We start from the raw sequence: 66,061 nt of genomic DNA, 5'->3' as shown, positions 1-66,061 counted from the left end.
CTCCACCGTGAGGGTCCTAAGGATCAAGCTCCGATCATAAGGCTTGACACCCTTACCCACTGAGCAGCCACCTGGATAATCCTTCTTGTTTTTTGTTTTGGAAAAGGTCTGTGTAGCCCTGGTCGTCCTGGAACTCACTATACAGACCAGGCCTGTCTCTGCCTCCAGAGTACTGGGCTTAAAGGTGTTGCCACCACACTTGGCCTTTTTTCCCTAAAGACAAGGCTCTCATTTGTCTAGTCTGGAACTTACCATTATAGCTCAAGCTGGCCTTGAACTAACAATGGCGATCTTGCCTCAACCTGCTGAATACTCAAATTACAGGCAAGAACCATCATCTAAATAGAATGCTAGATTCTACAGCTTTGCCAGTCAGTCCTATTTAAAGGCTTTGTTGTTACGAGATGGGGTTTTATCTAGCATGGGTGATGAACTACTAATCTTACTGCCATCCCCCAAGTACTGGGGCTGGAAAGCTGTCCTACCCCTGGATCAGGCAGTGCGGGGGCTGAAACCTGGGGCTTTCATGTTGGACTCCACCAAAGGAGCCACATCTCCGGCTTCCTCTGCTCATTCTGATGTTAACCTTTGACAATCTGGTGTTTGCCTGTGTGCCTAGCACATCTTAACTGTCCCTTGTGACACGATCTGCATTACAAAGCATTCATAATGAAAGAGGAAGAGAAGTTGCTGCTACAGAATCATTTGCAGCTAGAATTCTGAAATACACACTTAGCTTTTCCCTCCCTGTGTGTATGTCCTAGAACTCAACAATTCTGCCTCTGCTTCCCAAGTGCTGGGATTACAATGTCACCACATCCAGCTTTCCTCCAAACTTGAATATAAGCCAATCAAGACACTTTATAAGAAATAAAGTATCAAGTGATTTCAGTTATGTGAGCACACTGAGCATTACTTAGGCCAGTGGTTCTCAACCTTCCTAATGCTGCAACCCTTTAATTTGGTTCCCTATGGTAGTGACCCCCAACCATAAAATTATTTCCATTGCTACTTCATAACTGTCATTTTTCTGTTATGAGTCATAATGTAAATATCTGTTTTCCAATGGTCTTAGGCAACCCCTATGAAAGGGTCATCCAGATATTGAGAACCACTTAGACCAACCTGTGTGGTATAGCCTGATACATACCTAGGCTGTACAGTACTTGCAGCACATCACTGACAAATGCAGTCGTTATGTGGGACTTGGCTACAAATAACTACTCAGGCCAGCATTGTGCAACAATTATTACGTAGAACCATTCTAGTGTTCTGGTATTGGACTCAGTAAATCTGACAGGAGCTTAAGATGCCAAGACGTAACTTGCAGTCCCTTCAGATCTGCACATCTACACCACTGGAATATTCTCCAAGTTACTACCTCCTTACCAGTTGTTTTAAGTCCATCTCCTTTAGTAAGTAGCGGTCCTGTCAATTTCCTGCTAAGTGATGAAAGCAAATGAAATAAAATCTTCCTGCTGAGATGAAAAGCACAGTTGGCCTCTCTCCACAGGGGCAGGCCTGTTTGCTTTGCTAGGCAGAAAAGCAAGGCCCAAATAATAAGTTCGACTATGTGTTGGTTTTTTTTTTTTCTTCTTGTGTTTTCAATACTTGGAATCAAACTCAGGGCCTTATGTGTGCTAGCTAAGTACTCCGCCAGTGAGCTACACACCCCAGCCCTATGGGTTTTCTTTGTATTAAAAGCCTGAGTTTGCATTACGTTCTTTTTGGTGTATGGTAGTTTATAATAGTATCAAAGCCATTACTTCCCATAATCACTTTATTGTTGTTTTGAGACAGAGTATGTAGTAGATCAGGCTGGCCTCCACTCACAGAGATCCTCCTGCCTCTGCCTCTGTTCCAATTAAACATGTGCACTACCATGCCCAGCAGGTTGTTTTAAGATTTGTTTTTAATTTATGTGTATGTGTTTGCACACATTGTTTGAGAGTACTGAGAGACACCAGATCCCCTGGAGCTGGAATTACATGATATGGATGTTAGAAGCCAAATCAGGTCCTCTAGAATAGCAGCAAGTGTTCTTCCCTACTGAGCCCTCTCTTCAGGGACCCCAAAATCAATTTTACTTACTTTTTTTTGAGATAGGGTTATGTTGTATAGCACTGGCTTTTTTTTCGAGACACGGGTTCTCTTTGTAGTTTTGGTACCTGTCCTGGATCTTGCTATGTAGACCAGGCTGGCCTCGAACTCAGATATCTGTCTGGCTCTGACTCCCGAGTGCCGAGATTAAAGGTGTGTGCCACCGCCGCCCAGTAACACTGGTTATCTAAAACTTGCTATGTATATAGACCAGGCTGGCCTCAAACTCGAGAGAGCCACCTGCCTCTGCCTCCCAAATGCTAGGATTAAAGGTGCACACCCACTTGCCTGGCCCCAAATGGATTTTTAAATTGTGGTTTGACTTTAACCAAGCCTGCCTTATTTTTTGTTTGCCTAGTCTAAGGTCAGGCTGGCCAACTTTGGGGCCTGGCACTGGCACAGTAGTCCATTGTTTCAATTACTCATTACTACATCGGCTCATATCTGAGGATTGGAAGAGATGGCCAGTGGTTTCAAACTTATATTGAAACAGAAAGTAGAGACTATGTGGGCTAGGAATGTGACTCAGTTGGTAAAGTGCTTGCCTACTATATACAAAGACTGCGGTTTGATCCTAAGCACTACATAAACCAGGTCAGGATCACAAGTTCAAGATCATTCTTGGCTCTCTACAAAGTTTGAGGCTAGCTTAGGCTACATAAAAAACAGTCCTGGGGTCGGGTGTTGCAGAAATGGATGAACATAGCCAGGCACACAATTTTAATCCCAGCACTCAGGAGGCAGATCTCTCTGAGTTCGAGGCCAGCCTGGTCTACAGAGCAAGATCCAGGACAGGCACCAAAACTACAAAGAGAACCCGTGTCTCGAAAAAACAAAAACAAAAGAAAACAAAACAAAGTGGACAGCCTGGTCTGCAGACCAAGTTCTAGGATAGGCTCCAAAGCTACACAGAGAAACCCTGTCTCGAAAAACCCAAAATAAATGAATAAATGAATAAATAAATAAAGTTAAAAGTGCTTGCTTGCTCTTCCAGAAGACCTGAGTTCAATTCCCAGAACCTGTGACTGACTCCAGGGCATCTGACCCCCTTTTGTTTTCCATGGGCACCTGCACACACACAATATATGTATATTTAATATCGAAAAAAATCAGGAAAAAAAAAGGCATGATGGCATACACCAATAATCCCAGCACTCAGGAGGCTCCGTCAAAGGACAGCCGTGAGTTTGAGGCCAGCCTGGGCTATATAAATATCTATCTAAATAAATAAATACATTTTTATTTTATTTTATGCCAGACATGTTAGTACACACCTTTCTTAATCCCAATACTCAGGAGGCAGAGGCAACCAGAGCTTTGAGTTCAAGGCTATCCTGGTCCACATAGTGCGTTCCAAGCCAGCCAGAACTACACAGTAAGACCATGTCTCAAAAAATAAATTAATAAACCACTTTTTTAACAAGCTCTGTGCCGACATCTGGAGACAACTTGTATGCTCTGCTTTTTTTAACCAGTGCGGTCAGACAGGACCTTTCAAAAGCAGCTCTAGAAAAATGGGCTAGACCTGAACTCCTTATCTCACATGGACCCACCGGGTCCCTAAATGTTCATGTGCAATTGCAAATTTCAAAATTAGAGGCAAGGTACTACCATGTGAGGAAGAAAAAGGGTTAAAGGTGCTGGTTCATCATCGTAGATCAATAAAATGACAAGTCAGTTTGTGGGGACTCCTCACTTAACCACATGATCGATAACAGGAAAAGCAGATTTAACCACTCCTGACGCTAGGCCGTAAGGATTCTGCTACAGAATTTCCATACCTGGTCAGGAGTGGTAATCCATGCCTGGAACCCTAGCACTTGGGAGACTAAGGTAGGAGGAATGCCATGGGTTGGAGGCCATCTGGGAAAGACCTGTGGCTGGAGATGGCTCAGTGGTTAAGAACACTAGCTGTTAGCTTGGCAGCAGCGCATACCTTTCTCCCAGCACTCGGGGCAGAGACATTTGGATCTCTGAGTTCCAGGACAGTGGAGGCTACAGAGAAACCGTTTTTAAAAAAAAAGGAAAAAAAGAATGCTGCCCTTGCATAGGATCGGGGTTCCATCCACACGGCAGCTCACAACCCTTCCAAGGAATCCAATGCCCTCTCTGGCCTTTGTGAGCACCAGGCACACACCCAGGCACACACGTGGTACACAGATACACATAGAGACAAGATGTCCATACAACATAAAAATTAAAAATGTTGTATGTTTCTATGCCTGGCTGGGAAAGTGGGCTCTAGAGAGGCAGCCACCAAACTAGTAACTACGTGTTCCAGTTACACACTACAGTTACAGGGTCTCACTATATAACCCAGGCTGGCCTCAAACTTGCAACCCTCCTACCTTATCAGCTCAAGTGCTGGGATTATAGGTGCGTATCCACTATTCACAGAGGCTAATTTCTTTTCCAATACTAAAATAGCCTCTGCTTCACTGATGAGACAGACCTATGCTGAACAGTTTGATACCGTGGATTGGTCTCTTAAGAGTAAGCCATGGGCCGGGCAGTGGTGATGCACGCCTTTAATCCCAGCACTCGGGAGGCAGAACGAGGCAGGTCTCTGTGAGTTTGAGGCCAGCCTGGTCTATAGAGCAAGATCCAGGACAGGCACCAAGCAACACAGAAAAACCCTATCTTGAAAAACCAAAAAAAAAAAAAAAAAAAAAAAAGAGTAACCCATGGAAAAATCTTTTGGGTGAAGTTTAGGGACTGACTGCTGAACCGAGACAAAGCAAACTTTCCGAAAGCATGGCCACCCAAGGTCCCACTGCAGAAATGAGCTGGTCAAAACTAAGGCCGGGTCTCCTGTCTGCTGCCACCTCTCCTACTGTCTTAGGTCAATGGGTTAATACTGGGGTGCGGGTGTATTTCCAAGACAGGGTTTCTTTGTGTAGTCCTGGCTGTCCTGGAATTCACTCTGCAGAGATCCACCTGCCTCTGCCAACCGACTGCTGGGATTCAAGGCGCGCATCACCACCCGACTGATTTCACAAATTTTCAAATCACGACTCCAGTCCAGTGCTGTCTCTCTCTCTCCAGCAGGTAAGGCTACTAAAGAAATGAACAGAATTGTCAAGCTTTAAAAATGTAGCAAGTGGACAGGTAAGAGCTAGATGATACCACCTCTTCAAGGAATGGAAAGCCAAAAGGAAAAAAAAAAAAAAGCAGACTCCTTCCTTTGAGAAATCTCAACTGATAAAGCAGGAAGCAGCGTCTGCAGCACCTGCATGAGAGTTCAATGCAATGTTCCTTTGTCTTTGTCAACCTCCACCCACTTCCCATGGGAACTCTACCTGGACCACACAACGGCCAATCTTCCCCCACAGGGCCTGTTTCCTGGAATCTCGTCTGAATTCAAAAGGGGGAGCGGGGAGAAAAACTGCACTTAAGCTGAATCATCCATTTTATTTGATTTTATTTTGTCATGTGCTCACAGCATTTCTCTCTCTCCTCTCCCTGGCAGGTCACAGAGATAAATTAAAAATAAAATCTACAAGGAAAATAATTTATAAAAAGCACTCCCAGGTTCACGCTTTCTATCCCTATTGCTCAGTTAGGAAACCCCTCCCTGCCCAGGGAGGAGAATCAGTGCTTCCCCCTGACTCACCCCTGCTAGTTGGGGGGCAGACAGTACTCCAGAGCTGACCAGGATTGGGGGGGGGGGGGTGCGGCAGTGGCAAGTGACCAAAAAAAAAAAAAAAAAAAAGACACTGTGGTCCTGGAACCATCTGGCTACCTTGGCGCTGCTGCCCTCCCTGCCTCCCCCAGGGCTGTCCTTCAGGAGCCCAGGCTAACCAGGCTGTGAAGCAGCTGCCTGAAGCTGAAAGCCTAGTGGAGGGGCATCTCTGGCCCTTTCATGCATTTCTCATTTTCCTAGAAAGAAACCCAAAAAAGAAAACAAGACAAGACCTCGGGACAGAGGAGAAAAATCCCAAGTGTTTACACAGTTACACGGAGTCTTTATGGCAAAGAGAACATTTAGCAGCTTTGAATATTGGGGCATCTTCTTCTTACTCAACACAAGCATCCTAGGCCCTATAAGTGAAACAGGGCACACGCCCTAAAAAAATCAAAGCGCAAGAAAGTCTAAGAGGACTGGGTTTTGTTGCTGGGGTTTATAGGTTTTCGTTTTCCCCAGTGACAAGGCCAGGTGTTGGTAGGCAGAGGGCCCGAGGGAAGCTCACTTCCCAGTGTTGTGCTGAACAGTGCCTGGAGGTCACTGAGCTGGCTTCTCCCTCCACACCATCACCTTGCTTCTGTTTAGCCCCTGCAGAGGAAGCTATAGGCCAGGTTCCGGGTACTGCCAGAGTAGCACCCCACTCCAGAGAGCTCTAGGCAGCTAGTGAGGGTGGGTACCACAAAAGGGGGGAGAGTGGGAAGAGTACAGCATTTCCATGCAGGCTCTTAGGAGGTGGCTAGGGAGGGAGGTGGCTGTGGCAGGGCAGTGAGTGACATGCTTGATGGTGGGGCTGCTGCAACACAGGCCTCTTTATCACTGTCTATACCCTCTGCCCTCCTCTGGCCCGAAAACAAGTCAGTGTTGGGTCCCCCACGGCTCCCGGTTAAGGAACTCAAACAATATAGGTGCCATCCAAGAGCTTCTTCCCCATCAGGGATGACAGAGTTGGAGAAACAGTTAAGAAGCCCTCCCACGGCCCCAGCATACAGTCTGTGTCTCCACACCAGCCACTTCTTCACTTAGGCCCACTGGAGTCGCGCTCACTGCCTGGAATGCTGGCCAAGGACCTAACAGCCCCTCTGATTTTTCTGACTGCTTTGATTTTAGGCGATTTCCTTCCTTTTCTCCTTCCAGGAATGAGACTTTCCACCACTTTCTCTGTTCTCCCAAGTCCTCCTTCCCCCTTTCACTCCACACAGCCCCTCCACCTCCAGCACGCCAACACCTCCCTTCCCTCAGGAGAAAGAAGGGAGTAGGCTGGGGACCCCAATCACTCAAACAATCTGGTCATTTCCACCCACTCCCAGTGGGGAAGCTAAGCCAGACAGCGCCTGCGCCCGCCTCTTGTGTGCACTGACCCGCAGTCATCCCATCTGAGAAGATATATTGGATAAGAAGGCATTTAAGTCCCCAGTGTTAGGTCCAGGCCCAGCCCTTCTCCAGTTTCTGTCTTAGTGAGCGTCCACCCCCTGCCTCCCCTGGCTCACTTCCTCCGGTCCTTTGGCTTTCTCTCCTGTCGCCGGGCCTGCTGGTCAGCCATCGTGCGAGGGATGAGGAGGACACTGCCATCCCCAGCATACTGAAGCGCATACTGACTGGGTGAGTAGGGCCTCCCGTTCTCATCCCGCAGCCGCCCAAACACCTCCTGGTATAAGCTCTGGACCTTCTGCTTCATCTGTCGCAGTGACCGCAGGAACTCTACCTTTTCTCGGAGCAACCGGGCCTTGTCTCGCTGCAAGTCCTCCACATCACGTTCTAGGTTCAGGATGGTGTCTAGCTTGCGCTTGCGGCAGTTCTGTGCAGCCATCTTGTTCTTGCCCCGGCGCCGGATGTCCCGGATGAGGCTCAGCTGGGCCTCGCTCAGCTGGTATTTGGACAGCAGCTCATTGAATTCCTCTACGGGTAGGTTGATGATTTTGTCATTGGTGAATGGGATCTTCATGGCTCGGGCTCTGTGCTCATCTCGGCTCATCTGCTTGTCCAGGAAGTCAGCCTGCTTTTCTTTGCTACCTTTCTTGAGGGTGCTGGGTGGTGGTAGATCAGCAGAGTCAAGGGCACTGGGTGCCATATTGTAGGTGTGATTGTGGCCCACATGCTCTAAGTAGGGAAGGCAAGAGAGCTGAGAAGGATCCTGGTAGCTCATGCGGCAGAACTTGGAGTATTCCGGCTGGTAACCCACTGCACCCTCAGCCTCTTCTAGATCTAGCGTCTCAGAGTCAGAGCTGTAACCGACAGCACCTTCCTCGGAAAAGGAAGAAGAGGCAGAGGAGGAAGCAGAAGAGGAGGAGGACGTGGAAGAGGAGGAAGAAGAGCTGCCTTCAGAGCTGCTCAGGGAGGAAGGGCTATGGCTGGAGTCCAAGGAGAGGCCTGAGTCAGAGTCAAACTCCTCCTCAAGCTGGGAGGCCTGCACCGGGTTGAAGCCCTCCTCAATGGCCAGGTCCATCAGGCTGATTTCATCCAGCATCGCTTCATCTAAGAGGCCCCCCAGAGGATCAGGCAGCTCAGGGCCTGATGTGTCATTGGCTGTGCCATTGAGCTGGGATGGAAAGAAAAGCCCTGCTAGGTTGGTAGAGCCAAAGGTGGAGTTGAGGCTGGTAGAGTTGCTGGGGACGAGTGGAAGCAGGGTGGAGCTGCTGGCCACAGGTAGGCTCTCCACCTCGGGGCTGAAGAGGGAGAAGTCCTGGCTGCAGCCACCCAGGGATGCCTGATGCAGGCTGACATTCTGATTGATAGGAGTGTTGGGCGCAAGGCTGTAGTTGGTGCTAAGAGGGTCTCCAGGAGGGGCATTGTACAGAATTTCACTTGCTGATGTATTCACTTCCATAGCCTGGAAGGGAGGGAGAATTGTACCAGCATTCAAAAGGAGCAAACTCACACCCTGCAGGCTCCTGACTGAAGCACAGCTCCCTGGGCAAAAGAGCAAGAAACTGGACAGCGAAGCTCCTAGCTTGGACCAGTAGGCTTAGCACAAGGGGTTCCTTCACCCTAATGCAGGACTGACCGGCTCCTGATGATGTGTGGCTAGATTCCCGTCTTGGAGTGAAATGGAGTACACACACTGAACATAGCCAAACATAGGTAAGAAAACCTGCTGCCAAACTTGCTGTGACCACAAGCGATCACCAGACATTTCTGACCTTCCACTGCCCACACTGAACAATGAGGATTAAAGGGAACTCTGGTAGATCTCGTGCCTCGCAGGTACCCTGGGCCCCATCCCCAGCACTGTAAAAAGAAAACAGCAAAGGGCTACGTAGAGACTGCAGGCCACGGGAGACAGCAATGGCAATAAGGCAGTGTGAGAGTGGCAGCCATCTGTCTGTCCGTCTGCCTAACGAAGAGAAGGTGCAACTCCAGACAGGCCATGCTTTGGAAGGCTCCGTACCGAGTTATAGCTCAATCCCGCCCAGCCCCAAGGGACACCTGGAGTCTTCCCCAATGTCTCTACTTTCCTAATGACTAGCCAGGGGCACATGACAACATGCTGGGACACCTACACAGAACCCCGCAGCCTGTGCTTTCTGACAGTCTCTGACAATCCTACCTGCATTTCCATGATGGACATGAGATCTTGCCACTGCTGTTCCAAATCAAATGGCGACTCTGTCCCCGTCAGAAGAGGAGAAAGAAGGCTGTTCTGAAGGGTGGGGGACTCGCTCTCACTGGGCACTGCTTCTGCGATGCTGGGAACGTCTGCTGGGAACTGAGGCAGAGCACAGGCTTAACCGTGGGGAGACCCCTTTTGCCCTCTCACTAGCGACTACCATCTGGCCCCGTCTTTCTCTGAACTCACCCCCAGCAGCCAGGCTAAGGCCAAATCAAGAGCTGGCCCTCAGCTCGGGGGTGTTGTGCGGGCTGTGCTATCTGCTCAGTGGGCTCTCTGGTCCTGCTCACCTCAGCATCCTCTCCAAAGGGGCAGGTGACCTCCAGCAGCCTAAGACACTTTTCCAAGGACAGGGCTGTCTGATCCTCCCCACCAGGCACCTGTGGCAACAGCAACTATAAGTCTGACTGGCCTGGGCCCTGGCTATCTAGGACTGCTACCTCTTCCCAAGAACTGCTGTAGGTCTGTAGTGTCCCAGCCATTCTGAATGGTGGACTTCGTCCCATACTTCAGGGACAACAGGAGGGATGACAGAAGTGTCCTAAGATGCTAGACACTTTACCTGTCTGCAGTGTATATTGCCAGGACCTGGTGCTTCTGAGTCCACTGCTCCTCCCCTCCCCACTCCCGTCACCCAGCCATTGTGCCTTTATAGACCCCACGCCAAAACACAATCAGGTCCACCGCAAAGACACAACTCTCCTCCAGAGCAAGTTTTCTGGAAGAGCTCCAGCCTGGTGTGTCTGGGGGGCGGGGGGAGCGGAGACCAGTGTCGGAGGCATCAATACCTGTGCAGGGAAGCTCTCCCCAGTCTCTCCATCTACTAGCAGGTCTCGGGCCAGAGCTTCCGCGCCCTCGCCTGCCCAGGTGTCCTCTCGTTCTCCTCCATCTTGTAGTTCCTTATCCACATCCTGCTCCTTCTGGCGATGACTGTAGTCAAAAACCTCACGCCCAGCCCCCAGATCAATATCCTGTCGCCAAAGGATGTCAATCAGATCTATATCCTGAAAGACAGACCAAGATGACTTTAGCTTTCAAGAAGCCCCCTGCTCCAGGGGGAGCTCCCTGTCCTACCCCCTCAGAGGTCCCACCTAGTCACATTCCAGTTAGTCCTGGGTGGGGCTCTACCCAGGCCCGGGCCTGGCAGCCTTTCTCCCTTGCTTCCTCTGACCAGTAAGGCATCGTTCGTCCATTCCCAGGCAATCTTCCACCGAAAGAGCCATTAGTAAAAACTACTAACATATCTAGCGCCACACGGGTCTTCAGGTTTAGGATGTGGGCCAGAGTCACACCCAGGCTAAAGGGCAGGGCTGCATCTCCTCTAATAAGGCAGAGGAGGAAGCAAGAGAGCCCTCTCATTTTAGGAGTAGGAGACCCTGCAAACAGACTGCCTGACTCCCGCAAGCAAGGGCAAAGTGCCCTGTGGAATTGCTTAGCAGTGACCAGGCTTGCATCAGCCTGTGGTGCCACTGCATTTGCATAAAGGGGTGGGGTGGCCTGGAGAGGAAAATCCCTGCATTTCCAACCACCTGATGCAACCAATGACAGCGACAGGCTGTCTCCAGCCCTTCCTACGGCCATTCCCCTTCACTGGCTGACAGCTGGAGTAAGCTTCAACAGCCACAACTATTCAAGGCCCAGCCTCACCTCAAGACCCGTCCCTGACAGAATTCAACTGATCCTAGCAAGCCGCCTCCTTCCCAAGGGAACCTCAGACAGTCAGATGATCCCCACTACACACTCCACCCCTGCTCAGGTCAATCTCACTGTATCCCCTTACACCAATGCTACCTCCATCCCTCCCTCCCATACCACACCCCAGGACTCACCAGCTCCCCGTCAGTCAACCCACTCAAGGACACAACTCTCATCATTGCTGAGCTCTGACTGCAACCTTGGACATTAAAATGCCTCCTTCCACTTTGTTCTGTGGCTCCTAGACAGTTCCTGCACCAACTGCCACCCCCACTGACATCAGCACAGAAGCCCAAGAGTCCTTTGGATTTCCTATATATACCCCTCCCTTTAGGAGTCTTCCCAACAAGCCTGAAGAGACCCTCAAGTGGTGCCTTCCATTTAGAGATTTAAAAGCACACACTTTCCATTGAAAAGTATCTTTAGACCAGACCCACCTCTGTACCCCCAAGCAGGGTCGGTACTTTCCTGTCACCACCTACTCCATCCTAAGACCCCTAAGACCTCCCACATATACCTCTCCCTTGAGTCTCCCACCATACACCAACCTGAACAGAAGCCCTGGACCCAGGAGCAGAGGGGGGCTGGGCCACCCGGTGACCAGCCAGCCAAGAGTTAAGTGGCCTGTCTTTGGCATGGCCCCCACCACTGTGAGAGCTGCGGTCCAGGCGGGTCATGGTCTGCGAGAGGAGCCCCAGGGCAGCCGGTGCCGGTAAGCCGGACAGGGGGCTGCAAGGAGCTCGTGGCTTGCAGGAAGCACACCAGGCTGGAAGGGTGGCCCCTTGGTAGCTCCGAGGGGCCCGAGGAAGGTGCCCCGCCCGTGCTGCTGCCTGGGCGGCCCAGCCCAGCCCCCTTCCTCCATCCTGGAGCAGCCCCCTCCCACCTCACAACCCCAGTTCCACTCAGGCGCCCAGCAGCCCCCACCCTAAGCTCACCGCAGAGGCTGCAGTGAGTCGGGACTCCCACCCCATGCTCCGTGCTCACGCTGCAGAGGAAAGCGAGCTACCTCCTGGGCCTGTCCTCCCGCTCCTCCCTCTCCCCCTCCCCACGCCCCTCAAACTTGTTACCTAGGCTGCCGCAAGGAGCCAATCCCCTCCCCCTCCCACCCCGCAGGTCACTGCTGAGGCTGCAGAGAGCCAATCCCCTCCCCCAGGTCAGCAGCTGGGGCTGCGGAAAGAGCCAATCCCCTCCCACTGTCGTTACCTAGGCTGCGCCGGGAGCCAATCTCCTCCCCCAAGTCTCCGCTGGAGATGCGGAAGGAGCCAATCCCCTCCCACCGCCTGTTACCTAGCTGCAGAAGGGAACCAATCTCTGCACCAGGGCAGCTGGAGAAGCTGCCGCAAGGAACCGGCCCATCCCTGGGCCGCCTCCGTCTCCTTGAGGAGATGCACCCAGGGGCGGGCAGCCCCACCCAGCCCAGTCAATCAGCTGGGGTGGTGCAGTAAGAGTCCTGGGGGGGGGGCCACTCTCCTCCCTCCCTCCCTCCTGTCGCATCTTGCTCTTCCAGCCCACTCCTGTGACTGGGCAGACACTCCTCCAGAAGCTTCACTAAGAAACTAAATTCTTTGCTGGGAAAGTGGAAGGAGTTTTCCCATTCCTTAAGAAGGTTGTGGCCAGTCCTCAAGGCTAGGGATCACAAGCCAGGCTGGGCAGAAACCCAGGGCTCCCAAGCCAAAAGAAAAAAAAAAAAAAGGCCAGGAGCTTTGTCACCCTCAAACAGGCCAGACTGGAGGAAAGGGAAAGCCATCATTACATACATGCGACATGTCAGTGCAGGCCAGGCCCAGCCCCTGACAAAAGGTGGGGGACAGAGGATTCTGAAGCCTAGCCTTAGAGAGACGGGTGCTGGGCACCATCCTGGCCCCAAATATGCCAGTTACCCCCTTTCATTTTAGCTTTTCAAAGAATAATTTGTGGTGGGGGTGGAGGATCAAGAAGGGGAAAAAAGCATTTGGTGTCCGACCTCGACTAGATCAATCCTAGCAGGGGAGGGGGTAAAACCTGGCAGATTTGCCTCCTGAACTGCTTTCTCAGGGGAAACAGCTTTCTCCTCCCCACTACTCCCCCAGAGCCTAAGGTCAGGTCAGAGAGACAGTGTGTCCTCCCTTGGTTGCAGCCTGCTTCTTGCCCGGGGAAGAGCTGTAAACAGGCCACCCCTTGCTCTGGGCAGGGTGCCAACCTGGAGGGGAATCCTATCCCTGACAAGGACCTAAGCTATGGCTGTCCATCGAACAGGCCTGGCAGCAGGGAGCACTACCACCCCAGCGATAATGCCAGCCCCAGCAGTGCCTGTCACATGCTCTGGACCTGGGTATTTTTATCCCTGAGTTACTGAGGAAATGTTGTTCTAGGCACATCATAATCCTCCCTTCCCTCCTCCCCAGCCTAGGTCCCTCAGGCATGACCCACCCAACTTCCCAAAGGGAGTGGTAAAGGCCTGGGGTCAAGGAAAACACAACCTTCTTTATGACCAAGAAACAGCAAAGCAGATATCAAACTCCATCCCATTCTGCCCAAACACACCCAAACATTCTATATCCCCGAAAAACTCCCTGAAGGCCATTGTCAGTGCTAAACCCTGTAGGGTTCTCAGGAGAAGAATGTGCCATGCCATTTGGGGCAGGAATAGGTTTTTTCAGATCACTGGACTTCAGAAGCCCATTTGAAAGACAGGATAAGAGAAGCAGGAAAAGGTGAAGTTCAAGAGACACCGAGAGAACCTAAGACACTGCCAAAAACGGTGGAACATGCCTGCAATCCCAGCATTTAGGAGAGGCAGAGGTAGAGGCAAGAAAGGCACAAGTTCAAGGTTACCCTGGTCTATATAGCAAGATCCAAGCCGGCCAGATCATCTCATAAATATAAAATTTTAAGGATATAAGACAAAAGGCCAAAAAAAAAAAAAAAAAAAAAAAAAGTCAGCCATGCTCCTGACTTCCATGATCAGACAATCCCAGCTTCTCTCACACAGATCCAGTAAGAGCTAGCTGATCTGAGTGGCTTTCCCAATCTCAGTGACTATGTAGTCTGGGGCTGCCCTGTGCTGTTTAAGAGAGTCAGCAGCATCCCTGCCTTGCCTCTCAGGTGCCAGTAGCGTCCCTCCCCACAGCTGTGACAATAAATAAATCAAAATCAAAATCACCCCTAAATGAGGACCATGGACCTAATACAAGCCATGTTCTCTGTCAGCCACTAATAAGACAACTGAGATAATGACAGGGAGACAAAGTGTGGTCTGAGATGATGGGCAGGAGTCTCGCTCTGCAGCCAGCCAACCTTTCACATTAATCAGCCCAGTGCAGTGGGTCTTTTTGAGCTCCTAGGGCCTGGGGCAAGCCAAGGCTGTTTCACTACCTAGGTCAGACAGAGGCAGCAGTAGACATTTGCATCATTAAAGGAAAGGAACTGAATCCTCTTCTTCCCAGAAGTTTGTCAGCCCTGTGCCAGGAGCTAGAGATCACCTCTACCAGCTCAGAACAAGCTGACCTGGGAAGAGCACAGTTCTCTTCCAGCTCCAGCCTTTTCTGCTCTACTCCCCGTAGAGGGCCTTCAGCAAAGACTGGGAGCCTTGGCTTCTCCTGGCCAAGAATAACTATCCCAGTCGACCCCTTGGCTCAAGCCCAGGAGAGTTCAAGGGAGTTTACAACACAGGCCTAACCGCAATGGAGAACTTCAGGGTGCAGCATCCATGTTTTAATGCGGGCGGTGGAGGGAATGACGACAAGACAAAATAGGCTACATAGCATGTGTCTTAGTAACAACATACATTTGATCAAAGCCCATCATAACACTGCCTCCCCCATCTAAAGCCTCCAGCAGTCATACTGAGATCTAAGTGGTCTAGGAACCACCCTGCCCTGACAGGACACTCAGAGGTGGGTCAACGGTTCAAAACACAGAAAGTCAGACAATTCAGCCCATTCCTATCCAAGCAGTGCCAGAGGTCCAAACCCTGGACCCCAAGGGCTCAGAGTGGAGTCAACGCGCCTCCAGAACCAGCCCACTCCTTCCCAACACCCAGGCCCACCCACCACCACAGGGCCACTAACCTCTTTGGTTAAGTCTCCACCGACAGGAGGGGCCACAGCCCCCAAATCTTCCAAATCTTCACTGAATCCCTGCTCCGTTTCACTTTCTCTCACCCCGTTGTCTGGGCCTGTCACATCTTGGAGGCCACTGGAACTCTCGAGGGCGAGGCCTGAGTTGGGCTGGCTGCCAGAGACAGACCCCTCCGGGTCCCGGTGAACCAACCAAGCATTTACCTCAGTAGTAGGCACCTGGAACCTATCCAGGGCCCTCACCTGACTGAGGAGTCGCCGGGCAGTGAAGTAATTGTCCAGGTCTATGCTCTTGGGGTGGATCCCATAGCCATCCAAGGTATTCCTCAGGTTGTGGAACTGGGTCTGAGTATAGGCAGAGCTGGGCCCCAGGATGATCTCCCGGAGTGGGGGGAGCTGTGAGGTCAGGTAAGTATCCACGTCCACCCGAACCCCAATCAGACTCAGCAGAATGGTGAACTGGAGAAGTCCTTCCGTTAAGTATTTCTTCAGAGAAAGCATTGCTGAAGGACCAGAATGTTTATGCTTTTTTGTTTTTAAATCTTCCACAAGACAAATCAAGGCCACTGCTCTGCCACTCCAGCCAGCAGGTCACCCTCCTCAGTAGGAGACCCTGTACCCTACCCTGGCACAACACAGGGGCTGAGCTCCCTGACGGCCCCAGAGGAAAGCACTCCCTGTGGAGCGAAAGCCACACTCCAGACCGCATTCACTCTTGCCTTCTTGACACCTCACCTCTAAAGTTCAGCTGTTGCTAAGCCAGTCCAGGCCCTCAAGGCCCTCTCCACTTACTGTCTCCAGTCCACATCCAGTCAGCTCCCACTCACACCGGCTGTCCTCTGTGGAGACCCCACTGCAGGCTGTTCGAAGGAACAGCTGGCGAGTGGATTTCTTTCTTTCCTTCTTTCTTTCTCCTTCCTAGGGTTTATTTTCTTTGGCTGGAGCTACAGGTCTTTGTCTTGGGTCAGAGTGTCCCGCCTCCTCTGCACTTACCAGGGGGGTTTCCAGAGAAACCTGAAATGGGAATCACAAGAGCAACGAGGTAAGATTCCAAGCTCTTTACATCATGCTCAGGGTAAGAACCTTCAGGGGGGAAGGTAGGAAACACATTAAAAGGCTACTTTTACATGGAAAAACCAAACCAAACCTGTTGTACCAACTAGGGAAGGAAGGAGAGGCCCACTCTCAAGTTACCAAATACTATAGTTTTCCCTTCTTTTTCAAAGTAGCTCTCTTTGAAGAAGCAGACACTGTACACAGCATTCAAAATATCTTTACTTTGTCTAATTTACCAACACTCCCAACAGAACACATTACCCAGTTTCTAATTTTAGCACGAGAAGCCCATTTCCTATCTCGGAAAAAAAAAAGTTGGTTTCCCATGTCATTGTCCCTTCCAACTCTAAAGAGGTGGGAAGAGATTATTGATGGGAGACCTGTGAAAAGTAGAGGGGAATGTTCAGGCCCCCATCTCACACAAAGAAATATACCTTTTTGTTTTTCTGACTTCTAAATTTCCCTTTCCTACCATTTTTGCGTTAAAAAAAAAAAAAAAAAAAAAAAAAAAAAAAAAACAGCCAAATAGCACAGGCCACACAAAAAGCTGAACCATAAGGAGCAGAAGCATTAGCCCAGTCTGGACACAATAATGAGACCGTTTCAATAGTAAAGGAGAAAAAAAAAAATTTAAAGGGCAAAGACACGTTCAATCCCAGCACGGGAAAATAAAAGGGGAGAAAAGGTACAGGAGAGCAGTGGAGGAGGGTGAGCCCCTGCTCCATCCAGAATTTGAATTCACAGGTTTTATCTTTATTTGCATGACCTTCTGAGCCAAAGAAGAAAGATATGGCCAAGTTCTCAATCTAAGCTGCCAAGTGGGGAGAAGGTAAATTTGCCTTTCTGTTTCTGGTTTCTACTTCTGAGCTTCCACTAACCTCATAAACCAACTAACTCGGTTGTAACCCACTCTCCACTTCCCTCTAAAGGTGAAGTGGGATCTACCCGTACGAGGCACACACACACACCCCCGAATCCCCTCGTTCGGTTGAGTAAACAGGCCTGCTTTTTGATAACCCGCCCGTCCTCACGCCATTTATTACTAAGACGTCCCCAGTGCCAACCGAGTTTTGAGAGCGCGGACAAAGTTCTTCCAAGCCAAGAAGGCCAGAGAGCACCCTGGCCCAAGTCCGGTCCCACCCTGCTCCATACCCGCGTCTGGCTGGGACCAAGCTGCCATGCCCACGATCGGCGCCTCGGCTGCGAGCTTCCCGGGACACCGAGCGACAAGTGCTACTTGCCCGGCCTTGACCCACCCTAAGAGCGCCTGCCTCACCCCGCCCTCCGCTCCCGAAGCCCCACCCCGCTCCCCAGGCCGGCCTCACCACGCCCTCCCGTGCCCTCGGCCCTTCTCAGTCCAGCCCACCCGGGAGCGCGCTCTCTGGGGCCTCGCGTCGCTCTCCGGCCATGCCCGGGGCCCGAGTCGGACGAGGACTCCTCCGCTTGGCCGCCCCCGGCCTCCGGCCTCCTGTCCCTCAACCACGTCTCGCTGCCCCTCATCCCACCAGCCTCGGGGCCCTGTTGCGCCCCGGCTCTCTCGCCAGGGAAGGGAAGGTGTCAGGTACCCACTGCTGAGGTCGTAGGCCGCCGCCGCCGCCGCCACCACAGCAGGCCCTCAGCCCGAGTCCCGGCCTCGCCACCGCCGCCGCCGCCGCCGCCGCCACCTCCGGCCGGCTTGGAGCGCCCAGCCTCGGCTTCCCTCCCCGCCCCCTCCTCGCACTGCACTCGGAAGCCCGCCCTCCACGGCCACCCCAGAAACAGTTGCTCCAATCCGCTGGCCGGACCTGCCTCCGTCACCGGATGTCGTTTTGATTGACAGCGACGAGAACCCAATAGCCGAGCGTGGCCCCGCCTCCTCGGCCCCCGTTTTCCCGAGACTGACGTGGAGAACGGACCAATGAATGTGCAGGCCCGCCCCGCGGTCTGGGCCCGCCAATGAGTGGGGCGAAGGCCCTAGTGTCCGGCATTCTGAACCCCTCCGCCGCGCGTCGAAGCCGGGCGGTGTTATAAGTTAGGCGCTTCTGGTGTGTTGTGTGCCCAGGAGTAAGGTCTTTTCAGGCAGAGAGAGCGGTGTTGCCCCCGGAGCCCGGAATTCCATCCCTGAGGCTTCCCACGGTGACTTGCAAAAGTCCAGTGAGACCTAAGGGGGCCGAGGCGGAGCACGGAGCATGTGGCTTTCGTGGTGGCGACGTTCGCGTCGCCATCTTGGGTACTGGCAACGGAAACCTGTACCCCTTCTCTGCCTTAGGGCCTGGCGTTGTAACCTGGGTCGTGCAGGAAGGGTGGTGTCTCGTAGCCCAGGCAACGGTCAAAGGGCGGAAACTGCCGGGCAGACAGAGTATCGAGGCCGTAGTGGGATGTTGGTAGTGTGAGAGGTGGGACGCGGTCACCATTTTTGTCATCGAAGGATTACGGCGAACCCCTCCCCCCCAACCTCTCGTACACAGCGTAGTTTTTGCTTTTCAGGAACGTTCCAGAGTTCTCCAGTCCCATACACCAATACTACCAAACCATTTTTTGTGACTATCAAATTTAGTATGCTCTCAACCTTTGTTAGGTTCCAAACTCCAAAGAAATTTTTGTTTAGTAGCCGTGGGGTAGGGACCGGATAACATGCCCTCTAGAGTAATTCTAATGCAGCTGGTCCAAAGACCACATTTAGGAAACCATTGAATTGGAATTTGTGCTGTGTTGCTCCCAACTGTGGGACAGAGGTGAGGTGCCAGCTGAGTTCTTGGCTCCTTTAAAGAGGCCATAATCTAGTTGACAGTTCATCGCTCATTTTCCTTGTGTAATTAAGGACAAGGCCAACTGATAACAGATAAATTCACACTGTGTGTGAAAAGTTTAGCCTGAATTTGGAGAGGTTCATGGAGTGTAAAGTACTTTAACGGATATAAATATGCACCAGCATCTTTTCAACTGATCCTTGCAAAAATTACCAAGCTCCTATACACCTTTTTAATATAAATTATTTTGAGCTAGTTTACACTTTCAAAGACTGTTTTACTTACTCATCATTTTTAGTGTATCCCAATAAATAACTAGAATATAAACTCTATGAGACTAGAAATGTGTGTCAAAACACCAGGGCAGCCAGGCGTCGTGGCGCATGCCTTTGATCCCAGCACTTGGGAGACAGAGGCAGGTGGGTCTCTGTGAGTTCAAGGACAGAAAAAAAAAAAAAAAAAAGGAGTACTGGGGTACTTGGTGATAGAGTACTTACCTAGAGTACTTTCCTAGTACGGTGTTCAAACTGCTGTGATAAAAGACAGTAACAACAGAAAAGGAAATCAAGCGGTTAATTCGAAGCTCCCACTAAAATGGAAGCATTCTGAGAGTACAGTGGTCTGTTTTGTTTTATTTTTGAGACAGGCTCTCACTCTCTAGCCCCAGGCTGTCCTGGAACTTAGGGCAAGCCTCCTGCTTCAGCCTCCCAAGTGCTGTATTATGGGTGCATTTCACCTATTTCAGCTAGAGTGCATTCCTAACAAAATCAATGCCCAGATGGGTGTAGGGTGTAGGGATACAGGCTTGTAATCCCAGCACTCAGGAAGCAGAGGGATCACTGCATGTTTGAGATCAGCCTGGTTTACATGCTGAGTTTCAGGCCAATGAGGGCTAAATAGCAACAGCTTATCTAAAAAACAAAAATGGCCAGAAAAGTGTGGGGGGGAATCTAATAAACAAAATGATAAGGCCCTAAATTCAATCCCTAACAAACCTTCCTTAAAAGGGAGAAGAGGTTCAATTATTACAGGCTTTGGAAACTACTTTTGATTCTTCTTTTTTTTAAGGCTCGATTCCTCACTTGACCTCACAAGATAATTAAAAGCAGAATAAAAGCCCAGAGTCTCTCCCTTCATTTTGTATCTATCTTGTTTAGTTAGTCATCTTTTAATCAGTTGTTAAATGCCCCTTCAAGTCCCCTAAAATGTGCTCCAGTCAGATAACTAATGAAATGGGGGCAATCTCTCTGGTAATAAGGCTGTTTCCTGAAGCAGGAGTGCTCATGAATCCAGGTTGCTTCCTCAGGCTTTGAAAACAATCACTTCTTCAGGCCACTTTGCAGAACCAGAACTCACCTAGCCCAAGACAGCTTCGTTATGCGTGCATCTTGCCTGTTGTCTCAGTTCTTCCCCTGTTTAAATCTAAAGCATTTGGTTCTCACCCTTCCTGTTGCTGTGACCTTTAATACAGTTCCACGTGTTGTGATGACCCCCAACCATAAAATGATTTTCCTTACTACTTCATAACTATAATTTTGCTAGTCGTGAATCATAATGTAGATGTCTGTCTTTTCTGATGGTCTTAGGCGACCCTTATGAAAAGTTCCTTTGACCCACAAAGGTGTCGAGACCCCCAGGGTTGAGAACCGCTAATCTAGAACTTACGTCAGTACTCTGAAGACAAATTCAGTTTCAACTCCTTAACTTGTTCCTCTTTCCAATAAACCGCTTCGATTAAAAATGTCTTTGCTTTTCCCCATTGCTTGTGGTGGTTTGAATGAGATGACCTGCATGGTTCTAGACATTCGAATACTTGCTGCCCAGCTGAAGTCTATTTGCAGAGGCCTAGAAGTTGTGGCCTTTCTGGAGGAAGTATGTCACTGGGGCGGGCTTTGAGGTTTCCGCAGACTTTCCATTTCAAATTCCCTCTCTCTGTTTCCTGTTCACTGTTAGAGACGTGAGCCGTCAGCTCTCCGCGTCCAGCTCTGCTGCCATGCCTGCCTGCTGTCACCCCTCCCCGCTAGGATGGGAAGGGACTCTAGCCCTCTGGAACTGTAAACCCCAAATCCTTCTACAAGCTGCCTTGGTCATGGTGTTTTATCACAGCCATAAAAAAGTAACTAAGACACTCATCTCTTTAATTGATATGTTGGGATGGATCCAAGAGCCTGGCTAGTTAGAACTGCCAGAGCCCAAGCTTTTGTCCTAAAATTCTGATAATACAGTCAAGAATTATTTAAAAAAAAAAAAAAAAGAATTACTTTCCACACTTGGAAAGAGGCTATGATATGCTACAAGAAAACAGACTATGTTTTAGCCACTAAATTATCAAGAACATGAAGGTAAATACTGCTGTTAGTGAAAAAAGGGATAGAGGAACAGTTTACAGAAGGTCTACACGTGTCCCTTGCAGGCTGCATCCCATCATAATCCATCACCCACAGTCCTGTGCAAGCACAGGGTCCTTTACCCATGGGTGGAACACACCTCACTCGGCTTGAGGAGGTGGTGATTTCTCTGGACCAGCCTCCCCTGAAGAGTGGGACCATGGAGTATAAACCACTGGAAGTGGTATACAGGGAATAGAGAAGGGGGTTCTCACTGGGCGATCTGCACAAACTTCAGTAACTAGATCCTGGTAGGAGTGACCTAGTTTGGGAAGATAGGTACCCTGGCTTCCCTGGAGCCCAGTAATGTAACTTCAACAAGCTGGTACTCAGCACAAAAGTCCTTCTCAGTCAGAATGAACCCCTCACCCACATCTTTGCCAAGAACTTAGTAATAGGTACCTTTTCTAGCCAAGACCTTGAAGGACAGAAGCATGGAGAGGCCAGAGGCCTTAGAGGAAGTGATCCCAGTATGCCAGGAAAATACACATACAAGTAACAAGTCAGCAGTTCAACGGTACCAGGTGGAAACTCAGTCACCCAGCAGGATTTTGAAGATTCCTTCTGTCCACAGTCAGGAGCAGGAACTTTTTCTGGTTTTATCCCTTGAAGCAAGAAATAGCATTCATGTCTCAGGCATTCTTCCACTGTGTGACTGCTGTATCTTGGTGGCTGGTGGAAGTAGTAGGTATGATTTTGATGCTGGGAAAGGCTCTTCTGGGCTCCAGCAGGTATACCAACTGAACTGTGGCAAACACAAATAAATACTCTCGGCCCTCAGTATGCAGCAGCATTTGTGAGGAAAATAGTTTTATTAAAAGTAAGGTTTTTTTTTGTTTTGTTTGTTTGTTTAGCTGAACAAGAGCAATGCCAATAGACATTGTGGGTGGAAGCTTAATATTTACTACAAATGCTCGGCCAATAGCTCAGGCTTATTAGTAACTAGCTCTTACATTTTCAATTAACCCATATTTTTTAATCCTCACTTTGCCACGTGGCTCGGTATCTTTTCTTAGTACTAGCATCCCCATCCTGCGTCTCCCTGCATCTGCTGACAACTCCACTGACCCTGCCCTTCTTCCTGACATTCTTTTTTTTTTTTTGGGGGGGGGGTGTTTCTTTGTGTTGTTTTGGTGCCTGTCCTGGATCTTGCTCTGTAGACCAGGCTGGCCTTGAATTCACAGAGATCCACCTAGCTCTGCCTCCCAAGTGCTGGGATAAAAGGCGTGCACCACCACTGCCTGGCTCTTCCTGACATTCTTAGTTTGGCTTTCCCACCTAACTTTATGCTGTCCAGCTATTGGCCAGTCAGCTTTGTTATTAAACCAATCACAGCAACAAATCTTCACAGTGTACACAAGGATTATTCCACAGCAAGATGTGCCAAAGAGGATGGGGGAAAGCCCATGAGACCTCAACCCTCCACGAAGAATTATGGGCAACTGAGGAATTCTGAGTGAGAAAAAGTCTTCTCCAGGGAAGAGGACAGAAATTGTTTGTTTAGTTCCAAATGGTCAGCCCTGAAAATATACATACAAGTAACTGAGCAGGGTATATTTTGGAATACATATGTATATACATACATACATACATACATACATACATACATGTAACAGCAATTAAAGAAAAACAAAAAGACCATGAATTGAAAAAAGAACGAGGAGGGGTATATGGCAAGGTTTGGAGGGAGGAAAGAGAACAGAAAAATGGTGTAACTATAATCTCAAAAATAAAACAAAAAGTATATATTAAGTAAATATTTTTTAAAAGGAGAAACAGGAGCCAGACCAGGCACAATAGCCCACACCTCTAATCTTAGCATTTGGTAAGCTTACCTGAAGATCAGTAGTTCAAGGGCAGCCTCAGTTATAGAGAGAACTTACCTTGTCTCACAATAGAATGAAAGAAAAAGAAATGACAATTGACCTAGCAGTACGGAAGTCTGGGATGCCATTGTAACTCACAGTACTCTGGTGAAGTGTCATGTGCTGTTCCAGTTCACTGAGAAGGTGGCTGTGAAAGCTGAGATGCCCCCAACCCACCCAAGCATGCTTATGTCACGTGTCTTCCCTTGTCTTTGGCTTGGGATGCTCCCTCCGGAATTCTGACAGGGAGGAAGAGAACAGTAAAACAGCCCAGGAGCAAAAACTCTGTGTCCTTAAGAACAGCTAGAAGGAAAATGTTCCCAACAGAGGTGTTGTAGAATATTATTTCAAGGTGTGTTACTTTTGTTTATGCTCGGGGACGTTTGTTTAATGATGCAAAGATGTGTTTGATTAAATAAAATTCACCTGCAGTCAGGAGGCTGAGTCAACAAACTAGCTGACAGGAAGTGGTAGAGAGGAGCCAGGTGAGAAAGGTCTATAAGGAGGGGTGAGGAGAAGCAAGAGGGCTTTTTGGAGGACGCTAGCAGGGAGAGGAGGTGAGATACTTGCTATTCAGCCTCAGAAGGGCAGAATTCCACCTTGACCTTTGAATCTTGAGTTCTTTGGAGGGACAGAGGTTAAGTTCCCTTCGTAGCTTTGTGAGGGTTGGAGCCTCACCGCTGCTGGTAACAGCAGAGTTCCAGTTGCTGATTCGGACAGCTGTGGCTTAAAAGGCAGCAACCATTTTTAAAAAAGGACACAATTGACGCCCCACATTAGGCGTCAATTTGTTGTTTGTTTTCACTCTTTTCTTGGGGGACCTGCTACCCAGGTCCATCGTCATCAACCTGTCCCTCCCCCCACACACCCAAAATCACACATGGAGGCTTACTCTTTTTTGTTTGTTTGTTTGGCTGGGTTTTTTTTTTTTGGGGGGGGGGGTTGAGACAGGGTTTCTCTGTGTAGTTTTGGAGTCTGTCCTGGATCTCGCTCTATAGACCAGACTGACCTCGAACTCACAGAGATCCGCCTGCCTCTGCCTCCCGAGTGCTGGGATTAAAGGTGTGCGCCAACACCACCCGGCTGGGAGGCTTATTCTTAATTATGAATGGCCAGCCTTAGCTTGGCTTAGTTTCTAGCCACCTTTCCTTATCTTAAATTATCTCATCTACCTTTTGCCTCTGGGCTTTTCCCACTCTCTAACTTCTGTAAATCTTGCTCTTACTCCGTGGCTTGCTGTGTAGCTGGGTGGCTGGCCCCTGGAGTCCTCCTCCTCCTCTGGCTCCTAGATCTAGATCTCTCCTCCCAGTTTTCTCCTTCTATATATACTCTCTGCCTGCCAGCCCCCCCCATCCTTTCTCCTGCCTTGCTATTGGCCAGTTCTTTATTAAGCTATCAGATGTTTTACACAGGCACAGTAACACAGCTTCACAGAGCTAAACAAATGCAGCATAAACAAATGTAACACACATTAAAATATTCTACTACATAGGTATTGCTATGTTACCCAAACTCCTCTTGGGGACATGTGATCCTTCTGCTTCAGCCTCACAAGTGGCTGCCACCACCTTCATCATTATTTGGTCACTTTTTATTTTGTCTGTTTATTTGTTTGGAGACAGGATCTCTCTATTCAGCCCTGGCTAGACTGGAGCTCACTATGCAGCTCAGGCTGGCCTCGAACTCATAGAGATTCACTTACCTATGCCTCCCAGGCGCTGTGCAACCTCAGCTGGCCCTGTTTGGTCGCTTTTGAATAATTGCTAAGTATCACAGAATAGCAGTGACTCTTCCTCCTTCCCTTCCCTCCCTTGGGGTCCCAGATGTCAGGAGAACGGCACTGAGGAGTGGCGCTTGAGTTGGAGGAGGGTGGGAGAGCTGTGGAGAGATCTTTTGGATTTTCTTACACTGTCCTGATCATTTTCTTTTACCACCCAGCACTATATTAAATGTGTATAATAATTGTTTGTGTGTAGACTGGGGGAGAAAAAGAGAGATCAGAAACTGTTGTGGAGTTAGACCGTGTAGATATTATGGCTGGCACAGGCTAGAATCATAACTCAAAGGTAGAACATACACACACTTTACCTGGGTAGCAAGGGAAGGAAGGGCGAGAAGGGAAGTTCACAATGTGTTGAGATTTACCAACACAGACAACCTCTGTCCTAACAGCAGGCAACTGAGGCCTGGCAGGGGGCAGGCACTGGGGATATTTAATATGCAGTGGTTGGGAGTGTAGCCCAAAAGCCGGTCTCCACTCTGTCTAGAGTTCCAGATCAAGTCTGAGCAGGTGCACTGGTTCCTTCCCGGAACCGGCTGATTAACCTTGTAAAATCCAGGGTGTGTTCTTCACCCAGGAAAGCACCCTCCTCCCTCCCTCAGGCCCTCCCCTTTCTCTTTGCCTGGGTCAGCTGTTAATAGGACAATTACCCAAGAAGCAAAAGAAAGATCCCATGCTCATGTGTCATCAGTCCCTGTATATCCCTTAAATCAGACCGAGAAGACAGCTGGAAAAAGTGAGAGCATGCCCTTGCTCCCTAAGGGAGGGGCTGACAGTCATCAGGAAAACCAGGCCTTGCCCGGTGACTGCAGGCCACAATAACAGAGAAGAGCAGAGGGAAGCCAGGGGGAGAGTTGGCACGGGGATTGGGGATCATAAAAGAGGTAGTAGCTAAGGGGCCATGGAAATGGCTCACCAGATAAAGACCCTGGCCAAGGCTGATCATCTGAGTTTGGTGCCTGGAACTGACGTGGAGGGAGGAGAGAACTGACTCCACAAAGTTGCCCTCTGACCTCCACACGCCTGCGGTGACTTGTGTGTACAACTACGGGCACACAGTAAATAAAAATTTTAAAAGGGCCAGCTACCTCTAGGGCAGACGCTGAAATGCCCACTTCTCCTGGGATGCATGTTGACTCTGCCAGCTCTCCGGCAGGAAAGGCTGCTGCTGCGGGCACTTCTGTCCTCTAGGTTCCCTGAAGGAGGAGGCCAACCAGGAAGCCCTCCGAGAAGGGGCTATGAGAGGCTGGAAGGACTGGAACCCACAGCAGGAATAGTGGGGATTGCTTTGTCCCCTCCCCTAAAGCTGCCTTTCTTCTTGTCCGTTGTCTTCCTTTCCTTAGAAACCTTTGCCTGGCTGGGTGTAGTGGGGCACGCCCTGGGAGACAGATCCCAGCACTTAGAAACAGAAGCAGGCATCTTTCGGTGAGTTCCAGGGCGGCCAGAGCTACCTGGTGAGACTTTGTCTCAAAACAAAACAAAACTGTTTAACTGGATGTAGTGATGGATGCCTACAATCCCAGTCCTCAGGAAGATGAAGCAGGGTACTGAGAGCTGGAGACGAGCCTGGGTTACATGATGAGATCTTGTATTACATACATACATACATACATACATACATACATACATACATGCCAGGCAGTCGTGGCACACACCTTTAATCCCAGCACTTGAGAGGCAGATGTGGACAAATCTCTGAATTCAAGGCCAGTGTGCTCTACAGAGCAAGTTCCAAGACAGCCAGAGCTACACAGAGAAACTGTCTTTAAAACAAAACCAAAAAAAGTAGCCAGATGTGGTGGTGCATGTCTTATAACCCTAGCATTCTGGAGGTAGAGGCAAGAAGATCAGGAGTTCAAGGCCGGCCTCCTTTGTAGCATGTGTAAGGAGAATCTGAGGCTGCTCTGAGACTTGAGACTTGAGATACATGAGACTTGCCTTTAAAACACAGATCCATCTATAGAAGTTCCTTCCCCTCTCAACACTATGTAATCCAGGGGAATGGACCAGATAGCTGCCTGAGATTGCTTTCCTACAGCCCTCCTGAGAGATTCTAGGGTTATATCCTGTCAATACTAAAATGTTAACATGTCTTGCAAAGGAAATCAATTGGTTTTTCCAGCTACTGCAGACATCTGGCCTCTTTTCTTGGGTGGTAATCATCCTTGGAAAATGTGTTCCCATAAACCCATCAGAAGAGGCATACCTCAGCTTGCTGCCAGCCTCTCCCTGTGTCCCATTACCATAATGCTTCCCAACCTTAGCTGCACACGAGAACCACCTAGGGAACTTAGGAAAAAAGAACAGTGACCCAGTCCCACCCCAGCCTGGTCAGATCCACTCCCCATCCCCTACATAACTGAGAATCAACATTTTGTGAAAAATGCCTCAGATGATTTTTATGTGTAGACACGGAGTAGAGACCAACTCCCTAGCTTGAAGCAAGGATCCAGGTAGGATGAAGTCAACAGCAGTGTTAAAGGCCCTGTCTAGAGTCATCATCCTATTTCAGGACCTGTTCTTCTTGACCTCTACAATGAAAACATCTCATTGTTCATTCATGTCTCTGCATAACATTTTTTGAAGCTGAGTTCAACTGTCCGATAGGTCTCCCCAGAATTGCCCCAAACAAAATTGGGTAATGTTCTTTGTGTAGGTCTCAAGTGTGACCTGTCACAATCAGGCAGGTGCACTGGGAGGTTTGGAGAGTAGGTGTTGGGATTTAGTAGGTTTCAAAGCCCAGCTTTGTTGCCCACTAATTGGACCAGCTTTAGCTCAATGAATGCAACAAGATACAGAGTCACAAATCTTAAAATTCAAATGGCAGCCAGGCATGGGGGTGCCCATCTGTAGACCTAGCACTTGGGAGGCTGATGCAGGAGAATTGCTATGAGTTCAAGGCTAGACAGAACTGTATAGTGAGTTCCAGGCCAGCCAAGGCCACATAGCAAGACACTGTCTCAAAACAAAGAAAAAAGCCAGAGTGTGTATGTATAGCTATTCAATGAATGGGGTAAGTTGCGTATAAGATTTATTTGGGCTGGAGAGATGGCTCAGAGGTTAGGAGCACCGACTGCTCTTCCAGAGGTCCTGAGTTCAATTCCCAGCACCCACATGGTGGCTCACAACCATCTATAATGAGATCTGGTGCCCTCTTCTGTATACATAATAAATAAATAAATCTAAAAAAAGGGGGGGGGCTGGAGAGATGGCTCAGAGGTTAAGAGCACCGACTGCTCTTCCAGAGGTCCTGAGTTCAATTCCCAGCAACCACATAGTGGCTCACAACCATTTGTAATGAGATCTGGCGCCCTCTTCTGTATACATAATAAATAAATAAATCTTAAAAAAAAAAGATTTATTTATTTATTTTAGACAAGGTCTCATGTAGATGAGGCTGGTCTCAAACTTGCTAAGTAATCAGGGTGTCTTTAACTCCTGCTGTCCCTGCCTCTGCCTCCCAAACACTGGGAAGATAGACATGCACCATCACGCCAGGCTTCCTCTCCTGGCCAGCTCTCTCACTCCACCTCTCCACCCACTCTGCAGCTTTGTCTCAGAGAAACCGAAGGCTCTGGAACCGTGAGAGCTGTCCCCAGAACGACCTGCTGAAGGCCATCCTGCAGACAGAGCAGGGATGCTTTCGGCTTCCCTCCAGGGCAGCACACGTACTTCTCATATTCTGAAACACACACCTCCCCCTCTTGACATTCTAGCAGGAAGGACCGAGGCTGGTGCCCGAGAGAGCTGTTTCCTCCTGTCACACAGGAGCAGATGCTGAAATCCCAGGACAGACAGTTCAGGCCTGGCAGCAGCAGGAGGGTGAATCAGAGGAAATAAAATGATCTCCTCTCCAAGAAATACCAAGACCCACAGGAGAACTCGGCTGGAAATGCCCATCTCCTGGGGCTCCAAAAGAAAAAGGACAGACAGGAGTGCCCTGAGGCATGGGCTCTGAATTAGAGAGGTACAGGCCCCCAAATGTCACACAGTCCTGGAGGAAGCAAAGCGTTTTGCCTGCATGCATGATTGTGCACCATACTTGCAGTGCCCACAGAAGACAGATGAAGGCATTGGCTTCCCTGGGACTGGAGATACAGACAGTTGTGAGCTGCCATGTGGGTGCTGGGAACTGAACCTGGTCCTCTGGAAGAACACCCAGTGCTCTTAACCACTGAGCCATCTTTCCAAATCCAACATCTAATTCTTAAGAAGTTGAACTTGGGGCTGGAGAGATGGCTCAGAGGTTAAGAGCACTGACTGCAAATTCCCAGCAACCACATGGTGGCTTCCAACCATCTATAATGAGATCTGGCGCCCTCTTCTGTATACATAATAAATAAATCTAAGCCGGGCGTGGTGGCGCACGCCTTTAATCCCAGCACTCGGGAGGCAGAGCCAGCGGATCTCTGTGAGTTCGAGGCCAGCCTGGGCTACCAAGTGAGCTCCAGGAAAGGTGCAAAGCTACACAGAGAAACCCTGTCTCGAAAAAACCAAAAAATAAATAAATAAATAAATAAATAAATAAATAAATAAATAAATAAATAAATAAATCTTAAAAAGAAAATATTAAAAAAAAGAAAAAGAAAAAGAAGTTGAACTTGAAGCTCCTGGGGTCACTTCCTAGACTTCCCTTATCCCCAGTTCTCCCTCCCTCCCTGCCTCGCTCCTCCCCCATGACCCCTGTGGAGCCACCCAGCTCTCAGGCTCCTATCTCTCAGGCTCTCTGTCCCTTCTTTAGAGACTGACCTCCCAGTGTGGTTCATGTACCAAACGAGGGCTAGGAAAAGACTCTAGAGCTTTGGTACTGTTTTTTGTTTGTCTGTTTTTTTCAAAACAGGATTTCTCTATATAACAGCTCTGACTGTCCTGAAACTTGCTTTGTAGACCAGGCTGGCCCTTGAACTCACAGAAATCCTCCTGCCTCTACTTCCTGAGTTCAGGAATTTTTTTTTTTTAAGCTGAGGATCGAACCCAGGTCCTTGCCCTTGCTAGGTAAGCACTCTACCATTGAGCTAAATCCCCAACCCAAGTTCAGGGATTAAAGGCATGTACCAACTCTGCCTGGCTTTGGTACTGTTCTTATACAGACAAACTAAAAAAAAAAAGACTACGTCACAAAAATATTAAGTCACGGAAAGAATCAAGTCATGTTTTTAAAGTTATAGAATAACTTCTCTGTGTCTGGGGAGTCAACTGGCATCCTCTCCAAATGTCTGGAACTGCTTCTGGGTGCTGGCGGCCCCGGGTGACCTTTAGCACACTGAACTGCACTGTCTTGCTCAGGGGCCTGGTGATGATGTTACCTAAGTCCAGGCCCCTGAAGCAGGGGACAGGTGTACAGACAGACATATTCTTGTGGTGCTTCTCAAAGCAACTGTAGTAGAGATGTAGCAGCGATAGTCCCTGTGGGTCACAATAGTCCTTTTCACCCTTAACTTGGTCACCACACTGGGTGGTAACTACCCTCATGTGGAGACATTATCAGTAAATGGGGCATTTCTTTCTTTCTTTTTTTTCTTTTTTGGTGTTTGAAGACAGGGTTTCTCTGTGTAGCTTTGCAGCCTGTCCTGGAACTCACTTTGTAGCCCAGGCTGGCCTCAAACTCACAGAGATCTGCCTGCCTCTGCCTCCCAAGTGCTGGGATTAAAGGCGTGCGCCACCACTGCCCGGCACATTTTCTTTCTATATAGGTGCCCTCCATGGACTCTTTGAGTATCTCGAAGCCTACACTGATGTTCTTGTGGTACTGAGGGGGCTTCTTCTTGCCAGGTTCTCCCAGCCAAACCTTCTTCGTGTTTTGAAAGATTATGGGCTGCTTTTGGTAAGCATGCTTCAATCTGAATATATGCAGTCTGAAGAAAAGCCAAGTCAATTAATACAATATATCCAGCCACATGACCATTAGCATAACTTCCCATGGTCTAGAGTCCAGACAAAATGCCCAAATTCTGGGTCCACACTACACACACATTGCATCCAGTATCATTGACTGTACTCACAGTTACAGCTCTGCTGGCCTGCAGGGAAGACTTGGTCACACCTTCAAAGAAAGGGTCCGTGACTCAGTGGGTGGTTACTCAGATGTCTTCCTGGCTCGCTCCGTTACTTTTTCTCTGCTCTTTGTTCAAGTCTTACCTATTTGTTTGTTTAGTTGTTGTTTTTTTTCACATTTATTTATTGTGTATGTACATTTGTGTGTGCATGCCTCAGCTTAGATATAGAGGTCAGAAGACTAACCGTGGGTTCGCCCCCACCACCACCGTGTCTGTTCTGGGGATTAAACTCAGTCCATTGGGCTGGGTCTGACCTCCACATGGGTGCTGAGGCACACTCCCGTGAATAATATGGATAGAGGACAGAGCATAGATAGATGATAGATAGATAGATAGATAGATAGATAGATAGATAGATAGATGATAGATAGATAGATAGATAGATGAAGTGTAATTTTTAAAAACAAAAAAGGTGTAAGTTGGAAAGAGAAAGGCTTGTGTCTTCAGTGCAAGGAAGCCCTGTGTAAACCATCTGAGAGGAGAGATTGTGACACCCCACACTGAGGCCCTGAAGGGCAAAATCCGGAAACGTCCCCCGTCCAAAGCCTGGGGACTCTCCCACTCAACTTAGCCCAACCAGCATGAAAAGTTCACACGAAACCTGACTCTTCTCAACTGGTGTGTCTGAAAACACCTACTTCCCAGGCACGACTTTTGACACACATTGGGAGTGTTCCGTGTAAAAGGCACACATATGGGTGTCCTGAATGGTTGCCCAAGTGCCATTAACTACATTACCGTGTGTGATTGCACTCTGGCCAGGGTAGTCCACAGGCTCACTCTGGATTACAGGCAATGTACTACCCGCCTTATCCACCTCTGGGTCTTGAAAAATGTCTGGAGGAGGTGTGCCTCAGCCCATGGCTCTTTTCTCCAAGTAGGATGAGAGAAACTCTTCTCCATGGAGAGCGTCGCCACCTGGTCTTTCTGATAGGCTTTGTCCTGAGATCCAAAAAGGTGACTTGGAATATTTGTCCCATTAACATCTGGGGGTCCTTGAGAAAAAAAGGTGAGCCTCACCTGTGACTCGGGCTGGCCCAGGACAGCCACCTGGAGACCTCTAGGAACCAAAGCCACAGGCGCCCGGGCCAGAAGAGGACGTAGGTCCGAGGGAAGAGGGGCTGGTTCTGGGTTACCTGGGAGACTTGGAGGCACAGAGAGGGGCCCAGGGAGCAGAATGAGAAAGAAGCCGGATGGGGAGAGGAGGTTCTGCGGAGTGGGGGGGTCAGGCGGGAAGCTCGCTTAGAGAGAGGGGGACGCGCACAGAGGCCAGCCACGCAGGACTGGGCGGAGGGGCGGCGCGGCGGGGGACGGGCGCGGGGCGGGGCGGCGCTGTCAGTGCGAGCAGCGAGCGGAATGCAGCGGCCGGAGGCCTGGCCACGTCCGCACCCGGGGGAGGGGGCCTCGGCCGCCCAAGCGGGGGGCGCAGCGCCACCCACCCGAGCCACGGAAATGCGGGTACGGAGCGTGGAGTGCTGGGTCCCGGGGCGGCAGGATTGGGGTGGGGTGGGGGAGCCGACTTGTCCCGGGCTCCTGGGCTGGGAACTTTGTGCCGCCACTGCCCAGCCCCGGAGAGGGAGCCCGGGCCCAAGGAGGGGAGAAAAAGTTCGACCTGGAGCGCACGGGGCGAGGAGGAGGCCTGGCCTGCGTGGAGTGTCGCGGGGCTGAAGTTCTGGGGGAACTCAGAGCTGTGATTGGGACTGACCGGGGTGGCAGGCTTGGGGGTGAGAGTCTGGCGGGACGAGGGAGGAGTGGGAGTGGCGGGGTGGTCTGGTTGGGCTCCCTTGCTCCAGGGTGATGGCCGCGCTTCTGGAGCTTGGGGTCAGCTGAACACAAGGAGGCTCGGCGGGCGCCGCTGTTCCCCGGGCCCAGGTTCTGTGATACACTCCGACTCGGGCTCTGGAGCAGTCAGTGCATGACAGAACTTGGGCCCGGTAGGACTTTCTGCACCCACTCCTTGGACCTGCAGTGGAACATCTGCCTGGGAGTAGAGTGGGCACCGGAAATGGTCCATGTGGCACGGGGTTGGGCTGGAACCAGCTGTGGATTGAGGGAATAGCTGACTCCATAGATCCACCATACGGTCCACTTTGAGTCAGAGGTTCCTTTCCCGTGTCAGTTTCAGGAACCTTCTCTCTACACCATCAAGGCTGTCTTCATCCTAGATAATGACGGTCGAAGGCTGCTGGCCAAGGTAACCCCTCAACCACAGAAACCCTAAAGACAGTGAGTGCCACATGTCCAAAACAAGCGGTCCCCACCCAGCCCGTTTAAGTCCTGTAGGGAAAACTCTGCTTTCTGGATGGCAGAGCAGCCCAGCCTAGACTCCCTAGAAGTCATCCTGTCCATGCTATGCCTTATCAATCTGATGGCGGGCAGGGGAGGGGGCCATCCCCTCTGTTGCTACTCATGTTCCCTGACATGTCTTTTCGTTGTCCTTGCTCTGGCCAGCTGCACCCCGGGGCGTGGGAAGCTCCACCAAAGTGGAGAGCTGAGCTGGGTCCCGAAACTGTAGTCGAGCGACCTGTGTGCTTTTGCATTTCAGCTGGGTAAACACAAAGAACTGAGCGTGGGTATTTAGAATGAGGGGGGACTTGGGAGACCATGTTGTCCCATTCTTTAACCTCACAGATGCAGAAAGGGAAGGGTAGAGAAGCTGGGTAGGCTGCCTGAGGTCACAGGGTTGGTGTCATCACTGACCCTGAGACTCAGGGTTTGGATTTGAGGCTCCAGGTGGTTTTCAGGGACCTCTCATTCAGTTGTCTGGCGTCCATCCTACATGGCCTGGGTGAGATGAGCTAAGCTAAGTCTCAGGGTGGGCCAGATGGTTCAGTGAGTAAGGGCGCTGGCCACCAAGCCTGATGGCTTCAGTTGGATCCTGAGTTCACTATGGAGGTAAACATTCTCTCCGGTTGTCAATTGACCTCTCCATACTTGCCCCCACAACACACATACACACACACACACACACACAGAGAGAGAGAGAGAGAGAGAGAGAGAGAGAGAGAGAGAGAGAGAGAGAGAGAACTGTTTTTTTTAAAAAAGAAAGGAAAAAAAGAACTTTAGAAAGAAAAGTACCCTAAAACTCCTGCCACTGAAGGTCAGGCAGTGGCACATACCTTTAATCCCAGCACTCGGGAGGCAGAGGCAGGCAGATCTCTGTGAATTTGAGGCCAGCCTGGTCTACATAGGGAGTTTCAGGCTAGCCAGGGATACATATTGAGACCTATCTCAAAAACAAAAAAATCCCAATAATTAAATAAAGAATACTCCGGCCACCGACACAATTAACCGTAGCAGAAATATAACCCTCTTATTTTATTTTGTTTTGTCGTGGACCGGGTTGGCCTTAAACCTGTCTTGCTTCTCCTGTCTCTGCCTCTCGAGTGCTGAGATTGCAGGCAAGCATGTAACACCAGGCCCTAACTTCTTTGTCTGTTTTTTTAGGCAGGGTTCTCTGTGCCCTGGCTGTCCTGGATCTCACTCTGTAGACCAGGCTGGACTCAAACTCAGAGATCCGCCAGGGTTAAAGGGCACCCCCTCAACTAGCCCTCTAGATATTTTTGTTTGCTTATTTTGTGTTTTTGAAACAGGGACTCACTCTGTACTTAAGGATGGCTTGGAACTTACTGTGTTTCAAGTTCCATTTCTCCCTAATGCTGAGACTATTTGTGTGATCCATACATTATTTTATTTATTTATTTATTTATTTTTTTAATGAGACAGGGTCTTGTGTAGTCAAGAGTCAAGGCTGGCCCAGAACTCGTGATCTTCCTGCTTCTTCCTCCCAAGTGCTGGGACTCAAGGCATGTGCCATCACACCAGCTATAACATCTAAACTAGATATGGAATGTGTTAAAGCATTTCCAGTTGTTGGAGCTGAAACTTAGTCCTCATAACATTTAAATGAGTTTGTTCACCATGGTAGGACTCAGCAGGGCGTCTGATAACTTGCCTGCAGACCTGATTACTGAATGGAAAAGTCACATGCAGAAAACTGAGCTGACCACACCTTGCTTTAGCAGATGGGCAGAGGTGGATCGGCATTGCCAAGGCCTCAGGGGCCTCCTTCTAGAAGGTCCTATCCTTGTTATAGGTTAAGAAATGGAGGATGAGGCAGAGCCAGGTGGATCTCTGTGAGTTCAAGGCCAGCCTGGTCTACAGAGCAAGATCCAGGACAGGCACCAAAACTACAAAGAGAAACCCTGTCTCAGAAAAAAAGAAAGAAAGAAATGGAGGATGTGCCGGTGGTAATGGTTTATGCCTTTAATACCAACACTCAGGAGGCAGAGGCAGATGGATCTCTGTGATTTCAAGGCCAGCCTCGTCTACAGAGCCAGTTCCAAGAGAGCCAAGGCTACACAGAGAAACCTTATCTCAAAAAAAAAAAAAAAAAAAAAAAAAAAAAAAAAAAAAAAAAAAAATTTAAAAAGAAAGAAAGAAATTGAGGCTAACCTGGTGTACATATAGCAGGCTAGCCAGGTGGCACAGTGAGACCCTGTTTCAAAAGTAATGCAAAATAATTGAGACAGGGGCCTGAGAATATAGGTTAGCGGCGAAACATGTACTTGCCTAGCATGCCTGATTTCCATTCCCAGCACCTCAAGAAAATGAGGGAAGTATGGAAGGAAAGAAGGAAAGAAGGAAGGAGGGAGGGAGAGAGAGAGGGATAGAAGGAAGGAGGGAGGGAGGGAGGGAGGGAGGGAGGAGGAAGGAAGGAAGGAAGGAAGGAAGGAAGGAAGGAAGGAAGGAAGGAAGGAAGGAAGGGCTGGGGAAGAGAAAACAAGCTGGGGTGCAGCTCAGTGGTGCAACACTTTGCTAGCATGTGTGAAGTTCTGGTTTGCAACCCCAGCAGTGCTGGAAGGAAGGGAGGGAGGGAGGGAGGAAGGGAGAGAGGGAGAAAGCCAGATGAAGACTCCAAAGGCAGCCCCAATATTTCTCTACTTTGATTTTCTTTGCCTGGAACTTGTTTATGGGGACCTTGTAGCAGACAGGGCCTGGAGGGAGGTGACAAGGAGGTCCCACTTAGCCAGCCCCCAGCACTCCCTGCTAGCCCCTCCCAAGGATGGAGCTGGCTCCGTGCAATGGTGATTACCTTTCTCCTTCTCTTTCTCACAGTATTATGATGATACATTTCCCTCCACGAAGGAGCAGATGGTTTTCGAGAAAAATGTCTTCAACAAGACCAGCCGCGCTGAAAGTAACGCCTGCCTTCCCCCATGACACTCCCAGATGACTGACCACACTGCCTGTCACCTTCTCCATCTGGACACATCTGTCCTTGTTGGCCTCCCACACCCACAGGCCATTCCCTTCTCCTCTGAAGCCCTTTGTCCTCTCCTCCCCAGCTGCTTTCCACTCCTTTCTTTCATTCATCCTGGGACCTTCACTGCCTGTCACTCTCACCCCCCACCCCTCCCCTCCCAACTGTGCTGTGTACCCCCTACGCGCACTTGGATCTGGTCCCAGGGCATTGCACGGGACGGGAGGGTGGGCGGGAGGTCAGCTGCAGGCTGGATTTGTTGACTTCTCACCAGGAAGCCCTCTCAAGACATAACACTTGGGATGGGACCAAGGACACACAGAGCAGCCTCTAAGTAGTGGCGGTCTGACTGGAATTCCTCGGGAAAGGAAGTAGGAAACAAAGGGAGAGGCCTGGGGAATGGAGACCAGGCTAGCCCCAGGCTGGGGTGAGCCTGTGCTGATTTGAAAGTTTTCCTGCTTCTAGGTGAGATCGCATTTTTGGGGGGCATGACCATCGTCTACAAGAGCAGCATTGACCTCCTCCTGTATGTGGTGGGCTCTTCCTCTGAGAACGAGGTGAATTTAGAGGTTGGGTGATTGAAGGAGGGTCTGTCCTGGGGTGGAGGTGGGTTCTGGATGCTTCCTGTTGCTATCCTTGCTTTAGGATCTGGGGGTGGAAGGGCAGCCAGAATGGGTCTCTCTGCAATTGTACACACCCATAATGTTCTCAGGTCCTTTGGGAACGAGAAATGAAATTGTCACACCTTCTGTAGGGAGCTGTTTAGTTCTTTCTAAACATATTTAGAGAAGGGGACACCAAGTATGTCCTCCAGGGGAGCACTCCAGTGTCCCTCAGCTCAAACCTAGGGAAATTCCCCCTCCCAAGTCAAAGTGCTGCTAGCCTCCAGCCACACCCTCTCTGAAGAGGGAGTGCTCCCTCCTGGCCCTCACAGGGTGCTCCGAGGCCTGCTTTGGACCTCTCAGCATCAACTCTTTTCTCTTCCTCCTCCCACACCCTCCTCCTCCTCCTCAGCTGATGCTCATGTCTGTTCTGGCCTGCCTGTTTGACTCTTTGAGCCACATCTTAAGGTAAGTGAGACCCTGTGCACGCCGGGGCCCCAGCCCCCAGCCTCTCCCTTTGTCCAGAGGCAAGGCCCCTCTCCCCTGCTCTGCAAGCCTTGGAACTTGGCTTCCTCCCAGGCCCCTGACTTCATGATGCCCCAGGCAGAGCCGTGCACAGGGTAGGATCAGCTATCAGATCTCAAGACACTGAGTTGCCTGAGGCCATAGTACTCATAGCAACACAAGTTCCAGATGCAGGGAGAGCAGGGAGAGGAAGGTCTTGTTATGCAGCAGCCCACACTGGCTTCCCCCAGTCCTGCGTCCTCGGTCCCCTGAGTACAGGTGTGTACCACCACACCCCGATATAAACAGTATCTTTTTTTTTTTTTTTTTTTTTTTTTTTTTTTTTCGAGACAGGTTTCTCTGTGTAGCTTTGCGCCTTTCCTGGAGCTCACTTGGTAGCCCAGGCTGGCCTCGAACTCACAGAGATCCACCTGCCTCTGCCTCCCGAGTGCTGGGATTAAAGGCGTGCGCCACCACCGCCCGGCTAGTATCTTTAACTTTTAAGCTCAGAGTTGGTTTTCCCTGCATCCCCAATCAACACTGATACCTACGCCAGCTACGTGGGCCAGAGAGTGGGTCGCAACCCCTTTGAAGGTCGAATGACTTTCACAGGGGTTGCATGTCAGATATCCTGAATACCAGCTATTTACATTATGGTTCATAACAGTGGCAAAATTACAGTTTATCAAGTAGCAACAAAATAATTTTATGGTGGGGGGCGGGGTCACCACAATATGAGGAACATATTGTGTCACAGCGTTAGGAAGTTTGATAACCACTGGGCAAACCAACCTAGGATGACCCTGGCCCGCTCTGTGCTCAGGATCCCCGGCATCGGCTCTGCTCCCCCTGCCTTTTATTCTCCTGCCCAGGCCTTCTTGGGAAGGGGTGTCGGGAGGAGAGGAGCTGCCTCGCTTAGAGGAGTCATGGTCCTCGCGGCCACCTGGAGGCTCAGGTGCTTGTGTCTGCCCACAGGAAGAACGTGGAGAGGCGCTGGTTGTTGGAGAACATGGATGGAGCCTTCTTGGTGCTGGATGAAATTGTAGATGGCGGGTGAGGAGGGGATAGAGAGAAGAGATGTTGAGGATACCTTTGTGGGCTCAGTGCTGGGTGCATTCTGGCCAACTCATCCTCCCTTCTCCCATGTATCCCTACTAGGCCCCAACCTTCTCCCCTTGTCATGACTAGCCAGAGTTAAGCCCAAGGGGAGGGTAGCCCGAGAGCCACCCACAGCAGGCAGCTAGATAGGTTGAGTTTGGGAAAACCCAATTGTTCTCCAGGGCTGAGGAGACATATAGACCCCGTCCCTTTCTGAAAGGACCTCAGTCAGAGGATCCCCTTTCGAAGCCAGCTAGATACACGTGTGACATTGTCTCTTCTTGAGTCTACGTTCCCTGTCACTAAAATGAGGATAAAAGGAATCTATCACGTAGGATTGTGAGGGTCATACAAAATGATGCATACAAAGCCCATGGTTTTCATCGGTAATTTGGGGATTTTTTTTTTTTGTCTTTTTCCTCAGTAAATATTGCTCTCATTAGTACACTAGCAGACTCCTAGATGATTGGGAGCCTTTATGAGAAAGGTTGGTTCGTAGAATTCCTTGAAAGAGGTGCAATAATCAGGGAAGAAGAACGTTCTGACTCTGGGGTAAATGGTAGCAGAAACCTCTTGAGTGTCCCCCCACCCCCCTTGCCCTCTTGCCTCAGTGCTGGGATTATAGCATCTTTGAAACATCTGCCCACTTTACAGAGGAGGAAACAGAGGCTCAGAGATTCTAGTAACTTATCTAAGGACACACACCAAGGGAATTAGAAGGGCCAAGATCTAAAACCATGTGCATGAGATGTTTCAGAGGCTATATTCTTCCCGTGGCACTGTACCACCCAACTTGAGAGCTGGGGCCTCTGGGAGGTGGGGTACTGTGAATGTTCACTCCCCCTTTTGTTTTTGTTTTGTTTTTTCGAGACAGGGTTTCTCTGTCTGTCCTGGATCTTGCTCTGTAGACCAGGCTAGCCTCGAACTCACAGAGATCTGTCTGGCTCTGCCTCCCGAGTACTGGGATTAAAGGTGTGCACCACCACCACCAGGCTCCCCTTTCTGTTTTTATTAGCTGCCTGCTATTGCTTCGTGGTGTACTGATGGCTGGCTTCTAAATGTGAAAAGACCCAGTCCCTCCACAGCATCTGCTCATCTAGACCAGGCTGTCCTGATTTCTGTTGTTTTATTTTTTTACATTTTTTATTATTATTATTATTATTATTATTATTATTATTAATCTTTGATCACTGTGTGTGCCAGAGCATTGAGTGTGGATCAAGTCAGTTATTTCCATCTACCATGTGGGTTCTAGGGATCGAACTCAGGTCGTCAGGTTTGGTGGCAACACCTTTAACGGTTGTACCACCTCACCAGCCCCTCAGATGAGTACTCCCCCAGAGGTGATCACGGAGGTGGACCATGGTATAAAGTGCAGAGGGAACAGAGCTGAGGGTCCCCCAGGGGGAGGGACAGAAGTGGCTCCAGGACCACCTGTGGGAAGGTTCCCGGAGGAGAGAGCCACTGCAGGATGTATGAAAAGTCAGAAAGTGGCTTGTTGGAGGGGAATCCCACCTCTGACCCACCTCCAAACTTTCTGTTCTCTTGCAGTGTGATTCTGGAGAGTGACCCCCAGCAAGTGATCCAGAAAGTGAATTTTAGGGTAAGCCTTCCTGTACCCACCCCTACCTTTTCCACACTGCCCTCCCTGTCCTTACTCCCCCTGGCCTTCCTGGGCATCAGGCTGTTAGGGCTCCGCAGGTGAGAGCCCGGCCACTCAGGCTTCACACTTAGAAGCAGTTATTGGTGGCAGCTGTGGGGTGTCTGTTGCTAAGAGGAAAAGCTTCCTGTTCATTCCCCATACAAATAACAAACAAACAAATAAGCAGCCCCTCCCCACCCTCCAGTGAGAAGCTTGGACAGAGCAAACAACTGCATCCTCAAAATGACTCCAGGAGGCAGCCTTGGGGACTGTGGATGCACCCTTCTGCTCTGGCTTGGCTTTTCCACACCTGCAGCCCGAATGACACCTTCCCCCAACTTTAGTTCCCTTTACCAGCCTCCCTTCAGTTAGGTTGAGGATGCAGCTCAGGGATAGAACACTTGACTAGCACATGTGAGACCCTGGGTTTAATCCCCAGCAACGAAGGATGGGGTACCAGAGGTCCTGGCTTCCCAATGACAGGCTGCAGGACCTCGGTTCGCTAAGTGGAGATAGAGCTGCAGTTCTGGGTCATGCTAACTACTGCCCCCCTCAGTCTGCAAGCCGTCACCTCTAGGACTCAGTGACTCCTCTCCTCCCTGACTGTGATTCTCCTTCCCCACAGACTGATGACGTTGGCCTAACAGAACAGAGTGTGGCCCAGGTAAGCCCCATGCATCTGCCTTGGCCAGAAACAGGCCAAAGGACACAGAGAGCCCAGTGCTCCAGGGCAGATAGTCAGAGTTAAGAAACCAGAGATGTGGGACAGAAGGGATGAGCTGGTAACTCTCTCTCTCTCTCTCTCTCTCTCTCTCTCTCTCTCTCTCTCTCTCTCTCTCTCTCAGTGTGTGTGTGAATGTGTGTGTGTGTGTGTGTGTGTGTGTGTGTGTGTGTGTGTGTGTGTGTGTTTTGTTTTGTTTTTTGAGACAGGGTTTCTTTCTGTAGCCTTGGCTGTCCTGGAACTAGCTCTGTAGACCAGGCTGGCCTCGAACTCACAGAGCTCCATCTGTCTGCCTCCTGAGTGCTTTGTGCGCCACCACCGCTGGCTGAGGTGGTGACTCTTAGAGGAAGCCCTTGAGGATACCGAGCTCTTGGGAACTGGGTGCTGAGGGATGAGTGTGCAAATTACCGCCTGCCCACCCCATCTCCTCCCCATCAGCTACCCTGATGATGCCTGGGTTACTTGTTACCCAGTGCAACGTGGAGTCCCAGACCCCTCATATTTCCTCCAACCTGGACAGGATACCATGTGGGAGTTTGTCTCCAGCACTTAGCCTCACCACTCAGGGGTCATGCTGGGATTGGTAAGGGCCTCATCACCCAGGGGTAGAGTCTAACTTTCTTCACTTCTGCCCTTAGTAGCTTGGCTGTTGAAAAGGAGCCTACCACACACACCTTGCACAACCCTAACTGGGATGCATGCAGAATATGGCGGCGTTTGTGTGTGTGTGTGTGTGTGTGTGTGTGTGTGTGTGTGTGTACCTGGTTACTGTCCACAAACTGGGTCTCCAGTCTCACAGACTTCCTGCTAGTCAAGCCAAATGGTTTGACTTCAGTTCTGTCCATCTGCAGGTCTGTCTGCTCAGACTTACTGGGTCCAAGGAGCTTCCCTCCCTGGATTAAACTAGTCCTAATGTGGTAGCCTGTGCGAGACAGGCTTGTGCCATCAGTGGAGAGCACCAGGAGTGCTGCCCACTGTCCTGCACTACTCTGTCACCCTGTCACCCTCTGGTTCCCCGAGTTTCCTCATGTTCTGCGGGAAAAGGATGTGGCTGCATGGTGGTTTTCAGGGTGGAAGGAGGTTGGAAGAGCCAGGCACAGCGGTTCACACCTATAACCTCAATACTCGAAAAGGCTGAGGTCTGAAGATCTCAAAGTCAAGATCAGCCTGAGCTATACAGTGTGTTCTAGGATAGCCCAGGCTGTAGCATGGGGTTTTATCTAAAAATAAAATAAACCAAGCTGGGCTTGAGGATCTCAAGTTCAAGACAAGCCTGAGCTACACAGTGAGTTCCAGGCTTGCCAGGGCTGTAGCATGAGACTTTATCTAAAAATAAAATAAACCAAGCTGGGCATGGTGGCACACACACCCATAATCCCAGCACTTGGGAGGTGGAGGCAGGAGGATCAGGATTTCAAAGCCATATCAAGTTTGAGGCGAGATTTTTAAGACATCTCCATGAGACTCTGGTTTAAAAATACAAAAATAAGAAACATACAACACGTAGTCCATTGAGATGTCTCAGCAAGTAAAGGCACTTGCCTCCCAGCCTGATGAGCTGAGCTGGATTGCTGTGACAGAGAACTGACTCCCCACAAGGGGTTTGCTGACCTTTACACAAACACATTAAAGTAACAAATGAAAGAAGCATTAAACCCTCTAAAAGGGGAGTGTTGTGAGCAGAGCCAGCAAGAACACACGTTGGGGAGGGCTAAAGAGATGGCTCAGTGGTTAAGAGCACTCGCTGCTCTTACAGGGGACCTGTTTCAGGCATATCCATGGTGGCTCAACCATTTGTAACTCTAGGGAATCTGATGCCTTCTTTTGGACTCTGCAGGCACCAGGCACACATGTGGCATACAGACACACATATAGGCAAAAAAGCCACATACAATTTTTTTTTTTTTATTTTTTTGGTTTTTCAAGACAGGGTTTCTCTGTGTAGCCCTGGCTGTCCTGGATCTCACTCTGTAGACCAGGCTGGCCTGGAACTCACAGAGATCCACCTGCCTCTGCCTCCCAAGTGCTGGGATTAAAGGTGTGCCACCACCACCTGGCAACACACATATAATTTTTAAAAATTAAAGTAATGAAGACGAGCTTATGTAAGTTGAGACTGGTGGTGTAGAGTGCTTGCTCAACATGCCCACAGCCCTGGGAGATTCCTAGCACTTCATGGTACATGTGTGGTGGTGCATGCTTGTAATTCCAGCGCTTCAGATTTGGATCCAAGAACAAGACCCTGTTTCAAAAACAAAAACTAACCAACAACAATAACAAAAAACTTGCATTCCTATGAGTCATCCAAAGCTTTTACTTTACCAGCAAAAGTTGAATGACGAGTTACTCAGCATCTCTGGGGCTCTCAGAAATAGGACCTGCTGTGTTGAGTTATACAAATTAGACATCAGCAAAATAGCTCAGTGAGTAAGGGCCATGTTGCCAAGCCTGAGGATGTAAGTTCAATCCCCGCCTTCCTCTGCTTCCCCACTGAATAAAGGCAAGGATCACCATGCCCTGCTCACAAGGGCATGGTGTCCTCTTCCCCCATGTGTGTGCTGTAACACACACACACACACACACACACACACACACACACACACACACACTGATTGTAAAGAAAATATTTTTAAAAATTAGATGAACCACTTCGTGGATGGAAAGAGCCTACAAAGTCATACATTCTCAGGAAACAACTGTTTCTATTTCTCTAAATGAACAAGGAGTGAAGACTGGTTAGGAGCTTGCTATGTAGCCCAGGCTGGCCTTGAACTCATCACCCTCGCGCCTCAGCCTCTCAGGAGCTGAAATTACAGGAACCACACCTCTGTGTTCATGGAAGTCTTGAATAAAAACAAAGCTTGTAGTAGTGAACATGAAATGAAATGTGGAGAGAGGGTTCCGTAGGAGAGATGGAGGAATTCACTGTCGCCAGGAAGGAGGGAGACTGCAGGAGAAAGGGACATGCGCAGTGTGGGACCGACATTTGGGGGGAAAGAAGGAGGCTTCATGCCTAGAGAGAGTCTTGGTACTGATGTGGGCATACTCTGGGCTGAGGTGTTTTTTCATGGCAGTAGGAGCCCACACATTGACAGCCGTTGCCACATCAGCGGACCGGCTGGGGTGGAGGGAACACACCGCAATAATAATCGGGGGTTTGTGAAGGTGCCGAGTATCTGAGCCCAGCCCCTGCCTGTGAGGAGGAACTTCTGTAGCCTGGCGTGGATCGGGGAAGGCAGGGGCCACGGCCACACCCACACTTGGACAGGCTTGGGCAGCAGCCAGCTGGGGTTTGGCTGCGGCTCGCTGGGCCTGCCTGGTCTCATCTAAATTAAGGAGAGGCAAGCTGCCGCCACCTAGTGACCAGGGCTGGAGAGGCTCCCTCGGGCCCCACAGTCCTCCAGTAAAGGCATCGTTGATTGACATTCTCAACTATTTCTCCCGACATCCTCCCCTCACCCCAGGTTCTTCAGTCAGCCAAGGAACAAATTAAGTGGTCGTTACTGAAATGAAGACCTTGGAGTCGAGGCTCCCTCTCCAGAGAGCATTTTTTCCCAGTCCCTGCAAAAGCCCCGAGCCTCAAGGGGCAGGAGAGATAGATTCCTCTGCCTTCTCAGGCCTCTCCCGGAACTGATCCAGGAGGTCTCCTGCCAGGAATTCCGAGCAGCAGAAGTTTGGTCCCAGCTCCGTTAACCCTGCTCAGCACCCTGGCCTGCCCCTGGGGCCATGGGAACCAACAAAGCTTCTTCCCCTCGGACCTCGGCCATTCTCAGCCCCAGGCCTTAATAAACTTTCATTTCTTGCCAAAGATCTCCTTTCTTGGCTCTGTGTGTGTGTGTGTGTGTGTGTGTGTGTGTGTGTGTGTGTTCGGAGGAGGAGGGCTTCCGCGGTGCATCTTTTCAGATTTTCAGCGCTATTGAGTGGGTGGGGTGAATGGGGTCGTCGGGATCAAGAGAAAGGGAAATATTTAGCACGGAGTGGGGGTTTGTGTGTGGGGGATACAACACAGATAGCCTGGGGATCCATGTGTGCGTGAGCGGCTAGACACGAAGGCGTGGCGAGGTATAATAGTGACAGGAATAATAGTCTTCCAGGAAAGGGGGGAGGGGGCGAAGATGGTACCCCCGTTTTGTGTGCGCAGTACACACAGGAAGGCTCCGCCAAGGGATTCCTTGAGTCATTTTTTCCGTTCCTAGCTTCCAGAAAGGAAGAGGAGTCAGGCTTACTCTGACAAACTGAGGAACAGTTTGGCTATTATCCTTGGCGTGCCTGGGACTGCGGAATTCTGTCTTGGCGTGTCTCCTGGGCACCAGAGCCCTATGAACTTGCTGGTTCTATCTGGATCCTGGGGGCGAGGAGGCCCCCGGCTTGTGCCCACTGCGCGTATGTCTAGAGCATCCGCACCTCTGAGGTTGTGAAGGATTGGCGGTCCAGAGAGGCAGGCGATGGAGGAGATTCACCGGGACAAACCTCAAGGATGAAGATGAATCAACTTTCTGGCCCTAGGCCCCAGACTCTGCACTTTGTCCCAGTCTTTCTCTGATCCGTACGCTTTCCACGTCGCGAACTTTTCTCCGGTAACGTGGGGAATTATCTTCTTGGATCCCTCGAGAGTTTGAGCTGCTGGCTCCCACGCCCCGCCCCAGCTCCCGCCCCTCACAGGAGCAAAGCGCAGCAGGAAGCTCCGCCCCCGCACAGCATCCGTGGTCCTACAGCGCCATCTGGAGGGAACGACGGGCAGGCCTACGGGTCTAGGGCCTCGATTAACTCCGCCCCTGGAGTGGGATGGACCCTCCTCGTGGTGTTCCTGCTGATCTCTGACACCAGCGCCGGTGCGTTGCCCTAGCAACCAGCACGCGCGACTCCCCTCTCAACACAGGGCTTTTTGCCAGCTGCTATAATAAAGATAGCGGTGAGCTTCGGGTCTTAATAAAAGCCTGTCCCTGTGGTTGTCACTTCCAGGACACGCCTGTAATCACAGCCCTTGGCAGGCAGAAGCAGGAGAGTCACAAGTTCAAGGTCATCTTTTACTACATAATGACTTTGAGACCAGCTTAGGTTGCATGAGACACTATCTTAAAACAAAATAAAAAAAAGCAGACCGATATTTACACTGGATTGGACTCCATTTGTAATTAGAGAACTCGGGGAAGGTACGGGAAAGCAAATCTTCATTATAAACGCTGACTATACAGTTTTCCAGAGTCACTGCGTATACAACCCTTTCCTGGGTCACTGTGCACTCAGCCCTGAGATGCAAAAAAAATGTAACCCTGGAAGGAGAGAGAGGGAAAATGTGCAATTAAATTGTGGAGTTCAGGGCCAGTGTGGCGACTGGAAAGTTCTTCAGAAATACTTCTCAAATACTCTGCCTCCCGAAGCGCTTGGCTCCATCCATGGTCCCTAAGCGACCTCAAGGCTCGGAGGAGTAAACTGCTTCCTGGCAGCCCGGCGTGGACCTGCAATTTCAATTGTGCCAGGATGGGAATGGGAAGCGTCGAGCAGGAGCTAGGAGCTTCATGCAAGCTGGCAGTTCTTTGAACCACGCAGTGCTGTCCACATTTTATTAAGGAGTACACCGAGGCCCTGAAACTTTCAAGTATGCAGCAGCTTTCACAAAGTCACACTTTTTTTTTTATTGTGTGTGTGTGGGGGGGGCAATAACTTTCTCACTATCTTAGAACATCTGAATTCCTTGCTCACACTTGGACCGCACAGGGTGTGGGACACAGAAGCCTATAACCTCAGCTCTTAAGAGACAGAGGAGCTGGGCGGTGGTGGCGCACGCCTTTAATCCCAGATTCAGGAGGCAGAGGCAGGCGGATCTCTGTGAGTTCGAGGCCAGCCTGGTCTACAGAGTGAGTTCCAGGACAGGCTCCAAAGCTACAGAGAGAGAGAGAGAGAGAGAGAGAGAGAGAGAGAGAGAGAGAGAGAGAGAGTTAGTTCAAGGTCACCTTTACTACTTAGTATGTTTGAGACCAGCCTGGGCTCCAGATGGGACACCGTCTTTAAAGTAACCCAAACCACGGTGACGGGGGTAGGAGCGATAAGAAAGTGTCCCTTCACCTGCCCTGGCTATAGGCTTCCCCGATCCCCTTCCCCCATCCCGTTGGGAAACTTTGGCAAAGGAGTCTGGAGGGGTAGCGCAAAGCAGATTGCGCCGAATTCCCATAGTGTCGAAGACCCCCAGTCTTCAAGGCCAGCCTTCTGGCTATTGCGTCTCTTGGCCGCCCCCTCGCTTTCTGCAGCCAAGTGGAGCCGCCGAGACAGCAGGCCTGGCTGGCAGCCCCGTGCTCTGCCCGCTGCACCAGCTTCCCGAAATGATAGCCTCATCAGAGCTGCCACTGACCGGAGCCTGAGGGGTTTCGGGAAGGGCGTCTGCAGTTCCGAGCCAGGGTTTGCCTTCCCGTGTCTGCCCATCGTAGCGTCCTTCCTTGTCTAGGGGAAGTCCAGCAGCCCGAGCGTACTCAGGCGAGGAGCCTTAGGATCACTCCTTTTCCTGCATCAGGTCAGAAACTGAGACCTCAGTGCCAGAGGGCACTGGAGAAATACAAACTCAGGGACTTGGTACAGGGGAATGCCAGTCACGTCTCGACCCACGGGATCTCAGGTGGCTGCGCCTCCCTTCAATCCTCTTTATAATATAATACCTGGAGTCAACTCAGCCACACCCCACGCCCAACACACGCAGAGGCGCACACACACACACACACACACACACACACACACACACACACACACACACACACACACACACACACACACACACACACACACACACTGTGCTCCTCCCGCCTCCTTCCAATTGGCTGCCGGGAGGGCAGGGCATGTGGGATTGGTTCCCGTCCCGACACTGATGGATGACTCCCTGCGGCCTGATGACTGGACCACTGTTGACTGGAGCAGTGGGAAGGGACAGGGGCTCTGCTCCAGTCCGCACTGATTGGCGGAGGCGGAGCCAGCCAGGCCTGGGAAGGGATGAGCCAGGCAGCCGCAGCCCACCCGGAAGTTCCCATTTTCTTTGCCCTGGAGCCCTTTGAAACTTAACGTGCTGTGGTTTCTGGAGGCCCAGACAGGAAGTTTGGGGCTACCCTGGACCACATAGTGAGATAGTGTCTGTCTCAAAACAAACAAACAAACAAGACAACTCTTTCTATATTGTGAGCTCTTCTACAGTAGGGGTCCTTCAACTCTGGATCCTGGCAATGGGAATAATTTACTGGGCACTCTACCGGCTCCTCTTTCCTTCCAACCGGGTCTCGTTCAGCTGTTTGTTGACTCACTATATTCAATGTTTTTGGTTTTTGTTTTTGTTTGTTTGTTTTTTGGTTTTTTGAGACAGGGTTTCTCTGTGTAGCTTTGCACCTTTCCTGGAACTCACTCTGTAGCCCAGGCTGGCCTCGAACTCAGAGATCCACCTGCCTCTGCCTCCCGAGTGCTGAGATTAAAGGCGTGTGCCTCCACCGCCCGGCTCGTATTCAAATTTTTTAGATGTCTGTGATGAACCGTGTACTGGGGAGAAACCAGTGAGGTTGGGGTGGAGGGTCCAAAGTAAAGATTGAATTTGAGGGATATGTCGAGGCATTAAAACCTTTTAAAAATCCAATCTTGTTCCGAGTAGTGATGGGAATTTAGGTTCAATACGTAAGATGTGTGTTCTTTTTAGTAAGAATTTTTAACACAAAGTTAAACAAGTAGTTGCCAAGTTATATTCTAGCATCATTTGCGTGGTCTTCATCTGGACCCTAACCTCCCCTTCATCTCAGATGAGGGGGGACCGAAAAAAAACGAGAGTGACTGGGAAGGGTGTAGATTTTATACGTGAACACCGATGGCTGTGGTCCCTCTACAAGGGCTGTATAGTGAGAGAAAAAAAAAATCTGTACTGATCATAATACTGAAATTAAAATTCTTTTGGAATGAATTTTTCCAACAGACATCTACTAACTGGCTGTTCTGAGCTGGGCACTTTTGTTGGAGGTTGATGGGAGGTTTTTTTTTGTTTGTTTGTTTTTGTTTTTGTTTTTTTGGTAGGTAAAAGAGGGAGCTTCTTTTAAAAAAATAATAATTTTTATCTTTTTTGTTGTTGTTATGTGAGACAGGATTTCTCCTTGTAGTCCTGGTTGTCTTGGAACTTGCTCTGTAGACAAGGCTAGCCCTGGTCATCATGGAATGAGTTCTGGTGACCAGGTTGGCCTCCGACTCAGAGATCCACCTGCTTCTGCCTGGACTGAAGGTGTGTGTCACCACACCTAGCTTGTGTGTTGGGGTATGTGTGTGTGTGTGTGTGTGTGTGTGTGTGTATGAGATGTGTAAGCATACCTTCAGAGGTCAGAAGAGGGCATTTAATTCCCTGGAGCTGAAGTTCCAAGAGATTGTAAACTGTCAGATTGAGTTCTGGGAACCCAACTCTTGTCCTCTGGAAGAGCAGCAAGGTCTCTTAATTGATGAGCCATCTCTCCAGCTCCTGATGGGAACTTCTGAAATGAGTTGGAAGGCACCCTATCAGATCTAAGTAGACTCCAACTTGACTGGGTATGAAACTATGCTTGCACATAAGGAGTCTATAAACATTCAGAGGAGACCTCAAATTACATGAGGACAGAAAACATCTGGAGAGAGACAGCACATGTGTTCTTCCAGCTCTAACGAGAGTTCCAGCCCCACCCCCAACCCTGTTTGTTTGTTCTTTATTTTTATTCTATGCGCATTGGTGTTTTGCCTGCATATGTAGCTGTGTGAAGGTGTTGGAACTCCTGGAGCTGGAGTTACAGACAGTTGTGAGCTGCCATGTGGGTGCTGAGATTTGAACCCAGGTCCTCTGGAAAAGCACCCAGTGCTCTTAACCGCTGAGCCATCTCTCTAGTCCATCCACGTGTTGCCTGTAATTGCAGAAAGTGTGTATCTGCCAGCAGAGCTGATAGAGGGTGTGTCTTCCCCCGACACAAGCTGAAATGCGTGGCTTCTTCCTGGGCAGAGCGTGAGTGGGTCACAGTGGGCGATGAAGAAATGATTGCCACTTTGCTTCTCTCTGTACACTAGCTACATTGGGGTGCCCTCAGAAGAGCCTGGCCAAGGAGACAGTCTTAGCTCTATTTTTTTTTTTTTTTTTTTTTTTTTTGAGACAGGGTTTCTCTGTGTAGCTTTGGTGTCTGTCCTGAAACTTGCTCTGTAGACCAGGCTGGCCCCAAACTTACAGAAATCTGCTTGCCTCTGCCTCCCAAGTGCTGGGTTAAAAGTGAGCTGTCTGGCTCTTAGCCCTATTTTTAACAAATAAGGCAACTGAGGACCCGAGAAGTAGAGTAACCTGTTTTAAGGTAAAGGAGTAAGATTTAAACCCTTGGTAGCCAGCTTCTACTGCCTGTTTCTCTTCATTCCATCCACAAAGCTAAGGAGCTTGGGTTGTATTCTTTTTTTTTTTTTTAAAGATTTATTTATTTATTTATTTATTTATTTATTTATTTATTTATTTATTTATTATGTATACAGCACGTATGACTGCAAACCAGAAGAGGGCACCAGATCCCACTACAGATGGTTGTGAGCCACATTGTGGTTGCCGGGATTTGAACTCAGGACCTCTGGAAGAGCAGTCAGTGCTCTTATCCTCTGAGCCAGCTCTCCAGCCCCTTGGATTGTATTCTAAGAAAAACAGGGATCAATTGAAGCGTTACTTTCTTTTCTTTTCTTTCCTGAGCCAGGGTTTCTCTGTGTAGCCCTGTCTGTCCTGGAACTTGCTCTGTAGACCATGCTGGCCTCAAACTCACAGAGATCTGTGTGTCTCTGACTCCCGAGCTGGGGTTAAAGGCGTGTGCCACCACTGCCCGGCTTAACTGAAGACTTTCAAACCGCTGAAAGTGCTCAGCGGTGCAGTGCTTGGCCATGGGTTGAGCGATATGTGGAGAACTATACAGACACATATCTCCAAGCCTCCAGGTGAAGGCGCATTGACACTGGGTGCGGAGCCTAGGATGACCCTGAAGTTCTGATCCTCCGGTCCACCTCCCAAGGTCTGCGATCATAGGTGTTTGCCACCACGCCCTGTTTATTTGGGGCTGGAGATGGAATCTGGGGAAATCTGGGGATTTGTGCATGATAAGCAAGCTAAGCAGGCACCCTACCAGCTGAGCTATAGCTCCAGTTAGGAGAATGCATATTATTTACATTAGAATTCATCACCCCCCTTTTTCTTGGTTGTTTTTTTTGTTTGTTTTTGTTTTTGTTTTTGATTTGTTTTGTTTGTTTGTTTGTTTTTAAGATGAGGTTTCTCTGTGTAACTCTGACTGTCCTGGCACTCACTCTGTAGACCAGGTTAGCCTTGAATTCACAGAGATCTGCCTGCATCTGCCTCCACAGTGCTGGGATTAAAAGCATGTGCCACTAAGGTCTGGCAGAATTTTTCCTATTAAGTCCATGCTTTAAAAAAGAGTATTCAATATGGATGTTTTAGATATTAGATATAGAGATACTCATACTTTTGTAAACCCAGCACTTGAGAAGTGGAGGTAGAAAGATCAGACGTTCAAGGTCAGACTCGGTCACATAACAAGTTTGAGGCCTGCCTGGGCTACAAGAGACTCTTTCTCCAAAAATCAAAATAAATACACAGTAAAATAAACAGTGCCCTCCAGCTTTATTGCCAATCTTACCCACCACTCAGTGTGCTGTTGTCAATCTATTCTGGAAGCCTGAAGCCTTGGTGTTTTTGAATGAATGAAACCTTGTTGCAGTCAATCACTCCAGTGGGACCACTTTGTCGCTGATGATGATTCAGACATTTTAAATTCTGGAAAGTATCTTAGAACAGTAAGTTCAAAAGTCAGGTATGATGGTGCACACCTATAATTTCAGCATTTGGGAGGCAGAGGTAGGTAGATCTCTGTGAGCCGGATGCTAGCCTGGTCTACACAGTGAGTTCTGGGATAGCCAGAGCTACATAGTGAAACTCTGTTTCAAAAAACAAAACAAAACAATAATTTCACTCATATCTATATTGAGTGCTCTCTTGTCACCCATATAGCACCACCCTGAAAATAGGCACACATGAATGCATGTGTGCATGTATGCACACGCAAAACACACACACACACACACACACACACACACACACACACACACACACACACAGGAAATTGCAGCAAGAGAGAAAATCTGATGATATTTAAACAGACCAGCATAGTTTCTCTTCATCTGAACCCATGATTTAACTTGTTTAAATAAATAATATGAGGGCTGGGGGCTGAAGCCCAGCTAGGCACTTCTGCTTAGCACATGTGAGGCCTTTCGTATGCTTCCAGCATAGGAGAAAACCCTAGACATCATAAAAAGGATGCTCCTGCCTCCCGACAACAGCCTGGGAGTGAGTGTGAGAGGCCTTGGGTGGGTGAGAATGCATGGGGTGGATAAGTGATTGGAGCACTTGCCACAGCTGTTTCTCAGCCTCCACGATGTGAGGACCACCCATCACCACCACTCTGAGGGTCCTCCCTGTGGCTGGATGGCTGGCAGGCTCGTGGGACGTCCCCTCCCAGAAGATGGCAGGGAAATCCAAGAATTTAGACCTTGGAGAGTAGACAATATAGAAACAGAAATCTGGGCTGGAGAGATGGCTCAGAGGTTAAGAGCCCTGGCTGCTCTCCCAAAGGACCTGGGTTCAATTCCCAGCACCCACATGGCAGTTCACAACTGTCTGTAGCTCCAGTCCCAGCAGATCTGGCCTCCTCACACAGACATACATGTAGGCAAAACCCCAATGTACATAAAACAATGATAAATAAATCTTTAAAAAATAAATAAGTAAAAAATTAAAAACAGAAATCAAGAACTATCTCTGTGGGCTGGAGAGATGGCCAGTGGCTGAAAGGCTTCCTGGCCTGAGTTCCATTTTCCAAACCCGCAGAGGAAGGGGAGAACTGATTCTCAAAAATTGTCCTCCACGTGGACGCCACGGCATCCGCTTGACTAAGTGTGCACACACTAACAGTGATAATAATAACAACAGCAATAATACTCCCCCCGCTCCCGCCCCCCCCCCCCAAGGAAAAAAAAAAGAAGAAGAAGAAACAACCCATCCTAGTGTTCTGGGAATGGGAATCAGAAAATGAGGCCCTCGCAGGTTTGCCCAGAAGGTGGCGCTGTAAGACAAGCGCCATTTAAATTCTCCCTCGCCTGGCTGGGATCAAGCACCCGGCCTTAAGGAATTAGGCCTGAAGAACTTTTCTCTGGATAGGAGTTGAGCTTTGAAGCCCATTCCTAGAGATGTCCTAGAAACCCCAGGTAAATTCCCCAGGAGGCAGGTGCCGCATCAGAGCTCGGAACAGCCAGCCCGGTGGGGATGAGACGGTTGTGGGGACGGAAGGTGCGCGCCCCTAGGACCCTGGGACAGCCATCGTGCTGAACCAACAGGGCCTATGATAAAGAACTAAGAAAACCAGGCCTTCCACTCTGGAGGTCGGATTTTCTCTGAGTAAGGGCGGGTTGGAGAGGGCGCCAGGGATCTCCCACATTCAGTCAAGTTTATACTGCGAGGTAGGGGAAGGAACTTGAGTGGTGTAGGTTGAACAAACTGGGGGCCCTCGGGAGATGATGTGAAGCCCAAAGGGTGACTCATCCAAGGTCCCACGGCTAACAAGGACAGGAATGACAGTGCGCCCGGCTGCTGTCACATCGCTCTCACTTGTTTCTGTTGAGACAGAATCTCCTATGTAGCCCTGACTGGTCTTGAACTCACAATCCTCTTGTCTCAGCCTTCTCATGCTGACATTTACAGTAATATGCTAGCATACCTAACAGCTTTTGCTTGCCTTTCTTTATCCCAAGTCTTCTGTAAAACATCAGAACCTACAATTTATAGATGGCTGGGGGCTGGAGGATCCCTGGCTGTTCTTCCAGAAATCCTGGGTTCAATTCTCAGTAACCACATGGTGGCTCACAACCATCTAGAGTAGGATCTGATGCCCTCTTCTGGCATCGAGTTGTATATGCAGATAGAACTCAAAGTCATAAAATAAATAAATCATTAAAAAAAAAAATACAATGAATGACTTCCTAGGCATTTAAAATGGTAGCAGAATTTCTAACTAAAAGTCCCAATTCATATTTTTTTATTTTTTTTTTCAGATAGGATCTGAAAGACGAGGGATGTGCTCAGTGGTAGAGCGCTAAACCACCACACATGAAGTTCCAGGTTTAACTCCCGGTACGCATATCCTACAACCAACCAGCTGAGCACTGAGACTGGGTATGTAAACCAGGCTGGCCTTGAACTCCCTACGTAGCCTAGCATGGCCTTGAAGTTCTGACCCTCTGCATCCACTTCCCAAGTACTAGGATTATAGGTGTGTGCCTCCATCCCCTACTTACGAGGGGCTGGGGGTTGAATCCAGGGATTTGTGCATCACTAAGCAGACTCTAACGGTACAGTTGGTCCATATCTCCAGTCACCTGAATACATTAGAATTCATTCCTTTTAGACCCCTTTAAGCTTTAGAATAGGTATTCAATATCCATTTATTAGATATTATATATAGTATATAGGTAATACATACACTCATGTATAGATATTTTGGGTAGTTGCTATCTATACCTAGTCCAGTAATTGTTTGTTGTCTGTTTTTCTGTCCTTGGTATGAACTCACAGCCTTGTTTTATTTTATGTATTTGAGTGTTTGCCCATATGTATGTATACCATGTGTGTGCCTGCTGCCTGTGGAAGCCAGAGAGGGTCCCTTGGAACTGAGTTAAAGATGGCTGTGAGCCACCATGACAGGCCTGGGTTAACTTGGGTCCTCTTCAAGAAGGAGTGTTCTTTTTTTTCTTTTTTTTGTTTTTGTTTTTGTTTGAGACAAGGTTTCTCTGTGTAGCTTTGGAGCCTGTCCTGGATCTCTCTGTAGACCAGGCTGGCCTTGAACTCACAGAGATCCACCTGCCTCTGCCTCCCGAGTGCTGGGATTAAAGATGCGCCACCACCGCCCGGCCGAGAATGAGTGTTCTTAACCACAGAGTCGTCTTTCTAGCAAACTCCACATTATGTTTTGAGACCAGACCTCCCACTAAACTTGAAGCTCACACTTTCAGTTACACTGCTGGCTATGGAGTGCCAAGGACTGCCACGGACTGCCACAGACTGCCATGGACTGCCACGGACTGCCACGGACTGCCACGGACCCTCCCGGCTCCACCTCTCCAGGGGAGTGCAGAGTCACCGCTACACTTGGCTTCTTTACTTAGGTCCTAGGAATCCATACTTGGGTCCCCATTCTTACACAGCAGTTACTTTACTTACGGGGCTGTCTCCCCAACCTTGACAGCATTTTTCCTTAATAATAAAATTAAGGTAGGGGTGGTGGTACATACTCAGAACCTCAGTATTTGGGAGGTGGGGCCAGGGGATCAAGTGTTCAGTATCATCCTCAACTACAAATAGAGTTGAATGCCAACCCGGGCTTTGTGAGATTTTGTCTCAATAAAAGCAAAATCTGATGATGGTGATGATGATGGTGGTGGTGGTGATAACAGTGATGATGAAATAATAAGCGCTTTCTTCTGCCATTTTTTTTTTTAAGGAAAATATATGCATAAACCAAAGAGAAGGCCAGGTGGTGGTGGCGCACGCCTTTAATCCCAGCACTCGAGAGGCAGAGGCAGGCGGATCTCTGTGAGTTCGATCTCTGTGAGTTCGAGGCCAGCCTGGTCTACAGAGCAAGATCCAGGGCAGGCACCAAAACTACATAGAGAAACTTGTCTTGAAAAACCAAAGAGAAGGAGAGAGGTGTGGGGGGGGGGGGGACGACCCACAAAGTTCTAATAAGACTTAAGCCAATGTGCATTTGCTAAGCTCTGTAGAAACAGTCTGCTTCCTATACCTATAGAACTTTCTTTGGACCCCTGGCCTCCATGAAGTAGATATTGTCATCCATACTTGACAGGTGGGAAAACCCAGTCTGCTCTCTGCTCCTGGGAACAGAAACAATGAGGCAGGAATCCAGGTGTGGGCTTCCCCAGGAAGAAGGCAAGCCTTCAATTAACCCACTGCCCTGACCCCACCCGGCCCATCCTTTCTATTCCGTTCCCTGGCACACTCAGAGTGTTTCCTAGGGCCAGCAAGATGGCTCCATTATGGTGACCAAAAATGGCTGGAATTAGACTGATGGGTAGCAGGAGGTGTGAGCGAATGAAAGATGGGGGGGGGGGAGCCAGCAAAGCAGAAACTTTGGGGGCAATATTGAAATCAGCCCAAGACTGGGTGTGATGGTTCACACCTGTAATCCCAGCACTCGAGGCTGGAGAACTGCCACATGTTCAAGGCCAACCTGAGTTCCAAAACCGAGTGCACAAACCTCAGCTACAGACTGAGATTCTAACAATAAATAAATTAACAATCAATCTGAGAATCCAAGAATCTTAAGAAGCCTTGCAGATGGCTGCCCTTGCCCTGGCTAGGAGGATCGGCATGCAGACCCTCTGCTTTTATGAGACAAGGATCAAACAATTGTTTACACCGCCTGGAGAGCATGCTGGGATGCTAGTCCAGGCAGGAGTTTCCTGTGGGTGATGTTCCTCCGTCCTGCAAACTGAAACAAAGAGGAAAATAAATCAAGCATGGCTCTTTAACTCCAAATCCCTCTTTGGTGGGCTGGGGGACTGTTGAAGTCTCCCTTAAGCTCTGTGTGAATAAACTGAGGAGAGCTAAGGGGTAGCAGGTATGAAAGACAAAGGGGCTGAGGAGATTAGCCCAGACGAGAGAGCTAAGGGCGTGCAGAGGGGAGCAGCCCACCAAGATGGGTCTCTGGGGACACTCAGCTTGAAGCTCAGGCCCTGGAGCAGTGGCAAGGAGGAGGGAATTAGACTGTCTCAGGGCAAATGGTCTTAAGGGATCTATTTGTAGGAGCAGAGGCCCAGAGACTGCCGGTGTGCAAGCTGCTCAGGGCTCTGGGTCACAAGAGAAATGAATAAGGCGTATCCCTGATGACAGGTTTTCCTCCTCCTCCTCCTCCTGACTCTCTTCATTCCACTCTCCTTAAGCCCCCTGAATCCCTTAGGCAGCTGGGATCAACAGAAGTTGGATACTGATGCGTGTACAAGGGAAACAGGGGAGCCTTGAAACAGCAGAACCTGAGAGAGGTACCCGTGTACAGAGCAAACGAGGGCAGCCTGAAAACAGCTGAATCTGGGGAGACAGAACTGCCTAGTGAGAGAGCAGGGAGGGGGGTGTTCTGGAAACTGCCGAATCCAAAGAGGCTAATTTGTGTACCAGGGAAATATAGGGGGACCTGGAAACAGCAGGATCTGGGGAGACAGCTCGTGTACAGGCAGGCAGACACAGAGAGAGAGAGTATGTGGGAAGCCTGAAAACAGTTGAATCTGGGGAGATAAGTTCATGTGCAGGGGGAACTAGGGGAGACTGGAAACAGCACAATCTGGGGAGATGCACCAGTGTACAGCAGAAACTGGGGTGGCCTGGAAATGGGTTCTCTGGGGATGGCCCTGAGTGTGATTGTCGTAGGGGGCTGTGAGAGCCCGGCTAGGGTGCAGGGAGATAGGCAGGGACTGGAGTAGAGTCACAGGGCAGGGGGGGGGGGCTTTCTGGAAACCCCCTGCCTGTGAGGCTTGAGCTAGACCCCTTCCCAGCCTCTTCCTGCAGCTTTCCAGGGAGGACCCAAGGTTTTGTATGGCGGGGAGACAAGAGCTTCCGTGGGCAGTTGCTGCCCTGGTTCTGAAATCGGCAGATTCCCTAGGGGAGCCAGCTAAGAAGCTGGGAGGGGGAGGGGGTGCGGTGAAGAGGAGGAGGAGGGAGCCTTCTTCCCAACCTTTCTCTGATGGGGACAGGCCTCTTTCTGCTTGTCCAGTGACCAGCCTGACCTCTCTCTTCAGCGGCTCCCTTGTGACTGACAGACAGACAAAGACAGAGCTGCAGACAATCGACTGAAGGAGGCCCCACCAAAAGCTCCCCCCCCCCCACTCACCAACCCCTGGGGAGAGGCCCCAGGCCAGCTAGGGCCAGAGCTGTCACTCTGGTGGCTGCCGTCTTCAGGTGACAGGCCCTCAGGAGACAGGGCTGACTGGGCGCTTGGAAAGGCCTGAGATTTTTGGGATTCTGTCTGTGCCTCATGGAAACCAGAACTTCCCAGGCAGCTACCTCCAAGGGAAGAAAGGAGGCCGCCCCAGAGGCAAAGCCAGGCAGAGCCTACTGTTGTTTGCTGGCTGTGGGGTCTAAGGCCAGCTAGAGTACCTTTCTGGCCTCAGTTTCTCATCCATAACGTGAAGGATTATTCTAAATTTGGAAGGAGCCTTACAGCTCTAACATAGAGATCCTTAGCAGGCTCTGGAGAGCCCTGAGAGGCACATTTCTCCTGCTTAAGGCCATAGGCAAACAAACATTGGGAGGAGGCTGGCCTTGGGGACACTGGGGGAGGATTAAAAGGTATTTGTGCTTTCCTGCATCAATAATGCCTCTGGAACATGCGTGTTTCTGCTTTAAATCACTCCAAGGGCCTTCCCGTTAAGCAAAACTGTTTTTTTTTTTTTTGGTTTTTGGTTTTTTTTCTTCAACCACCTTGGGCTTCCTGATTCGTGATTTAGGGTGGGAAGTAGCATCTGCTCTGGGAATTTCGCGTCCCTGCCTGTCCTCTGCTCTCACATCCCCAAGCTCTTCGGGGCTGTCTTGCCCATGGCCCCTGTTTTTTACCCCATGTCTCCTGAAACCAGGGATGTTTGGGAAGGAGATTTATGTTTGAGGTCTTGCAACTAACCCCAGAGTCTCAAGGAGAGGACTCTCCTTCCCAGTGGAAAGCTCTCCAGACACCCCAAACCCTCGAGCATTGTACCCTACCTCTACCAGCTGCGACTGGTTTTGCAGGGCACTACTTGCAAAGCTACCAGCTGGGAGTCTATCAGAGCCTACCTGTATGGGAACCAACCGAGCTCAGCCTGGGAGTACTGATGTCATAGTGTGTGGGATTACCGACAAATGGTCCCAAGAACCATTGGACTAACTCAGGTCAGTCTGCATAGCCTGAATGTGCTTCTCCATCCTCTCTTCAACTGTTGTTGCTGTTTTTTGTTTTGTTTTGTTTTTTGGGGAAGGGGGTACAGTGTCTTACTTTGTAGTTCAGGCTGGCCTGGCACTCACAATGTAGCCCAGGCTGGCCTTGAACTTGCCTGGGTCTCCAAAGTTTTCGGCTCACTTCCAGGCTTGAGTTACCATGCTTGACCTTCTCCATAGTCTGAACTACCACAAGAGCTCAGCCAGGGCTCATTCTCTGATGGACCCAGAAACCTGTATTTTGCCTCCACCCCTCACCCCCATTTCTAGCACCTTCATTATCAAAATGACAGAGGCCTGCCTGTCTCAACCTGGTGGTCAAACGACCCTTTCACAGGAGTCACCTAAGACCATCAGATATTGACATTACGATTCATAACAGTAGCAAAATTACAGTTACGAAACAGCAACAAAAATAGTTTTATGGTTGGGGGTCACCACGACATGAGGAACTGTGTTAAAGGGTCGCAGCATTAGAAACGTTGAGAACCACAGGCCTAGAGGGAAGGGTAACTATGTCTTCTCCCGGGGACCTCAGGGAACCTGACTCTACATAACCCAGAAAATGGAATATCCTGGGACAGTGTGGGAAGCTGAGCCCTGGAGACCCAGTGCTACCGAAAATGGCCAGGGGAGTGGGGGGTGGGGTGGGTGCAGAACCATTTCCGCAGGAGGGCCAGCCATTCCTGAACCGAGAGGTGAGCGCAGGACACCTCTAGCTGTCTGTTTGCTTGGACACTTGCTGGGATGCAGCCGCAGCTCTTAATGAGTCCCCACGACAATGATGCGGGGCGGGGGGGGGCGGGGGGCTGAAGGGGAAGTGGGCTGGGCAGAGGAGGGGAGGGGGTAGGGGAACTGATTAGAATCCCGGCCGTATGTCGAACGCTGCCAAGATGGAGGTAATCACTGAGCGGGCGAGACAGCGTGCTCGGCGACAGCAGGCGGCCCGGCCGTCGCCATGGCAACCGCGGCCTCCGGGGCGCGCGGCTCAGCGCTGCTCGGCGTCCGCAGCGGAACATCTGCTTTGCGCCCGGCTGCTGGGAGTTGGGGTGGGGGGGTGGGGGGGCGCCGGCTCGGTGGCTCCCCCCACCCTGCGAAAAAGAAACAAATTAGGCCAACTGTCCAATGAGGGGCCGCAAATGTATTTATTAATGCGAGGGAAAGGTTGTTCCGGAGCGCAGTTTGATTAATGTTTGAGTCTTCAGCTTGTCAGTCTGGTTTTGTCTCCTATAAAGGGGGGAGGCGGGGGGATGGGGAGCTGGGGAGTAGGGGGCTGGTAGGGGAGTGGGGAGGAGAGAGACAACAAAGCGGGAGGGGATGTTAATAGCCAAATAGGCTCTTTTTCATGTTTCCCTCCGCCTGCCACCCTTGATGGATGGCTCAGACAGACACTGGAGAGCATTAGGGAGACTCGAGCCCCTTCAGAGCCATGGGAGAATGGAGGGGACAGGGCTGAGGGAGCCTGGCTGGGGTCTCTGGGGAGGGAACTCTTGGAGGGTTATAAGGGAATGACCCCAGGAAACGGACAACTCCTGGGGAAACGGTAGGAAAACGTCACCCACTGTTTACAAGTGTCCCTTTAGCGCCCTGTTGTCCGCTGAGCCTTGGAGACTGGCACCAGAGGGTGCGGGTGCATGTACCTCTGCGTCACAGGCAGGCTCAAGAAGCTTTGGCCTGCTTAGGGTTGAAAAGGAGAGGTGGTCAACAGTCTGTCCCTGGAAATCCACATCTCTAGCCTCCTCCTCCTCCTCCTCCTCCTCCTCCTCCTCCTCCTCCTCCTCCTCCTTTTCCACGCAACCCCTCTGCGGCATTCTCATCCTTGACGTTGGCGCCTCCTGCCTCCTTTCGCTTTGTCTCTGCTATTGTTTCTTTCCTCCATCTCCTCCACCCCAGCTGGGTGACATCAGCTGCCTGTGCTGGGGCCCTGCCTGGCTGAGATGTGCCTGAACACATACAGGGCTTATTATTTTCTGAAGCCATGGAGACACCGAGGTTCCCTGCTGGAACCCTAACTTGACCCGATTCTTGGGAGAATGCATCCCTACCCCTTTTCTGCTCTCCCATGCTTCTCAGCCCTGGCCGGCCAGGTACCTAAGAAGCTGAAAATTACAGATTTCTGGCCAGGCCTGGGATTCAGAAACACAGGAGTCTCTACAACTCAGGTTGCTCTGAGCAGAGGCTTCTTCTTGACAATCCCATGTCCTCAGATAAAATGAAGAGAAAAATGTCCAGTCTTTAAAGCCAACACAAGTACCAAGATGGCCTTTGCGGCTCATTTCTCCTGCTTGTTTAAGAAAGGATTGCGTCCATGCACATGAAGAGCTTTCCCAAGACTGAAGCTGCTAAAGGCTAAACAGCTGCTTAAAGCAGGTCAAAGCTTCACTTCTGGGGGAAGCTTTACACTAATTATCATCAGCAACAGGGCTGTTGGCTAAGTATTGGGGTGAAGGGATGACCCCATTCAAATGTGGCCACAGCAGGGTGAGGGAGAGAGAGAGACCGCTGAGGATTACATCAGAGGGAGTTCAATGCTGGTTTCCCTTCTCACCAGCTGGATGTCTTGGGGGAAAATGTGCAGCCTGTCTAGGCCTTTGTTTTCTTGTCAATAAAATGGGCATGTGGTTGTTTTTCCTTCCTTAGGCGGTAGAAGGGATGCATGAGCCATTCCACATGAAACCAATAGCAAGCACCCTGAGATTCTCCTGCTTCAGCCTTAGGAGTTAGTTCTTGGATGTCAGAGATGCATGGTCACACCCAGCTATGACCTCTGAAGGGTTTTCAGTCTCTTCTTTTCTCTCTCCCCTCATTCATTTCCATAGGGTTTCACGTACCCTAGGCTGACCTAAAATTCTCTATGTAGTTGAGGGTGACCTTGAACTCCTGGTTGCATTTGTCTCTACTTTCAAAGTACTAGGGTTACAAATGTATGCTGCCATGGCATTCTTCAAGTTCCACTTTAAAAAAAAAAAAAAAGTACTTAAAAAAGTACAAACTGGGCCAGTGAGATGGCTGGTGGGTAAAGGTCCTTACCACCAAGTCTGAAGATCTGAGTTTGAAAGCCAGGGGTGGTGACGCACGCCTTTAATCCCAGCACTCAGGAGGCAGAGGCAGGTGGATCTTTGTGAGTTCCAGGCCAGCCTGGTCTACAGAGCGAGATCCTGGACAGCCAGGACTATTACACAGAGAAACCTTGTCTCAACAAACAAACAAAAACAAAAACACCTCTGAGTTTGATCTCTAGATCCCTTATGGTGGACACAGAAAACCATCTCAAGTTGTGCTCTGACCGACATACACAGTCCATGGCATGTGTGCCCTCCCATAAATAAATATTCATAAATCTTTTCTTTTTAGTTTCTAGAGACAGGGTTTCTGTGTGTAACCACCCCGGCTGTCCTGGAACTCGGTTTGTAGACCATGCTGGCCTTGAACTCACAGAGTTCTGACTGCCTCTGCCTCCTGAGTGCTGGGATTAAAGGTGTGCGCCACCACTACCCAACGAATTTTACAAATCATTTAAGGAGTCATGTACTAATTGCCAAATGGACAGTGTGGGCATCAAGTGCTCCCCTAACACCCAGCTCCAAGGAAGGAGCTTCATGATTGTGAGCTGGATCACCCCCTAAGAAGGGCCAGAGAGCCCAGGTCAGGAAGAGAGAGGTGGGGTGGAGTGGGATGCAGACTGGCAGAATGTGGGCGAGGATGCCCCTCAGGGCAGGGAGTCCCCATAGAGAGTGCTTGACAGCATGCCTCTGCCTACCCCATGCTGGGATTAGAGGTGTGCACCACTGCGCCCAGCTCACTTTCCCTCCCTCCCTCCCTCCCTCCCTCCCTCCCTCCCTCCCTTCCTTCCTTCCTTCCTTCCTTCCTTCCTTCCTTCCTTCTTTCCTTCCTTCTCCCTCCCTCCCTCCCTCCCTTTCTCCCTCCTTCTTTCTTTCTTTCTTTCTTTCTTTCTTTCTTTCTTTCTTTCTTTTTCTTTCTTTTTTCTTTCTTTCTCTTTCTTCCTCTCTCTCTCTCTTCTTCTTCTTTTTTTTTTAGGGGGAGATTAACCTAGCAGTAGTTTGGTGGTATAGAGGATACACTTATACATTTACAAGAGACAGACTAGAGATCAGGGATGAGCAAAGGAAGACATGAGCCAAAAGAGAAACTAAAGACTGACTACAGAGACAGGGAGAAGGATGGTATCCAAACTACAGAATGGACATTAGGGAGAGCGGGAGCAGCACTGAGCTCTAAGACTTTGACCTTGAATGATGGGGAGGAAATCCAAAGGAACAGTGTCTAGTCGACCTTCCTCAGCTCTGGCTGGAGTGCAAGCCTCCTTAGTTCAGCGGATCACTGCAAAGCCACTGCACGAGTTTATTATGGCTTCATATTTCCTGCATGTCCGTTATGATAGGAAGTCAATGGTACCCAACTTCCATCAGTCCGACACGTGTTTTGAGATGTTGGGAATCGATCACCTTGTGTATCTTCCTTTGTCCACCTGCCTCCCCATGACGGATCTTAGAGGTTAAGGTTCATCTCGCGGTGAATATAAATAGCCCTTTTGGGGGACTTAAGGCTGGGCTCCGTTGGCTAACACTTTAACAAATGAGCCGAGAAGAATGTGCCCATCACATAGATCCTGTCCTCTGGGACCTGAAATTCTAAGATGGTGTGCAGTTTGACTATCAAGTAATGAGGCAAATTTATAAGCAAATACCCCAGAAGCCATTTCTCTCTTTGAGGACATTCTCTTCAAAGCGTCTCCCTGGGAGGCTGCACTTGTTCCAGATGCTTCCATGGCTGAAAACATGTGGTAAGGTTCTGCGGGAACCTTCTTCTGTTGAGGCACATCTGGTTGGTTCCCCTCAGAGGCTCTAGATCTACATCCTTGGAAAGTGGGATGGTTTGATTGCTAACATCTCCCAAAAAAGGAGTTTCCAGATTGCTTTTAACAATGACAAAATGTTGAGATGAAATCATAACTGGGTGCAGAGGTGCCTGTGGGAGGCTGAGGTTAGGTAGAGGAATGACTGAGGAGTTCAAGGCCAGCCTCAGAAATGGGGCAAGACCTTGTCAAACAAACAAAAACCAGACTTCTGGTGTTTTCTCCTTCCTGCCTTTCTCTCTCTCCCTTCCCTCTTCTCCTCCACTCCTTACTTTCTCCTCTTTTGCCTCCTTTTCCTTCTTTTTGAGACAGGAACTCACTGTTGTAGCCTTGGCTGTCCTGGAGCTCTCTATGTAGACCAGGCTAGCCTTGAATTTACAGAAATCCACCTGCCTCTGCCTCCTGAACACATGAATTAAGGCATTCGTCACTACACCCAGTTTCTCTTTTTCTTTTTTTTTTTTTTTTTTTTTTTTTTTTTGGTTTTTCGAGACAGGGTTTCTCTGCGTAGTTTTGTGCCTTTCCTGGAGCTCACTTGGTAGCCCAGGCTGGCCTTGAACTCACAGGATCCGCCTGGCTCTGCCTCCCGAGTGCTGGGATTAAAGGCGTGCACCACCACCGCCCGGCCAGTTTCTCTTTTTTCTTGAGGTCAAGTCTCACACTGTAGCCCAGGCTAGCCTCAAACTTGTGATGGTCTTCCCCAGTCTCCCAATGGCTAGGACTACAGGCTTGTTGGGATTACAGGCATGAGTCATTGCCACAGCTGGCTGTAGACTCTATTTGAAATGAGTCTTTCCATATAGTTCTCTCAGGAGCCACTATGCCCTTTGGCCCTTCAGCAGGGTTAGATGAAGACATAGAAAACACCCCATCACATGTGTGGTTGACACAGAACAGGCTCAGTAGGATGGGGATGTTGACAGAAGTCAAACCATGGATGCAGGTGTAGGCATCAATGGTCACCTGACTTGACATATATGAAATGTAAAGGAACTGAATGTCCAGGTATATGCTATTGAGTCAGGTGCAGTGGCAGAGCAGAGGCAGGAGACTCGCTGTGAGTTTGAGGCCAGCCTGATCTACATGGCAAGTTCTAGGCCAACCACAGACAGGGCTATAGCATGAGACCCTTAAGGCTGTGTACTTATCAGCTAAAGAGTTGATCCAGCATAGATGGGGGAGGGGTTTACATAGTTCTTCAGCCTCCATTGGCTTCTGTGATAGAAACTGCATTAACAAAAATACAGTCTCGGGCTGGAGAGACGGCTCAGCGGTTAAGAGCACTGACTAGGGTTCAATTCCCAGCACCCACAGCCAAGCCATTCCTTCCAGGCGGCCGGACTCTCCTTCCTGGCCCGTCAGCCCCCACTCAGTCTCCCTCACTCTGTCTGTTCCACACAGCAAATGTGACCTCCAGGGTCACAGCTGTCATATTTTGAGCACTCACTTTACTGGTGAGTACAACTTCAAGCGGTTAAGAGCATTGAGGCTTGGGGTTCAATTCCCAGCACCCACATGGCAGCTAACAACTGTCCATGACCTGACACCCTCACACAGACATACATAGAGGCAAAACAACAATGCATATAAAATAAGAATAAATAAATAAAATTAAAAAAATAAAAATAACAGTCTGCAGGGCTAGCGAGAGGACTCAGGGTGAAGGCGCTTGCTGTTGAACCTGTGGATGACCTGAGTCGAGTCTCTGGAACACGTGGTGGAAGAAGAGAAGCAGCTCCTGCACGTTGTCCTCTGAGTGCTACGGCAGGTGCATACCACCACCATCACCACCACCACCACCATCACCACCACCACCACCACCACCACCACCACCACCACCACCACCACCACATCCAAACAGATATACATACAGATATACACCCCTACAGTGTAAATTTAAAGAAAAAAAAAAAAGAAAGAAAGAAAACCACTCGGAGTTAGATGAGGCCACCCCTGGGCTACATATGAAGTTGAGGCTAGCCTGGGCTATAGTCTGAAAAATGGAAAGGGGTTACCTTGTCAGGTAATAAGTTCCCTGTCACTCAGAGTATCCGACGAAGGTCACTGTCAGGGTTACTGTAATAAGAACCCTTACAACAAGAAGCACCTTGGTTAGCTGGGTCCGCTGAACTCTGAAATTCTAGATCATCATGTCTCTGTTTAGAGAAAAGAGCCAACCACAGCCTCATTACTCTGTGGCCTGCATTATATCAAGTTTACAGAAACTGCCCACAAACCCACTGATTGTACCCATCTTGGGAACCTGGACAGAAAAGCCTCCTCATTTTGAATTTCCG

The 66,061-nt window shown here is 49.8% G+C and overlaps 2 protein-coding genes and 1 pseudogene across 11 annotated transcripts; 1 reads left to right on the top strand and 2 right to left on the bottom strand.

Moving 5' to 3' along the window:
* Positions 1 to 5,685: 5,685 nt before the first annotated feature.
* On the bottom strand, positions 5,686 to 17,920 carry Nfe2l1 (nuclear factor, erythroid 2 like 1). 9 transcript variants are annotated; one of them, XM_028869036.2, is made up of 6 exons: positions 17,768 to 17,855; positions 15,134 to 16,156; positions 10,178 to 10,393; positions 9,680 to 9,769; positions 9,330 to 9,488; positions 5,686 to 8,612 (listed from the first exon to the last, which is right to left on the bottom strand). In XM_028869036.2, the coding sequence occupies exons 2-6, from the start codon at positions 15,641 to 15,643 to the stop codon at positions 7,269 to 7,271; spliced, it is 2,319 nt and encodes a 772-aa protein (XP_028724869.1). In that variant the 5' UTR covers positions 15,644 to 16,156; positions 17,768 to 17,855; the 3' UTR covers positions 5,686 to 7,268. The 9 variants fall into 9 exon arrangements, with proteins under 9 accessions (XP_028724869.1, XP_028724870.1, XP_028724868.1 ...); XM_028869037.2 differs by having other exon boundaries at positions 17,764 to 17,784; XM_028869035.2 differs by lacking the exon at positions 17,768 to 17,855 and adding an exon at positions 17,351 to 17,455.
* Positions 17,921 to 30,151: 12,231 nt separating this feature from the next.
* LOC114692997 lies at positions 30,152 to 31,277 on the bottom strand (annotated as a pseudogene).
* Positions 31,278 to 32,343: 1,066 nt separating this feature from the next.
* On the top strand, positions 32,344 to 44,655 carry Copz2 (COPI coat complex subunit zeta 2). Of its 2 annotated transcripts, XM_028869043.2 has the most exons (9): positions 32,344 to 32,473; positions 33,135 to 33,209; positions 36,134 to 36,215; positions 36,744 to 36,835; positions 37,293 to 37,348; positions 38,360 to 38,437; positions 40,034 to 40,085; positions 40,750 to 40,788; positions 44,310 to 44,655. In XM_028869043.2, the coding sequence occupies exons 1-9, from the start codon at positions 32,372 to 32,374 to the stop codon at positions 44,355 to 44,357; spliced, it is 624 nt and encodes a 207-aa protein (XP_028724876.1). In that variant the 5' UTR covers positions 32,344 to 32,371; the 3' UTR covers positions 44,358 to 44,655. The 2 variants fall into 2 exon arrangements, with proteins under 2 accessions (XP_028724876.1, XP_028724877.1); XM_028869044.2 differs by lacking the exon at positions 38,360 to 38,437.
* The last annotated feature ends 21,406 nt before the right edge of the window (positions 44,656 to 66,061 follow it).

Source organism: Peromyscus leucopus, chromosome 8b (assembly GCF_004664715.2).
Source record: "Peromyscus leucopus breed LL Stock chromosome 8b, UCI_PerLeu_2.1, whole genome shotgun sequence".
Taxonomy (NCBI): Eukaryota; Metazoa; Chordata; class Mammalia; order Rodentia; family Cricetidae; genus Peromyscus; species Peromyscus leucopus.
This window is presented reverse-complemented; position numbering and strand designations above follow the sequence as displayed.

Bases quoted from the DNA above. Each gene is read 5' to 3' on its own strand.
- Nfe2l1 (XM_028869036.2), bottom strand. From the start codon at position 15,643: ATGCTTTCTCTGAAGAAATACTTAACGGAAGGACTTCTCCAGTTCACC. The intron at 10,394-15,133 runs GTTAGTGGCCCT...TCTGTCTTTCAG, and splicing joins GTGGAGACTTAACCAAAGAG to GATATAGATCTGATTGACAT. The intron at 8,613-9,329 runs GTAGGATTGTCA...CCTCCCTTCCAG, and splicing joins TGTCCATCATGGAAATGCAG to GCTATGGAAGTGAATACATC.
- Copz2 (XM_028869043.2), top strand. From the start codon at position 32,372: ATGCAGCGGCCGGAGGCCTGGCCACGTCCGCACCCGGGGGAGGGGGCC. The intron at 32,474-33,134 runs GTACGGAGCGTG...TTCCCGTGTCAG, and splicing joins CCCGAGCCACGGAAATGCGG to TTTCAGGAACCTTCTCTCTA. The intron at 38,438-40,033 runs GTGAGGAGGGGA...GTTCTCTTGCAG, and splicing joins GATGAAATTGTAGATGGCGG to TGTGATTCTGGAGAGTGACC.